We start from the raw sequence: 72,089 nt of genomic DNA, 5'->3' as shown, positions 1-72,089 counted from the left end.
GAGGAGACGCTGATTTCCGGGAGACTCCAGCAACATCCGGGAGACCTGGGATGGCTGTGAATGTAAAGCACAATCTATGAAAAGCGCTTTGGAATAAACTGTTACCAGTACACTTTGTGCCTTGTGCAGGGCCGCTGCAACCCTTTTTGGTGCCTGACGCACAACTGGCCGTCGAGTACCCCTCTCCGACCCCCCCCCTCCCCTGTAACAGTAGGCCATAACATAGGCCTGTATAACACCAGCACATAACAGATATCTAACAGAACAGCACCATAACAGCACTGCCAAAGTTGATATTCGTTACCGAGTGCTCTCTGCAGTCTGCACTCGCAGAGGAGAGGAGAGGAGAGGAGAGGAGAGGAGAGGAGAGGGGAGTTGGTCCGCTTCAGCTCTGACTGGGCACAGTGACTGAGTGAGCAGGGCAGCCCGGCACCACATAAAGGATGATCAGGACAGGCATCACGCACACTCACATGCCGATGTCGATGATGCTGTGATTATTTAGGCGGAGCAAATACAAATTAGTTATTATGATGATGATTTATTTTTCTTTCTTTTTTTAAAACATTTTTAGGTGCCCTTCGACAGCGTGATGCACTTCCACTTCTCCCGGTCAGCTGCTGCAGTCCTCACTTCAGACCATGATGTCCATCCTGCTTCTTTTCTGTCTTTCTCCACAGTACGACTCCAGGTGGTCTTTGGGCTTCCTTTTCTTCTTTTCCCTCCTGGTGCCCATCATGTCACTGCATGTTGCAGTGGTTGTTGTGGTTCTCCACTAGTACAGTATGTGTCCAATCATCTTCCATCATGTCACTGCATGTTGCAGTGGTTGTTGTGGGTCTCCACTAGTACAGTATGTGTCCAATCATCTTCCATCATGTCACTGCATGTTGCAGGGGTTGTTGTGGTTCTCCACTAGTACAGTATGTGTCCAATCATCTTCCATCATGTCACTGCATGTTGCAGTGGTTGTTGTGGTTCTCCACTAGTACAGTATGTGTCCAATCATCTTCCATCATGTCACTGCATGTTGCAGTGGTTGTTGTGGTTCTCCACTAGTACAGTATGTGTCCAATCATCTTCCATCATGTCACTGCATGTTGCAGGGGTTGTTGTGGTTCTGCACTAGTACAGTATGTGTCCAATCATCTTCCATCATGTCACTGCATGTTGCAGTGGTTGTTGTGGTTCTCCACTAGTACAGTATGTGTCCAATCATCTTCCATCATGTCACTGCATGTTGCAGTGGTTGTTGTGGTTCTCCACTAGTACAGTGTGTCCAATCATCTTCCATCATGTCACTGCATGTTGCAGTGGTTGTTGTGGTTCTCCACTAGTACAGTATGTGTCCAATCATCTTCCATCATGTCACTGCATGTTGCAGTGGTTGTTGTGGTTCTGCACTAGTACAGTATGTGTCCAATCATCTTCCATCATGTCACTGCATGTTGCAGTGGTTGTTGTGGTTCTCCACTAGTACAGTATGTGTCCAATCATCTTCCATCATGTCACTGCATGTTGCAGTGGTTGTTGTGGTTCTCCACTAGTACAGTATGTGTCCAATCATCTTCCATCATGTCACTGCATGTTGCAGTGGTTGTTGTGGTTCTCCACTAGTACAGTATGTGTCCAATCATCTTCCATCATGTCACTGCATGTTTCAGTGGTTGTTGTGGTTCTCCACTAGTACAGTATGTGTCCAATCATCTTCCATCATGTCACTGCATGTTGCAGTGGTTGTTGTGGTTCTGCACTAGTACAGTATGTGTCCAATCATCTTCCATCATGTCACTGCATGTTGCAGTGGTTGTTGTGGTTCTGCACTAGTACAGTATGTGTCCAATCATCTTCCATCATCTCACTGCATGTTGCAGTGGTTGTTGTGGTTCTGCACTAGTACAGTATGTGTCCAATCATCTTCCATCTTCGCAGCTTCACTTCTTCACTCAGTGGCTTCATCTCAGCTCTTTCTATAGCAGGTCTTCAGTTCTGACGTGATCTTGCCATTGTGTACGGAGTATTCTTCATGGGCATCTATAATGGAACACACATCAACTGCTTTGTCGTCTCCTTTGTTCATTTTCCATGTTTCATATCCGTATAGCAATACTGCAACCACTAGTGACTTGTACAGTCTTAGCTTAGAATAAAGCGCTATATGAATGCATCTCACTTATCTCTGTCCCCTGGTTATGACACTTGGGGTGTGCTTGACCATTGGGCCCTTATTGACGCTGGACACACCTATAGTTTGAAAACCCACTAATATTAATTTGTTTGGTGCAGTTTTGTTGCTTATAACTAGTCTAGTCAGCCATGTTTTTAATCTGCTGTAGTTTCTTAACCTGAACTGGAAAACAAACTTCAAAACCAGCCTGGGGTGTCATGCCTTTTTTTGTTACGCTTTACTATAGAGACTGTATTGATGTCTGACAATAATACACGTTTATTTTGTTTCTTGTTTTTATGAAGAACAAAAGAGTCTTAGTGCTCTAAATCAAACCATTCTGTGCTGTGGCAGAGTTGTGTGAACCAGTACTTCCCTACAAAGCCAGAGTGCAGTATAGAAACACTTATTTGACTGATAAATGGGTTTAAAAGTGTTTCAACTGGTCAGCCAAATGAGATATAGGCATATAAGTGATATTACACTGATTGTATATCTGTTCTTGAGGTAAATGTCTTCCCCAATATAATGAAGACTATAATTCACCCGGTAGGGCAGAGTAGTTCTCACACTTTATTCCAAGGACCCCCAGTTTGGTGAGCATTAAGGCCTATAACTACTATGGTTCTATTTGCATACACTCAGAGATTGTATTTTATTGTGTACTGCATATACTGGTCCAGCATTGGTTATGTACTTGATAGATTTACTACACACAATCCCTTCAGAAAAATATCTTATCAGATCTACAAGCTCTGTTTTGGCTAATGTCCCCCCAGAATATGTATGCTGGGGTCTAATGGCATCCTTGTTACGTTAAATCTTCACCACTTTAACCATTATTTCTTATTATCATTATTATTTTTAAATAGCATATGTTGCAAGCTTGTAGTTCTGCTATTTTTTTTTCTAAATTGTGAAACTTCGTGCAAATCCTATTTTTTCAGGCCTAAATGGGTTAAGCATACTTTTGATTATGGTGATAATATTGTTAATCACGGTAGGCTAATTTTGGCCACAACAATGGTGACATTAATGTTTCATATATTGTACCATTTCCTAGCTGCTGGATGTGTTGCTGGAAAGACTGTTTACCCTCAGCCTGGAGCCCGGGCGCCCTCTGTAGTTCTGCTGTAGGTACTACACGTTAATGATGTTCCTTATTTATATTCACTTTTAGACCTTTTCAAACGTGATGCTTTGTATGGTCCTGTTAATGTGAATCTCTCAGTCATATGCTTTAAAAGATGCATCATTATTAAGGGATTATTAAAGGGCCATTCCCACTGGGCCAGATAAACAGATAAAAAAAGATCTTTCTCCATTCAAGTGGATGGTAAGATAAGATAAAAATATCTGTCAGATATTTTTATCTTATCTTACCATCCACTTGAATGGAGAAAGTGTGTAATCATCATGTCAGTCGCCTTTTACTGACAAAAATTAGTACAATTATTATATTATTATTATTAAATTAGTAAAATTAGGCTACTAATGTTTACAAGCTCACAACGCGCCACGATGCGACAAGTTGTGAGCTTGTATTAAAGTCGTCTATTTTCAAATAGCCTACGGGCTAAAGTGATTAATGTATGTTTTAATTATAATCATTTATATCTGCAGTAACCAAAGTTTTCAAATTACTGTATAGTGGAGTAAAAGAAGTAGGCTACAATATTTATCTCTGATTATGTAGGCTAGGCTACGGAGCCCCTTATCGGCCTGAGAGAAGAAAAAAAGGGGGGAATGCTATTTCTTAGGCCCTATAGTGAAGTAGAAGTAAAAGTAGGCAAAAAAAAAAGTAAAATATTTCAAATGTAAAATATTTCAGTATTAGGCTAAGTCACCCTGGGCAAGATATGCCTTCCGCTTGGTTCCAAGATTTCTAGCGGAAGTGCTGCGTTTAACGGACGTTACGTCATGCGGTGCGGGTCTGTTTACATTCCCAAGCGAAAAAACTAAAATTGATTGTAAACTCACTATTAATAGGTGTAATCGCCTGAATCAATGTTTTTGTTTGTATATTGTTTATTGCGAGCGCAAACGACGGAGCAGGAGACGTAGACCAGATTTTCTTCGTGCGGGGAATACATTTGGAGGAACACTGCACTGTGAAAAATATACAACTTCCGGGAAAATTCAGCCCCACCTCCTAGAACGGTCTCTGCCTCATATCTTGACCAGGCTTTTCTCTTCGCAGATGAGTAAGCCTGGCTATGCGAGGCTAAGGCTAAGTAGGCCTAAAAGATTCCTCATATTTGTACTTAAGTTAAGTATAGTACTTGAGTAAATAGTTAGGACTCACTCTTAGTTCACAGCACTACAACAAAGTGCAAACACAGCAGCAACAGTTTGAAGTGTTGTGATAGGAGGAGGATGTTTAGTATAACTGTCTCGGTGGTGCCAGACTGCCAGTGGCTCAGTAGGGAGGTAGAGGGAACCTGTTAGATTCCCGGTTCCAGTTAGTGCCGAAGTGTCCTTGAGCAAGACTCTGAACCCCTAGTTGCTCCCGGTGAGCAGGTTGGTGCCTTGCATGGTTTCCTCCGCCATCGGTGTATGAATGTGTGTGTGAATGCAATGCACAATCATTGTAAAGAACCTTGGATAAAGGTGCTAATACCCTATACATAAGCCATTTACTGTCTCAATACATGAAAATACCAAACAGAGTGCAGATCAAAACAAAACAAATTCAAAATGTAAAAGAAATTCCCTAAATTAGAAAACACACGTATGAAAAATATTGTGAAAATAGAAGATCTGCAAGCTTGCAACACAGCACGAAGACACACATTGTGGTTATAGATTTTCACAACGCTTCTAGCTATTTCCCAGGCAAAAGTCTCATGTCTCTTTTGGGTCTTGAGCTAAAACTAAACGTTTGGGAACCACTGATCTACACAGATATATGATATGAGGCTTCCAGTCGACATACAGTACAGTATATTAGTCATAAGCCTGCTCTGTAATTACACTTCTGCTTAACTGTACTCTTTGTGACTGTAAACGTTGCCCGGGCAACACCAAAATGAAATGATTTCTTATCGTATAAGAAGTAAGTAAATAGGCTACACCCTGGCAAAGTTTGGGAAGTGGAAACAGAGTGACTCACTGTGATTGGCCGGCCACATGGAATCCTGCACGCACCGTCCAATCAGAAGCTTCCCCCAGGGCTTGAGTTTTTTTTAAAGGCCTGATTTATTACTTCATCGTATGATGGTGTTGCACGCTGGAAATAGAAGATCTAGATACCAATACTTTTGTACTTTTACTACTCACTTAAGTGAATGTTACATTCCAGACTTTCTACTTGTAACAGAGTATTTCTATATTGCACTATACTTTTACTTAAATAAAACATTCAAACCTCCAAACCTTTTCCACCACTGGCAATGTATGGAATGCATGTGCTGATTTAAAAAAAATAACATGAAAACTAGAGACGTGTGTTGCTAAAATGTTTCAAAAAATATTCAAGTTCAATAATTCAATAATTCAAATTATGTACTGTATATAGAGGGATCAAAGTGGTCAAACTGATTGTGATGCCAAGACATTTTGCTCAAGGACCCCTGGGGGTCCCCAGACCCCACTCTGAGAACTACTGCTGATCAGCCAAGTACACATAAGAAAAGATAAGATACGATAAGAAAAGATAAGATAGCATAAGACATAACTCTAGGAGGAATTAATCTTAGTACAGCATGATGCTGTTATTGTAAACAACCTACAAACAACACAATGAAATAAAACTCATAGATTTACAAATCTTTTTTTCTTCTTTCTTTTTTCTTTTTTTAAATACTGTATTTATCCAGTGTCGAACGCTTCAGTTTGTAGATCGGCTATTCTCACTACTTTGTATTATAAAAGATCATCAATTTTAGGGGGTAAATTCCATGTTTTCCACTTCAGTGTATTTTTATTTATTTCAATAACAACTATGTTTAATGTAGATATATATTGTTTTATTAAAATGCATACATTTCTTAATGACACAACTAATGCTAATAATAATAACTTGCAATATTTTCAAAGTATAATAAAGAATACATCATGGATTATAGTAACACTGTCAAATAAATTCCAACATGAAGAAGAAAATAAATGTAACTGCTATACAAACGATTCTATACAAAAAGTGGTTTTCATCAGGAATAATAAAAAAGACTGCACTCTTACCAATCATATTCATAACCATAGATAACAAATCTAAAACCTGGCCAGTAAATTACTGCTGTCTGGCTTTAGTTTTGAGTCAGGTTTTGTCGTAAACTGCAATTTTGAACTCTGATAAAACACTGACACTTTGTGACAAGATAAAACATCAAGAAGTAAATGTATAACAAAAATATCTTGCATAATATCATGTCTTCAATTATTATTTGTTATATTAATATTATATTATAAAATGAGAAGCTGCATCTCAATGGGGCTTTCCCTTCAATAGAATCTTACAAATCTTACAAAATCTTATTTACAAAAAACAAAACACAGAGGTGTCATTTCAGAAAGAAGGGGTGGCAAAAAATACATTACCACAGACCCTTTTCTAAAATAGAAAAGACAATTGATCTACAAGCTCTCAACGGGTCACCACTATTTTCGCGGTTTGTTTGCAAAAGGACAAAATGTGTGAAAATGTCAGGCAATGATGAATGACATTCCAAAAGACACCACGTTGAAAGAGGTTAATAAATGAATGGTGAATGAATGCATTAAACAATAAAAGGCTAGTCTAAATTATAACACATGTCACATGTAGATGGATGGGCGTCAGATTAATCTACTAAAACAGTTCAGAGTAGGGGACAATAAGTCAATATGCATAAAATAACTGAACGTGAGGTTAAATGTGAACACTATAGGGGTGACAGTTGCCATCCCGATGACCCAAATGACAGTCCTGATTATATGTCATGGAGGCATAGGCTACCAGTACCGGTATATCTTCACAAGTGCCAGCATACAGTAGCTAATCAGGGTAGAGTATGGCCGTAGTTATGCTATGATGTTTAGTTATGATGGTCAAAATAAAGGTTTTGAGAACCACAGTCGCTCTGAATTAAGAACATCTGCTAAATGCCTAGATTACTGAACTCATAAAATCCCACAGTCTCGTAGTAAATCAGTATCATACATATCCTGAAACTGGAGACGTAGGCCTACCGATATTCAGTGATTGGGTCTAATGATCAAAACAAGAACATTTTAATGGTGTAAAAAATCTATAAAAAAACTTAAAATTTCCACGCTGTAAAGCCAGTAAGGAACAAGATGACCCCCGGCCACTTTCATTATCACTGAATACGCCGTTATTGTGCGTCTTATATACAATTATCTATATAATCTATATAATCATCTAAAGTCTTGATGGTAAGGATTTATTTTTTTAAGCAAACATACAGTAGGTGCTTCTCAATGGAACACATTGCATATACAGTACAAACATACAGTAGGTGCTTCTCAATGGAACACATTGCATATACAGTACAAACATACAGTAGGTGCTTCTCAATGGAACACATTGCATATACAGTACAAACATACAGTAGGTGCTTCTCAATGGAACACATTGCATATACAGTACAAACCTACAGTAGGTGCTTCTCAATGGAACACATTGCATATACAGTACAAACATACAGTAGGTGCTTCTCAATGGAACACATTGCATATACAGTACAAACATACAGTAGGTGCTTCTCAATGGAACACATTGCATATACAGTACAAACATACAGTAGGTGCTTCTCAATGGAACACATTGCATATGTACAAACATACAGTAGGTGCTTCTCAATGGAACACATTGCATATACAGTACAAACATACAGTAGGTGCTTCTCAATGGAACACATTGCATATACAGTACAAACATACAGTAGGTGCTTCTCAATGGAACACATTGCATATACAGTACAAACATACAGTAGGTGCTTCTCAATGGAACACATTGCATATACAGTACAAACATACAGTAGGTGCTTCTCAATGGAACACATTGCATATACAGTAGAAATACATTTTCAGATATCATAGTCTGGGCACCGCCGGGGGTCTGACATCGTTTTGCGCATGGACCTCAAATAGCTGGCAAGTTCTTTTAAATACCGGGGGTTCAAATCGATTTTGTGAATCAAAAGCCCTGTCATCTATGTGGAAAGATACGGTATGTTTATAAATAAAACATTTGTGTGAACCTGCTGGTCTGTGTTAAACCACATTAAATAACTACAAACGTGACTCGCACAACTGTTTAGGCTACTGAATAGAGAGTCATGCTTATTTGCCACTGTGATGTTTTGTTTCAAAGATAATGGCAGCAGAACTGGACTTTTGATGTCAGTTTCTTCTAAAGGCTGGGTAGAGGAGAAAATGCATAGCAAAAATACAACCATAAAAGATTAAGGCCAATAATATTAATATGCCTATGCCTGTAATCACATGGTGGTCCAGGGGGTCTCCACTGTCTCCAGGTTGGGCATCATCTTGGTCCTCAGCTGTGATGTCAGGGTTGGTGTCCACGTCATCATACACCTGCTGTGGATCCTCTACCTCATAGATCACTGCATCTGTACATACACAGTATCAACTAGTAAGACACCTGAGGGTGGAATGCGACCTCGCCCTAAAGGGCGAGGTCGCGCCAATTCTTGACCATCTGGCCAACCACAGCGTTTCTCTGCCGATTCTAGTTGTTGTCATTCTGGGGGGAGTTTGTTCATGTTTTTGTGAGGGTATCAACCCTAGGAGACACGGGGAGAACATGCAAACTCCACACAGAAAGGCCCTATCGCTCACACCCTAGGTTGGGTTGGCGATAGGGCCTTTCTGTGTGGAGTTTGCCTAAACATGGAGATGTGGTACAGAAGGACTCATATATGGGCATAAAAAGTATGTCATGTGACATCACTTCCTGTACAGACAGTCAGACAGACAGACAGCCATTGACTCCGACCTAACAATGGCTACTGTCTATGACGGTAGTTCCATATGACATATTGGACTAGACTATCTCCATATATAGTGTTATCCACATCTCCATGTTAGGACTCATATATGGGCATAAAAAGTGTCATGTCATGTGACATCACTTCCTGTACAGACAGTCAGCCATTGACTCCGGATTAACAATACTGTCTATGACGGTAGTCCCATATGACATATTGGACTAGACTATCTCCATATATAGCGTTATCCACATCTCCATGTTTAGGCCAAACAGATTCGCTCCATTTCTCCATGTATAGGTCCAAATGCCTAACGTTGAGCTTGACAACGAAACGTTCTTAACACAGCCGCCCCCATATTTACTTTAGAAAATATGTTAAATTCTAAGTACGTTTCGAGTACCGGTTTGATACATCGACTTAAAGTTGGATCCAGGCCTAATAACTTTATCTGGCCGCCCCGTTGCCACCTCCTTGTTACATTTTCTTTTCTCCAGGTGGATGGACATTCTTTCATGGACATCCTTTCATAGGTGATCTAAGTCCAGCCGCCCGTATCAGCCATTGACTCCGGCCTAACAATGGCTACTTTCTATGACGGTATTCCCATATGACATGATGGACTGGACTATCTCCATATATAGTGTTATCCACATTTCGTGTAGCCGCCCTGTACAGGAAGTGATGTCACAACTCGCTGACATCACACTGACATCACAGAGGTTACGGAAGGACACTCAAGCGACACGGTTCTTCAGAGTATATGCGACCTTCGGTCGCAACGACCTTCGGTCGCAATAATCTGTTTGACATAACAGATTATTGCAACCAACCACACTTGCAATTTCTCCAAATTGCACCTTTCTAATTGACATGATGTTCAAGCCTCCTATTGACACAGTTCATATAAAAGAGAATAATTGGATATGATACAACCACTTAAATAGAACACATGAATATAATATTACTCACGGTTAACAGTGGCATGTGTTCTTCTCATACACAGGCTGAGGAGAATCAGCAACAACACAATCACAATGACTGTGACAGTCCTGGCAATCTCAAAGAACACCATAGGAAATATATCACCTGAAATCATTTTGTGTAGTTAATAAAAATAATGGTTGAATAAAACAAATAAGTCACCATCATCATAATATTCATAGCATCATCATCATCATCATCATCATCATCATAAAAAATAATAATTCGAAATGGTTAACTCATCAGTGTCTAGGTAAAATCCCAACAAATAGTAAGGGAAGTAATAGAAAGCAATAGAAAGGAAGAATACTATTTAGTTTAACAGCATGAGTTGTTACATGGTACCTTCACAATAGATTAGTGAACTGCTTATGAAACTATGAAAGGTACCTGGATAACAATAGATTTCAGCTGGTTTGACATTCTTACAAGACCTCCGGTGGACACAGTCTCTGATGTTCAAATGATCTTCTGTGCAAACCAGAGTCATTTCCAGGTTCTAAAGTCAAAATCAAAACCTACTTTTTAGTGATTATTCTATCTTGTTTTCAGTCAGGAATGTCACAGAAAAACACCTTTCACACAAAATAATGTACAGAAAAATAACGTAGTTAAAAGACAAAGCAAACAAAACAGTTGTTTACCTCCTTTGTGGATTTCACAGCTCTCTTAATGTTCTCCCTGACTTCACCACAACCAAGCTCCTTGCACAGCTGGTTCTTAATGTCCTTTGTTACATTTAGAGGACACACGTGCTCCCACTCATCGTGGTATCGGACACTAAGTCTGCCTCCACACATCCGGACCTTTGTCTCTGTGGTTCTGAAGCTGGTGCCACCTGTAACAAGTGAAATTAAAAACTCTGCTTTATTTCCTGTCATGTGGAAACACCAAACTTTTGAATGGATAAATACAGTAGGCCTATTAGTATAGCATATACATTTGAGTAGGTAATATGAATTAACATAAGGAACAGTACAGGAAAACTAGGAAGATTATATATTAAAAAAAAATATATATATATTTCGTCTCAGCCATTGTGCCTTGTGTCTGGAAACTTGGAAATATGATCATGGTTCAATTGATATAAAATCCTAAATCCCTAACCCTACATTATAGGTTTTTATCCACTTTATCCAAAATGCCTGTTTTACAGAAATATTGAAATACATTGTTTATTTATATTTTTACTAGAAAATATCAGTAAAGAATACTGAAGTAAAATATAGTGTAAATTCTTAAATAAGCTGATATAGCCTGCAGTAGCTACATGCCGGTATAACTAAATGCTAAAATGGAGACTGCTGAAAGAATCATCTAGACAGAACCTTTTCTTTTTTCTGCTGACATTTACAAAAAAAAAAATAATAATAATAATAATAAATAAATCATAATTGACCTGAACAGTAGACAGACACCAGTCCTCCAGCACACTGACCCAGGACCGTCTCACACTGCCCCAGACTGGACTCAGAGCCCAGGCAGCGGACGTGGTGAACATCTGGTGCAGTTCTTCCATGTTGTTTAAAGAGCAGAGCATGGCCACAGCCCTTCTCTTGGCAAACTATGTGTGAATGTTGGTCATCCCAGTGGTCACTGCACACCCTGATGCCACCGATCTGCACCTCACCAGAGCAGTCTGATAGGCTAACGCTAGGGTTATCTGGGGAAACAGAAACAACAACAAATGAACAAAAAACCCAATACTACATCCACACAGATGTGACAGCATGTTTTAAACTGTTAATAAATCACTTTGTTTTGGACTTTTAAAACTGGTGTTGTTGTGGTTACGTGTTGGGACTGGGAAGGGAGTCCAATGGGTTTGTTGCAGCCTAATACTATATACAATCTTGTGTGTTAATATCGGTTATTGTGTAAAAATGGGCTGGTAAAATCCTGGTGTCAATTCATTTGATTAAGATTAACAGTTCAATTTAAATAATAACATTATTTTACTCTGGCATTGGTAATAATTATCATTACCCTGGCATTGGAGGTCGACCCCTTGGTTCCAGGAAGTTGTATTTTCGAGGTCCCCTTGGTTCCAGGAGGTTGTATTTTCACTCTCACAGTCCCAGATGGTCTTTGGGTTCTTCACATGGCTGCAGTTGAAGCTCTTCTCCCACAGATCAGAGGACATATTTAATGCTGAATGGCTTTTATAACCACCACGGTTCAGATGACGGCACAGTTTGTCTCCCTCTTGTTCTGTCCAGCCATGACTAGAAACCATTCTGGATCCATTCTGGCTGTGAACAATCACAAGTCCCTCAAAGTCGCTGTAGCGTTTTGGACCTTGTAATCTGATCTTCTGCCAGTCTAAGATGAGAAGAAACAGAGACAGCGAATAGTAGATGAAAACCAACGAATATGAATGATAGTCTCAGTTCAAAAGATTGTTATAAAATCACATCATACTGTTACTGTAACATGCACAGTATCTGTACAACACCTATTAGTTTAAGTCAGTTGGAATCAGATGAAAGCATTTAAAACCTACCAGAACACTGGAGACCACCCAGAGTGCATTGTCCTTTGTCCTGTAAAGTAACGTTACAGTCTCCCAGCTTGTTGCTGTTTGCAGGACAACTCAGTCCTGACACCACTTCAGGTGGACTTTGTGGTAAAGGTCCAAAGAATTCAACAGGCTCTCCGGTCTCTCCACATCGCAGCTCTCTGCAGATGGTGTTCTGGACATCAGTGTTGTTCAGGGTTTCTTTACAGACAGGGTGTTGTTGACCTCGATAGAGTATCTTCACATTTCCAGAACAACGATCTCTGGAATCCTTGAAATCGGCCTTGACACTGGCTGCATGGAAATAGTGTTGAAAAAGAAAATTCATGTGAAACTAGAAGCAGTGCTCTTCCGAGCACAGGTCTCCACCAGGCCACACAAATTGCACTGTTATAGCGTGACCATGAGGCTGATTTGAGAAATTTGAAGTGGCATTTCTTCCTCTACCTAGTGGGAACGTGCACGCCCAATTTCACCAAGATTGCACGCTGTGTTCATGATTTGAGGCATTTTGTTCAAAACGGAGCAATCCTGCAAACGTTGGAAGCCAATTGTAGCCAATCAGGATGGAATATGGAAAATCGGACGTATCCTTGATGATCGCAGGACTGTAGAGATACTGTCTACCGATTTGTAGGATTTTTGGACAAAATCTGTAGTAGTTGTTTACAGAAATGTGTTTTGCAAACATCGGCCTCATGGTGGCGCTAGAACAGGTCCATTTGAAAAATGTGGGACAGAGGTTCTGAATTGGCATCCAGGGAGTGGGTGTGCTCAGTTTGGCAGCGATCGGGCCAACAGCGCCGGAGATTAGCTGTACACAAACTCGGAGGACGGACGGACGGACGGACGGACGGACAGACAGGGGCGAAAACATACTCTCCCCCTACCTTCGGCTGGTGGAGACAACAATTTTCTATGCATGTACAGTATAACATGTCACAGGTGCAACTATAATTACATTAGTATTAGAACCACTGAAATTGCATCAGTATAAAGTCCAGGGCCGGACTGGGACATAAATTCGGCCCTGGTATCTTGGCCCAGACCAGCCCACCACAACCGGCATGAGCCGAACAAAGAAGATATACAAGCCCACAAGGTGTCAAAGCAGCGACACGCTGTGGGCTTGTATCAGCTGTTAAATGTTTGGGTGGGACTCCTGGGCCACAGTAGCATGTGATTGGGCTACTAGGCCAGTATTTAAATGATAGACAAGCCAGTGAGCCAATCATGTGATGTCTCTGCTATGTGGTCCAGTGCTACTGAAGGATTGGCCCGTTCCACTTTGTGGCCGCCCAGCCCAAAAAATGACTGTAACTATCCTAAAACGGGGGCAAAAATAATTTGGTTTACCCTGGCAAACAACAAAGGCCGGCTTGTCATCACAGTTGGTCTGTGGCTCTGGTTTGACGATGATGCTCTCAGTCAGGTTGGTGGTGTGATTGTTCGGGTACATTGCCAGGATGGTCACGTCCCCCTTGATGTTCTGCTCGATGCCGGTGAAGGCAGCTCCACAGCCCAGGTCTTTACACAGCATTTCAGAATTAGCTTCAGTCCAGGTGTGTGCACACACACCCCCACAGCCTGCATGGGTGCACACCTGCACTGTCCCCCAACACTGCTCTGACAGCGCTGCAGTAATAGTACCTGTTGAAATACATGTAAAAATCAAACAGAAAATAGTGAGGACATCTTACCGAACAATGTTCTCATTGTGTGGAAGATACCACAATAAATGGAAAATCAAACTCATCACACACAACAGCAACATTACAGCAACGTTACAAGGGTAAAACATTACCTGAACATTCCACCAAAGCAAGACTCTGATTGGATGATGTTGTGTTGTCCTTTGGGCAGTGGAAGAGTGATGTCTCTGTGGAGGAGCAGTTGTAGGACTCACTCCAAACATCATTCTCCATTCCAGGATCGTGAGGGAGCAGGGTGACATTAGTGGCGTTCCCACAATGCATCTGTTGACACAGCACATCAGCAGTGTGGTTCCACGTCTCATTGGCTCCTGAGAGCCAGTAGTTCTTCCCAGCATGCTCTACTGTCACCTGTCCTGAGCAGTGTGTTCCATTCCTCATGAACACCACCTTGTGGTCTGAAAAGAGCATGCATTATTAGGCAAACTAGAACATGTACAGTATGTGTGCTTTACTACAGACTGCTTTCCTTTCTTTCCAAATGCCCTAATAATGGATAGGCAAATTACAAACAAAACATCCCCTGCAATAATATACAATGTACTACAATAATCAATCCTCATTATCTTACTTTCACAGGTGACATGAACCTTGGAAGTGCATGGGACAGAGCCAGTGTACTTGGCCTTGCAGTGCCACAGTGACGTCTCAGAGCCATTACAGTTGACATGGTCCAGTATTCCATGCTGTCCAGTGCTGGTGGTGCTGGTGGTGCTTGTGTAGATCACCTGGAATAAGACATTCAAGGTATTATTAATAAAATGTCAGGTGGTTGGTGCTCCACCCTCCCCAAAATGTATCACAGCCCTGCTACACTCCTACCGAGCTACCAGGCCCTCCAGGTGACCTTGATCCTGAGGCATTTGACAATGTATTTGAGAAATTGAAATGCTCTAATAAAGTGACTTTTTAATTTGCATGCACCCAGCAATATATCATGACATTTTCACACAGAAATTGGGTTGCGTGGGCATGGCCACTTTTCTTGAGAATCATGATAAACACCTAGTTTGCCCCCTCATAAGCCACTTAAGGTAGAATTAAAGGTGGCAGGTATCCCAAGAAATATAAGTTCAACTTTTTGAAATGTGTTACTCGACAACTTGTGCAGAAATATACTGGAAATGCCAGTAAAAAAGGCAAGGTCTTTGTTTGTGTGCCACAGATAAGTTATTAATTCCACAGTAACCATAAAGAATCCGAGCTCACCTTGCCACAGCCCAACTCCCTGCAAACCACTTCTCCATCATTCATGTCCCAATCTGAACCACACACAGGCTGCAGACCCATAGAACTACTGACATGAACTGTACCAGAGCAATCACTGACACTTCCACTGTCCATGAGAGTTATGTTGATGCTTTCTGTACTCATTAAGGGATTGGGGGGAGAAATGCATTTCATTTAAATGATAAAATTAAGACATAAAGACAATAGTTCTGCTTAATATGTTTTGTATAATTTTTGAAGTCACAGAAATGATTGATCAAAAAAGATAAGCATGTAGTCTAAACTTCTTAACTGCACACTATTTATGTATCCCCTATAAAATTATACAAAATACAGGACTACCATAAAAATGTAACATCTTTACCTGAGCAGTTCAGTGTCGGTGGAACCGATTGGCTCCTGTCACAGGTAAAGTTGTGTGAGACACTGACTCCACATCTCAGTTGTTTGCACATCATATCAGCTGTTATGTTGGTGTTTTCATTGCAGGTAATATTCCACATGTCACCCTCCTCCACCACCAAGGTTCCAGAACAGACGTTGTCCCCGTCGTGAAGGCGTAGCATGGGGTGATCTGTTAACATACATCTTTATGTGAAAATGGACTTTGGCATTGAATATTGTGCCCATGTGTGCATGAATACTGTACATATGTGCATACACACATGTATTTATGTGCATCTGTATGCATGCAACTTGCTCTGATGAAGACTGTATGCTGAAAAGCATCAGAATAAAGAAAATGGTAGACTGAATTCAGTCTTGCAAACAGAGTGTCACTTCTTTTCACATTATCGTCACTGTCTGGCCAAAAAGATTTTTTGGCATAAATCAGGGTTATTGAACACCTTTTACAGCTGAGTGTTGGTTAAAATAATATTTAACTAATGGAAAGTAGTAAAAATCCCTTTGGTCAAAACCTCTTAACTCCACTTGAGCTAATTTTCCCGAAAATGACAATTTTGGAGTTAGGAGGTTTCGGCCCGACAGCAGAGATATGCATGCATGTCATGTCTGTATCTGTGGTTTGCAACCGACAGCTGTTGGAGATGAGAGCGCAGATAGAAACCACAGTGAGGTAAACAAACATACCTGAACATGTGACAAAAGCAGGTTTAGAGCAACTATGGGTGTGAGGGTCTTTAGGGTCACACTGCCACAGATGGTCTTCATGCCTGGTGCCGGTACAACTGATAATCTTCTTGCCTTTGGAGGTGAATCCCTCTGGTGATGTCATCTTGGTCGGGTCAGGAACATCTTTTGCGATGCCACATTTGAGGGTGTTGCACACAAGGTCAGCCTGTTCCTTTCCTTTAATATGTCAGAGGAATTGGAATTGGAATCTGCTGCTGCTTCTACCTCTAATACTCCCACTACTAATAATAATATAACAATAGCCCAGACTGGACAACATTCTGAAAATAAAAGTGATGCTGTTCAATCAAGGTAGTGTAACTCTTACCCCAGTTGTCAGAACAAACATAGTGTTGTGAATTTTCCTCATTTGACGTTGTGTTGAACTGGACAGCTCCGGCACATTTAAAACCATCCAAACTTATTTCAACCTTATCTACAAGTTGGAAATTAAGGAGGAAAGAATGTGATGTCAATCACAAACCACAAATTCATTCAAACTAAAAAAAAAGAATACAAAAAAATGTGTGTTACCTGAACATGTGATCCATTTAACTGCGTCCTGAGTGGATTCATTGAGCCCCCAGCCACTGAAGTTCTGGTTGGAGACATTGACCCTCCAGTCACTGAAGTTCTGGCAGTTCCACATCTGATCCTCTGTCCCGTTGCAGTTCACACCATTGATCCAGACCTTATCGGGAATATTAGTTATATTGTGTTTCTTTATATACTGTATGGTACGGTTCCCATTATTGACCCATACAGAACTTATCAAGAATATTAGTTATATTGTGTCTCATTCTATACATGCAGGTACAGTTCCCATTATTGATCCTCACCTTATCAGGTATGTTGGTTATATTGTGTTTCATTATGAATGCAGATCCATTCCCAGCCTGTCCACAGCCAACGCTCCTACACACCACATCTTCATTGTTCTGGCTCCAGTTGTCATGACCAACGAGGCCCCATTCATAGTCATGATAGATTTCAATGTAACCCTGGCATGGGTTGGTGCCACCTTTAAGGATCAGCCTGGTCACACCTGCATGGTTACACTTCATGTTAAATGTACAGTATACTATACACTTGGTATACCAACACATGATAGTCTACAAAGAGGGGTCCGGAGACCCCCGGGGGCCTTTGAAAGAAAGAAAGAAAGATGATCAGTTTGATCTCACCTGTCACTTCCATCCAGTTCTGTGGTGACTCTCCAAGGCCAGAGATGAGACACGTGTAGAATCCTTCATCAGACTTGTTAGCATTGTGGATGGTCATCTGTCCTGTAGACTCAGCCCTGAGGAGGGATCCATCTTTATAGAAATCAGCAGGGAGCTTGGAGGATGGTTTCTTTGTTATGTGGTCTTTGTACCAGCAGTGGAGTGTGACATCACTTCCCTGCATCACAGGACGTACCGGACTCTGCAGGAAGACATCTCCACCTAAAACCACCAGCAGTGAGTTATGAACATCTATTGATTAATTATGAACATGTGATTATTGGAGGCTCCACAACCTAGAAGACACAGTGACAGTGACAGTGACAGTGACAATAATATTGATTATATACAGTACTGTAAGTATATTGATTGTACCAGAGATGGTAATGTTGATGGTCTGGCTGACCAGTTGTCCTGACTGGGACTGACACCAATACACGCCACTGTCCCCACGATCCAGGCTCTTGATGTAACAGGACGGCCAGTAAGACCATCCTACACAGAATCAAAAGGAAAAGAAAGAGCATTTCACTTGAAATCAATCAGTCAATATGTCAGCCAGTCAGTCAGTCAGTCAGTCAGTCAGTCAGTCAGCCAGCCAGTCAGTCTGTCAGAATATCCATCCATACCTTCCATTTGTCCCCATTCATTGCCGCAGGTTCCTTTCACCCCATCACTGGTCAGTCTTCTCACAGACCATGTCCACATACGCTCCCCTTTCTCCTCACAGGTCAGTGTGATGGACTCATGTTTAAAGAACAAAGATCCTTCAGGTATGACTCTCACTGACACTGTAAGGAGAGAGAGAGAGAGAGAGAGAGAGAGAGAGAGAGAGAGAGAGAGAGAGAGAGGGATGAGAGAGAGAGAGATTAGATGGAAGAACAGCAGCAACACATCCTGGAATGTCATCAGAATCAGTGTTATTGTCACATCACAAGTTTACAGCTGTAGAAACAGTTTTTTCTATCCGGTGCAGTAAGTACCTGGAACCCATTTTAGGAGTAAAGCCACTTTGGCATTTGGTGTTGTGATTAATGAGGGCACAAAGGCCAAATGCCAGGGCAGGTCACAGAAGTGTGTATGTTTAAGCCCATAGCCCAATCAGGGACCAGCCTTTCTGACACCACTGATTTAAACCACTTATTAAATGTTATTATATAAATAATCATCTAAAGTGTTCCCTGATTAATTTATACTAGACACTGTCTAGACTGGTTACTTACCAGCCTTCTGAGGGACCACGCTAGTCAGGGGTGATGTATTGGGTGACTGAGTGAGCACAGAGTACTACATTTTCAGGTTTCACAGATACAAACGTACACACAAACATCAAGGAGGGGTTAGCCTCTCACTATACATACAGTGCCGTGATTCCACACACACACACACACACACACACACACACACACACACACACACACACACACACACACACACACACACACACACACACACACACACACACACACACACACACACACACACACACACACACACACGGTTCCTTAGGGTTTCAGTTGGGTGACTTGTGGCGCACCGCGGCTCCACTCCAAATAGTGTTTCATAAATTTGGCTCCACAGCATAAATGTGTCTACTTTATTACTGTTCTCTCAATACTCAGATAATATAATATAATATAATATAATATAACATAATATAATATAATATTTCATCAGTGATTTCCAATATTGAAGGGAGGCTGCTTCTTTGTTTTTACAGTTTTGCAGTAACAGTGTTTTTTATACTAAAGAAGAGAACATAAAGTGCCTGCCAGTTGGATGTCCGATTTCCTCTATATTTTGAAAGAGACAAATCATAGGTGTAAACACCACTGTACATTTGCAATTTATTAGTAAAATACATTTCAATATTCTCCCAAGTCTTTCTTACTTTATCACAATGCCAGAAGGCATGCAAGAGGGAGTCCTTTTATGTACAACATTTTAAACATCTGTCAGATGACATGGGATAACATTTCTTAATTGTGTCGCTAGTATAATAGCCTACATTCTTGTCATCAGTTTATTTTGGATTAGTCTTCGATTTTCATTCATGATAATTATATATATGTGCGTTGTAAACATCCCTTCCATTTGTGTTTAGTCTCATCTGTACCGAGATCGTTATTCCATTTATTATATATATATTTTTTGAAGCAGCTCTTCATTGTCCTCAGCATTGCTAAGGATATTATATACAGCACCTATAAGATCTCTTTTTATCCCTTTTTAAACCACATCACCATTTAGTTGGTCCACATTTTCTATTACCCAATTTTCCCAACTGCAACTTGAAAACTTCCCTGTCATTTAATTACAATGACAGGGAAAGGAAAGTAAGCATTTTTTGTCTATAATATCTGATAACGTCCCACAATCCCACAATTAATCCATGTCTCCGAATTAATGGCACACTTTGAACTGTTATTGATGGGTTATTCTAAGTGTGTATGTGTTTAGGAATTTCTGTCATATGCATGACCTAATAATTTGTTTCATATATTTTCCAAGCGTTTACTGTTAATGTTTGATGTCCTGATTATTTTCTTGGGGAAAAGGGATGAATTACATTGTTATTTTACAGTAGGCCTACCTCACATTTATGTCAAATATGTAAATATTTCCATCTAAGATTATAGTATGTCATTCAGACAACTTGGGAGATGTGTGTCTCCATTATTAGGAAAGATTTAAATGAACATTTATCTAAGTATTATTATTTATTTAACCACTTATTATTTATTTAGCCCAGTATCCCTTTTCTAGGGGGAACAACATTCACCACAAATAGCTGATCTATAAGCTAACAACGTGTCACGTGTTGTAAGTTTATAGATCAGCTATTTTTGGTGCAGAGACTTGGTGTAGACTGAAAAAGATCACACCAAGTACAGTACAACTAGGTAAACGGTCTAATCTGTCGGTTGTTGTCTTTGGCTTTGGCAGGCCAGAAAAAAAAAGTTTATCAAGCCGAGATAAAACATGACATGATATCATCCCATTGTCAGAGCACTCAGTCCTGCTACCACAGATATAAACAAGGAACTGCTCTACTTAAACTGGTACAATAATAAATGAATAAAAGTGCATTAGCACAAATGAGAAAATACATTGCAGAGCAATATAACCAGTAAGACTCCCTAATCGGGAGATAAGCGACCGTAGGTGGCTTATCTCCACAAATAGGGCAAAAATTTGTTTTTCCAAAATCTTCCTGATCCATGTTGATGACATGAGTGTAGACATGCTGTGTAGTGGTATTCGTGATTTTAGGGCAAAAACTGTAGGAGCAGTGTCCAAAAATGTGTTTTAAAAATCGGCCTGAAGGTGGCGCTAGAATAGGGCCATGTGAGAAATGAGGGGTGGGGTCTCCGCGTTGCCTTGGCGGACGAATAGGTACCGGCCCCGGCTCTCCCGGACGCTCCTAGCCCGAGTTATGGCATTTTATGTGCGCTGCAGTGGCAGGGGGTCCTCCACTGGGGGCGCCACCACTTTTGCATCCGTTCTGGAGCACCAGGAGTCGGTGGTCCCCGGGAATTCCCCGTGAGCAGCCCCGTTGGGGTGGTCATTTGGTCATTTTTGCACATTTGGTCATTTTTTACATCTGGGGGTCCCTGGGGCCCCGGGGGTCCTTGGAGGTTGTAGTTTGGCAGGCAAGGAGTGTGTGTGTAAAATCTGGCATGGATCGGGTCAACGGGTGCGGAGATATAAGCAGGGAAAAAGTGTGACGTGTGAGCACATTTGGTCATTTTTTACATCTGGGGCTCCGGGGGTCCTTTGAGGTTGTAGTTTGGCAGTCAAGGAGTGTGTGTTCAAAATTTGGCATGGATGGGGGCAACGGTTGTGGAGATATGAGCAGGGCAAAAGTGTGACGGACTCACTCACTGACAGACAGACAGACAGCCCGTGGAGGTTTTGGTAGTAAATGCGACCTACGGTCGCAATAAATACTGTCTGCAGGGGGGGGGGGGGGGGGGTCAGTGCATATTCAACACAGTGATGGCACAGCAGTGGACGGACAGACAGACAGACAGACAGACAGACAGACAGACAGACAGACAGACAGACATTTGGTGTTTTGGGGTTCTCTGTCCAACCGAATTGCCACTTGCAGACACACACGCAGTTTGAGGTCAAACCACACAAGCACACGCATGCGGCATGCACATGCGCAGGCTGGCACGCATGCACACTTGTGTGAATGTATAGGTAGATCGCAGAATCTAGAGACTAAAATCTAGAATCCTTGTGCTAGACACATTTTCAATAATCAATTCTTTGTGGCGAGGGTCACAGCAGCAGTAGTTGATGCACTGTAACTCTCACTACAGATTGGATCTTTGCATAATGAGAATACCGGTAACTATATATATATATATATAATCATATATCATCATGTATTATTATATTCTTTTACGGAATTTCAGAAAATAACAAACTTTTCCACAATATTCCTTTTTTTTAGACAAAGCTGTAGAGTACATGTGATATTATTCCCGAAATGATGCATATATATTATTATTTTGGGTCCCTGATAATTTCAAAATGCAACAACAGATCATGTACTGTACACAGTATCATTGGTAAACGGAACATGTTGAAAGTTGACAGTAAAAGGTGTGACTTGCCTTCTGATCTCCCAGGGCTGCAGGCTGCTATGCAGAGCAGCAGCATCAGGAAGGAGCTCATTGTAGCTCCTCACTAGACTGACAGTCTGACACACACTGATCACTGAGCTTTATAACGCACTGCTGGAGGGAGGGACGGCCTCCATCAACCACCTCATGGAAACAATCTGATATAACGTACGTCAGGGGTTTCCACACGAGAACTATACTTTAAAAATTACCACAAAATCTCACCCAGCGTGAAGTGAGCTGTGCTATTTATGTGTTTAGTTTAGTTTCGATTATTAAGGATCCATTAGTCTACTCTACACCGTAGTGGAGACTATTTTTCCTGGGGTCCAAGCATAAAACAACATCACAATACAAGACATAAAATGCATTACAGTATTATATTAAATCCTATACAGTCTTTCCATCATGTACTCTGCATGGCAGGGGCGTCCTCCTCTTCCCTGAGCCAGGCCTAAGCCTGACCGCATACCAAAAAACATCATCAATGTTACAAACAAACATAAACTTAGAAAATAAAAGTTAATTTCATTAAGCGTCCCACTATAGCCAATCAAAGTGCGTCCTGCAAAGCTTATCCAATGGGACCCTGGCGTACAACACACTTTGAGCCCTGGACATTGTTTTACACGTTTTCCTACGAAACAGTGTGGGCTCGCATGGAACACCATGTATGGGCATAAAGATCTGCCCAACGGGCGCTCCAACATTACTTGTGAGATTCAATCCCTCAGGGTCTCTCTTCCTCTCTCTCCAAAGGTACAAACTGACATACTGTACCATTTCTGTAGTGCAGTAACCCAAAATGTGATGCGCACACATGAGACTCGCTCTTTCCTTGGTGTTTCACCTTGATTGCCCTAACATTTAACTTCACTAAAACTATGCCTAAACTTAGCAGTAACTGGTGACACGGTGGCGCAGTGGTTAGCGCTTCGCCTCACAGCTAGAAGGTCCTGGGTTTGATTCCCGCCAGGGGATGCTGTGGGCGCTGGCGGCGTGTTCCTCCTCCGCGTCATCAGCGCCCACACCCTAGGTGGGGTTGGCGATAGGGCCCTTCTGTGTGGAGTTTGCATGTTCTCCCCGTGTCTCCTAGGGTTGATACCCTCACAAAAACATGCACGTAATCCTGGTCTCAATAATGCCTCCCCCTGGCCAGCCGGGGCGCCTGATGGAGGGGAAAGGAACTGGTTGGAATAACGTGTTCCTTCCACGCGCTACGTCCAAACCAGGGAAATCTCCACTGTCAGGTGAAAAGAAGCAACTTGGACTCCTCATGCATAGAAGGAAGCATGAGGTCAGTCCGTTGTCTCCCCAGGCGTGGCAGAGGGAGAGCAGAGCCCAGGATTACATAGGAAATTAGCACTGGGTGAAAAAATGGGTTACAAAATTGTGGGATAAAAATTATTAAATAAAAAAAATAAACTTAGCAGTAACCTCACAAACACTATGCCTAACCCTAACCTCACAGAAATAATGCCTAAACCTAAGCTCAAAACCATGTCCGCCTGGGCGAAACACCTGGGATCCTATGCATCTTACCGTGCACCTCTGTGGAGACCAGGTTTTAGGGAGGATACGGTTGGTTATGAATATTAGTTATAGAAATAATTATTGTTAACAATAGGCCAACGATGAATAAAATCCTTGAGCTGAAATGATGCAACTGATATACTTTCTAATGGGAAACGAGGCCGACCTAAGATCACCTGGTGCAGAACTGTAGAGGCTGAGTTTCTGGAGTTGGGTCTCTCGTGGGGCAAAGGCACAACAAGCTGCCGAAGATCGTGATAGGTGGAGGAACATTATCCATGCCTTGTGCCCCATCAGTGGCATCAGTTCAGCAAAAGCTAGGGTATGGCAAAAAAATCTGTTTTTGTCAGTTTTTTACCCCGGTTTCTACAGTTTCTTGGGTTGGATATGGCAGCCTGGAACGGTTATCAAGTGCAGCTAAACTAGGCATGTTAGTAAACGTGCCCCAATTAACAATAATATATTGCACCTGTGCAGATGACCTGTGGAATCTGGGAATATACCATGTTATCAAGATGGGGAGAATACAAGTGTGGAGAGAATATAATTATAATACCTTGTTAAAGTGACCATTTTGTTAAATTTTGCATTTGTAGTTATTTTACTGTAACAATAACCAGCACAGATAGACAAATAGACATTCATGGATTTATATTTAAAATATGGCAGCTGCATAACCCTGCCATACCCAATTGACGCTCCTGTGCCCCACAGGGGGCGAAGATCATAAATACTTTCTAATCTATAGAATCAGTATCAGCTAAGATTATAAAGATAACAACACTCAAATTCACAGTTTGGTGTAAATTAAACTGAGTCATGGGAGAGTACCTCAGTCTATTAAAATAAATACTGGAAATTAAGCAGAGTCGTGTGAGAGTACCTTGTCTATTTTTGGAGTGTTTATTTTCCTGTTAAGATAGCTGTGCACTGGTGCAGGTGTGTGTGGTCTGTGGTTAGCAGTAGCTTACGCCAGCGTTTCTCAAACTTCTTCAATTCAAGGACCCCTAAATTAATGTACATCTGGCCACGGACCCCCATCTGAAAATATGTTTGTGCCAGGGACCCCCATACCAGATTTGTGATGTTACAAATGTAAGAAATAAAATAAAAGATAAGTAAAAATATTTTTGAAAATAGCTAATTTTGCTGGGGAAACCCACTCAAGGACCCCTGGGGGTCCCCGGACCAGAACCCCTGCATTAGACCACAGACCAGAAACTGTGAGAGTGTACAAATATAGAACCAACGGGTCCATTTGGTTCCATTTGAGCACTCTCAGAGTTCCTAACCATCAAATCATTTAGCATGGGGAGTTGGGGACCCCCTGGAACCCACTCAAGGACACCTGAGTGTCCTCAGACCTCAATTTGTATACCACCGTCTTACACCTCTCTGGGTTTTTATAGGCCTTTTTTAGACCAGTGGGAATGGCACTTAGACAAACACTAATACTATAAATACAATTATTGGATTTAGTGTTAATGTTGGTCTAAAGTGCCATTCCCACCGGGCACACTAACTATAAAGATAACTATTAAGATAACTATAACTGATGCAAACCACTTTAGCCCTATTTTATACCGTGGCTATTTTCAAACATTTTGTACTTTTAATTTTGGTACTTTAAGCACATTTTGATTCCAACACTTTCATACTTTTTACTCAAAAACATTTTGAATTCTGGACTTTTACTTGTAACAGAGTATTTCTATATTGCAGTATTGATACTTTTACTTAAGTAAAACATGCGAGTACTTTTCCCACCATGGACAACGTGTGACCTGACGTGACAGTGTACCACCACTACCCTCCACCCCCCATGCAACAGCAGATTCTTTCCAGCGCTTACCGCTGTTGACGTCGGTGCGGTGGAGAGCTGCCTTAAAGGTAAAAAAAAAAAAAAAAAGTTTACCTGAAAACTCATAAACCACAGGGTGTTTTGACAGTCATCTCTGCTGAGTTACTTTTTTTTTTTATCTTTCCTTCAGTTAAAGCAGAAAACGGTTTCCACAACGAGGAGGATTTATCTTGTGATCTTCACACCTTCGAGAGGCGTGTTGGTCTAAACAACCGTCATCCATCGTCGTCATGGTGTTTGCTGGCTGCAGGGTTGCTGTTTTATTTAGGCCACGGTGCTTTCATGTCATTCAGAATGTGCAGGCTGGGGACACAGCAATGAAGTGACACTAATGGGCGGCAGTGGCTCAAGGGTAGAGTGGCCGGTAGAGCGGACATGTGGTGTTGAGACCCGCAAGGTTCCCAGTTCGATTCCGGGCTCCAACAGAGTTAAGGCCTGTCCATACTTTGAACGAAACCAAAGGTTTAGGTGGTAAGAATGTGGGGAACATATAACCTGGGGAACATAGGTACGGTCCCGAGTGAGCAGGACACCCCAGCACCGCATAAGGCTAGGGCTCCACCAAAATGACGGCGTCGTGCCGGCGCCGGACGGCGTCCAAAAATGAACCAGGGCGAATTTGAGCGTCCGACGCTGACGTTGACGTCGGCAGTGGAGCACCCTTCATTAATTAAAATGGGAGCGTTCCCAGCGTTGACGTTAACGTGGCGCTCGACGCGCCCGGTGGAGCCGGGGGGTTAGGGATGATCAGGGCAGGTTCTTTTTTTTTGTGCTCTTCGACAGCGTAATGCCCGACGCACAGTGTGTCATGCGCGTCATGGCAGCGGCAGCACTGGCCTGGTGGCACATAAGGCCTTCACAGAGCACTTCCACTTCTCCCGGTCAGCTGCTGGAGTCCTCACTTCAGACCATGATGTCCATCCTGCTTCTTTTATGTCTTTCTCCACAGTACGCCTCCAGGTGGTCTTTGGTCTTCCTTTTCTTCTTTTCCTTCTGGTGCCCATCATGTCACTGCTATGTTGCAGTCGTTGTTGTGGTCCTGCTGTAGGATGTGTCCAATCATCTACAATGGCAGAGGAAACCATGCAAGGCACCAACCTGCTCACCGGGAGCAACTCAGGAGGGGTTCAGAGTCTTGCTCTCCCACATTTTAACTCTGGGGGAGCCCGGGATCGAACTGGGAACGCTTCGGAAACCCTCTGGGCTCTATTTTGATTGTCTTAAGTACCAGCTCTTATGCCTTAACTTTAAGGCCTGTCCATACCGTCTCGAACCACCAAACCTTTCGTCGGAAACGTCTGGTTCAAATACAAATTGACGTCACCTATTAAAATCCTGGGCCGTATTTTCGAAACTATATGTGATGTCTGACAATAATAAACATGAGATCATCTTGATTTAGTTCCTTGGTTTTACTGCTTATAACTATGAAGAACAAAAGAGTCTTAATGCTCTAACCATTCTGTGCTGTGGCAGAGTTGTGTGAACCAGTAGTTCTCTCACTTTGTTCCAAGGAAGGACCCCAAGTTTGGTGAGCATTAAGGCCACGACCCCGGCCTATAACTCTGAGAGTGTACTAATGGAGCCAAATGGACCCATAGGGTTCTATTTGTACACTCAGAGATTGTATTTTATCATGTCCGTCTCATACACTGGTCCAGAATTGGTTATGTACTTGATAGATTTACTACACAAAATCCCTTCAGAAACATATCAGATCTACAAGCTCTGATAAGTTTTGGCTAATGTCCCCCCCAGAATATGCTGGGGTGCAAGTGGTTTTAAACATACTTTTGATTATGGTGATAATATATTGTTAATCACGATTATTTTGGCCATACTAATGTTGACATTAAAGTTTCATATGTGTGCCGTTTCCTAGCTGCAGGAGCTGGATGTGTTGCTGGAATGGCTGTTTACCATCAGCCTGGAGCCCAGGCGCCCCCTGTAGTTCTGCTGTAGGTACTACACGTTAATGATGTTCCTTATTTATATTCACTTTTATAAGCTACCTTTTCAAACGTGATGCTTTTTATGGTCCTGTTAATGTGACTCTATCAGTCATATGTTTTAAAAGATAAATCATTATCAGTCGACACAAGGTATTATTAAGGCTTGGCGATGTTAAACCTGATGGTGATTATTTATTAGCAGAAGACATTATTTCCCTCTATACTGGATCTTAATGGTCTAATATGGACTTTTTTGATTGATTGATTATTTTATTAGACAAGTAGGCCTACAAGTAAATACAATTGAAATGTAGTACAGTACAGGTACAGTTAAACACCCTGCCTAAAAGGAACATCTCAAATAAGACCTTTTACTGTCTTTTTTATGTTGGAAGCCCTCAGTATTTAATTCATGGACATAATAAATATCAAGCAAAGAAAACATTCAATAATCTCACAGTTATAAAAACACTATAAGTACAGGATCGGGGAAACAAGGGGGTGGGGCTAAGGTAAGGGGGGGGGGGCGTATATGGGATTAGTGATAACTACCTCCTTCTCTGGCCTCCTGAAAGGTGAGTTTTCAGGGCAGTTTTGAAGGATGCCAGCGAGCTACATGTTTTAAGGGAGGTAGTCAAGGAATTCCACACCTGGGTGGCAGTGTTGTAGAAGGAGAATTTACCCATATTTGTCTTATGGGTTTGTGTTGATCAGTTCATTGTGTGCACTGCCTCTGGTGTTGTGGCTGTGGGTGTCGCTGACTTTTTGGAGATGTTTGGTCAGATATGCTGGTACTGAGGGGATGGAGGGCAGATTTGCGTTGACTATTTTGAAAGTCAATCCCACTTTTTGTTGTTTAACTCTGTCTTCAACGCTGAGCCAATTTATCCAAGCAAAATGAGTGGGAGAAACATGGGTCATGGCATGGGCCCCAGGTCGAGAAGTAGCCGAATCAGTTTGTTTTGTGAGGTTTAGAGCTTAGTCTTTAGTGTTTTTTTTATGTTGGAGTACCATGACAATGGAAACAAAACTCTGCTTTTTTTGGTGACATCCATGTTGATTTTTGTGAAATATCCCTTTAACTGTGATGGTTCAATCTGTGAGTATATCTGTTGGTACCTTTTAGACTGAAATGCTGTCATCATCAGACATACAGCAGAGAGGCGGCCATGTCTTTAATGTGGTGTTGTGGCGCCCTCTGGTGGCTTTACTTCTCTTATTTTGTCATCTTTCTCATGCCACAACTTGTGTGTCTCTTACCCTAAATCTTCACTGAACAGTTTTCCCAATGAATTCCTATTGGAAATTAATCCTGTCTTACTATTTATATTACTGTATGTGATAAATAGTAGCAACACCACAAAGTTCTGTGTGAGCTCAATGGACGTTTCCCTGTAACTGTTTTTGTAAACCCCAAACCCTGAAAGGCCATTGAGTTCAATGGACTTTTCCCGTCACCTTTTCTATACTGCTGTGCTTACTCTCTCTTACTCTCTTGAGGAGGGATGTGTACATTTCTACAGTACACAATATATGTGTGTCCTGTCAGGGAGCCCACGCAGTTTCTGCAGGATAGATAGATAGTAGGGGTGTAACGATACATTTTAATAGCGATTCGATACATATCACGATACATGGTTGACGATACGATACATGGACGATATTGGTTCATTCATGGCGATACGATACGATTCGATTCAATAATTTAAAATCGATATAGTAACTATTTAGCAAAGACAATAAATCTGTGTGAAAGGTGTGGATAGTGCCGTTTTTTAAGGGAAACATGTATTATTATGGATATAAATAAGTAAACACAGTGATTATCTGGACATTGTATATTGACAAACCTGCACCTTGACATGAACCCAGAGATTACAGACATTTATCGATAGACCAGAGTAGCTATATGGAAAGGAAAAGTAATTAAACCCCTCCTTTTATTTTTTTCTTCTTAACAATGCTAAATACAATTCACAAGTAGGTAGTATCGATACAATCGATTCTTTGCACTGCCGATTCGATACGATACAAAATAAAACTATACGATTCGATTTTAGCTGTTTTCATTTCGATATACTTCGATTTTTTTATATCGTTAAAAACGATATTTCGATACAGTTACTATATTGTTACACCCCTAATAGATAGATACCTTTATTATCCCAAGGGGGAAAATCAGTTGCCCAGAGGCAGCACAGCAGTATAAGGTTATTTACAAAGTTACAGAGAAGTAAGAAAAAAGATAAATAAAATAAAAAACAAGAACAGAGTACAGTAAAGAGCAAGGTACGTCAAGAAAGGGAACAAATAATATATATAGGCCTATACATAGTGTCCTTAGGCACAACTATCAATATAGTACAGTGCCCCCAAATCAAAGTGACCATAACAGTCAATGCTAGTTAGTGCAACACGTATCTCACCATCATGTCAAAGGAACTAAGGAACTACATTCCTAGTTTCCTTAAAGGAGTAGTTCACCTACAAAATGACTTGTTTTCTTCTAATGATTACTCATGGAGCCTTGAATTCATGGATATTCTTTTGGTATTGGTCACATTCCTAAGACAACATCTGATTGTAGAAAATGTACCCCAATTGATTCCGGATGGGGACCCAAATGCATTTGAGTCCCCATCCGGAATCAATGGGGGTACATTTATTGTAATAAAAATGTTATCTTAGGAATGCAACATAAAACAACAAAATATACATCATTTAATTCAAGTCTCCACCCATATGGCTTGAGTAATCAATAGAAAACATGTAATTTTGGGGGTGAACTACTCCTTTAAGCGTCCCGTGAAGCTTTGGCCAACGCCAACGTGACCCGGCCTGTCCTCACGTACAGACAGACGCAGGACAAACGGACAAAGCCAGATGTCGGAATGTAAGTGAACTTGAGCCATGTGAGGCCCAAGACTTGCGAAGTTCGTTTGAGACTTTAAAACGGCACTGGAAAGCCACTTACAGGTGGCTGCTGCTCGAAACTGGTAAAATAAAGCAAAGCCTATCCAGTCCCATCCTATTTTACAGTACACTTAAAGACATTATAAGACAGAATAAGACAGAATAAAGCCATAATAAGAAATAATGTGTTGGTAATTAGAACTAATATTATTTTATTAGATAAAAACAAAGACAGAATAGCAGAAAGAGCGAATACATTATCTGGCACCGGCACCTGCCGCAGAACTGCCGCGGCAGCCACCACCGCACGGACGGGCAGTTTACCGCTACGGGACCTGCCGGTCCGTGCGGCGGCCGCCGGTCCTACTGGCGGGACTGCCGGTCCTAACGCCGGCGATGCAGTGCGACTGCTGGTCGAACTGCCGGTCGTGCGGCAGTGTCTGCCGCTGCAGTTCCGCTGTTCCGTGCAGGTGCAGGTGCAGGTGCCAGAGAATGTATTCGCTCTTTCTACTATTCTGTCTTTGTTTCTGTCTATTAAAATATATTAGCTCTAATTACCAACAAATTATTTCTTATCATGGCTTTATTCTGTCTTATTATGTCTTAAAGTGTACTGTAAAATAGGATGGGACCGCCTATCCTGACCTCACCCAGACCTTTCTATTGTAAATACCTTTTACTATGCATTATGTTTTACAACATTTCTTTTCTTCTTTTTTCATATTTTCTGCATAGTACTGTGTTCTATTTGTCTGTCATTCTATGTTAAATGAGTAAAAAAGGACCCCAATTGAAACAAGACCAAAAGCTTTTTGAGCTGTTCATCCTTTTAGTTGACCTTGTACCAGTTGAACTGTACTGTCATGAAGCCGTACCTTTTCCTATGCAAACTTCAATCAAAATCAATCAATCAATCTATCAATCCAAAAACTATACTATTTGCTGTATTTGGACACGCTCGCACAAACCGGCGTTGCTAGGCGAGGGTTTGTGTTGAGAGTGATGTCAGAGCGGAGGCTCTACCAGGCCTTAAATAAGTGTTTTCATGCTCAGCGTTCCTCGTCAATCCATATACCCCTCGAAGGAAGTGATATTCAGAGACGCTTAGATATACAAACACATCCGGTGCCAGCTATCAGTGTTTCAGTTAAAGGGCATCTCGTTTTTTCGGGGGGGAAGGATTGATTGTAAGCCTGACCTTTTTTCAAGTTTGAGAGAATCTAAATCCTTTTTCCCGCTTGCTAAAAAGGAGATAGTTTTTAATAGACCTCCCGGGAGGCTGACTCTTTCAAGCTACGCAGCGTCAACATGGGAGACAGTTACCACGTCACCATCACGCCGGAGGACAGCACCGGCCCCTCCCCCAAGATGAGTAAGCAGAAGAGGGGGGCCAAGAAGGACATGGAGGAGCTGAAGAAGGAGGTCCCCATCACGGAGCACAAGATGTCCGTGCAGGAGGTGTGCGCCAAGTTCGACACCGACGCCTCCGACGGCCTGACCAACGCCAGGGCGGCGGAGCTCCTCATCCGGGACGGCCCCAACGCCCTCACCCCGCCCCCCACCACCCCCGAGTGGGTCAAGTTCTGCCGCCAGCTATTCGGCGGCTTCGCGCTGCTGCTGTGGACCGGCGCCGTTCTCTGCTTCGTGGCGTACGCCTTCCAGGCCTACAGCGAGGACGAGCCCGCCAAGGACAACCTGTACCTGGGCGTGGTGCTCACGGTCGTCGTGGTCATCACCGGCATCTTCTCGTACTACCAGGAGGCCAAGAGCTCCAAGATCATGGACTCCTTCAAGAACATGGTGCCGCAGCAGGCGCTGGTGATCCGCGAGGGCCGCAAGGTGACCATCAACGCCGAGGAGGTGGTGCTCGGGGACCTGGTGGAGGTGAAGGGTGGCGACAGCATCCCCGCCGACATCAGGGTGGTGTCGGCACACGGCTGCAAGGTGGACAACTCCTCGCTGACGGGCGAGTCGGAGCCGCAGAGCCGCTCGCCGGAGAGCGACCAGGAGAACCCCCTGGAGGCCCGCAACATTGCCTTCTTCTCCACCAACTGCGTGGAGGGCTCGGCGCGCGGCATCGTCATCTGCACCGGCGACCGCACGGTGATGGGTCGCATCGCCACGCTGACGTCGGGCCTGGAGATGGGCAAGACGCCCATCGCCCGCGAGATCGAGCACTTCATCCACATCATCACGGCCGTGGCCGTGTTCCTGGGCGTCACCTTCTTCGCCGTGGCCAAGGCTCTGGGCTACTCCTGGCTGGAGGCCGTCATCTTCCTCATCGGCATCATCGTGGCCAACGTGCCCGAGGGCCTGCTGGCCACCGTCACCGTGTGCCTGACGCTGACCGCCAAGCGCATGGCCAAGAAGAACTGCCTGGTGAAGAACCTGGAGGCCGTGGAGACCCTGGGCTCCACCTCCACCATCTGCTCCGACAAGACGGGCACGCTGACCCAGAACAAGATGACTGTGGCCCACATGTGGTTTGACGGCCGGATCCACCAGGCCGACACCACCGAGGACCAGTCTGGCGCCGCCTTCGACAAGAGCTCCGAGACATGGGTGTCCCTGGCCCGCATCGCCGCGCTGTGCAACCGCGCCGAGTTCAAGCAGGGCCAGGACCAGCTCCCCGTGCTGAAGAGGGACGTGGCCGGGGACGCCTCCGAGTCGGCCCTGCTCAAGTGCATCGAGCTGCTGTGCGGCTCAGTGCGGGAGATGAGGGAGCGCAACAGGTTGGTCGCCGAGATCCCCTTCAACTCCACCAACAAGTACCAGCTCTCGGTGCACGAGACAGAAGAGCAAGGGGGCCACCTGCTGGTGATGAAGGGAGCGCCGGAGAGGATCCTGGACCGCTGCTCCACCATCCTGCTGCAGGGCAAAGAGCAGCCCATCGACGAGGCCATCAGGGAGGCCTTCCAGAAGGCCTACATGGAGCTGGGAGGAATGGGAGAGAGAGTGCTGGGTTTCTGCCACCTGCTGATGCCAGAGGACCAGCACCCCCGGGGCTTTGCCTTCGACGCAGAGAACCTCAACTTCCAGACGGAGAACCTTTGCTTCGTGGGCCTCATGTCCATGATCGACCCGCCCCGCGCCGCCGTGCCGGATGCCGTGGGCAAGTGCCGGTCGGCGGGCATCAAGGTGATCATGGTCACCGGCGACCACCCCATCACTGCCAAGGCCATCGCCAGGGGCGTGGGCATCATCTCGGAGGGCAGCGAGACGGTGGAGGACATCGCCGAGCGCCGCGGTGTGCGTGTGGACGAGGTGGACCAGAGGGACGCCCGGGCGTGCGTGGTCCACGGCTCGGAGCTGAAGGACATGTCGCCGGAGCGTCTCGATGACATCCTGCGGCACTACGGCGAGATCGTGTTCGCCCGCACGTCGCCGCAGCAGAAGCTCATCATCGTGGAGGGCTGCCAGCGGCAGGGCGCCATCGTGGCGGTGACGGGCGACGGCGTGAACGACGCGCCCGCCCTGAAGAAGGCCGACATCGGCGTGGCCATGGGCATCTCGGGCTCCGACGTGTCCAAGCAGGCGGCCGACATGATCCTGCTCGACGACAACTTCGCCTCCATCGTCACCGGCGTGGAGGAGGGCCGCCTGATCTTCGACAACCTGAAGAAGTCCATCGCCTACACGCTGACCAGCAACATCCCCGAGATCACGCCCTTCCTCATGTTCATCCTGTTCAGCATCCCGCTGCCGCTGGGCACCATCACCATCCTCTGCATCGACCTGGGCACCGACATGGTGCCCGCCATCTCGCTGGCGTACGAGCAGGCCGAGAGCGACATCATGAAGCGTGAGCCGCGCAACCCCAAGCGGGACAACTTGGTGAACCAGCGGCTGATCAGCACGGCCTACGGGCAGATCGGCATGATCCAGGCGCTGGCGGGCTTCTTCTCCTACTGCGTGATCCTGGCGGAGAATGGCTTCCTGCCGGGCATGCTGATGGGCCTCCGGCTGCTCTGGGACAACCGCACCGTCCACGACCTGGAGGACAGCTACGGGCAGCAGTGGACGTACGACCAGCGCAAGATCCTGGAGTTCACCACGCACACCGCCTTCTTCGTCAGCATCGTGGTGGTGCAGTGGGCCGACCTCATCATCTGCAAGACCCGCCGCAACTCGGTCTTCCAGCAGGGCATGAGGAACAAGGTCCTGATCTTCGGGCTGTTCGTGGAGACGGCGCTGGCCGTCTTCCTGTCCTACACGCCGGGCATGGATGTGGCGCTGCGCATGTACCCGCTGAAGTACACGTGGTGGTTCTGCGCGCTGCCCTACAGCCTGCTCATCTTCGTCTACGACGAGCTCCGGAAGCTGCTCATACGCCACTACCCCGGAGGCTGGGTGGAGAAGGAGACCTTCTACTGATCTACTGAAGGGGTTGGGAGGGTTTGTTTAGTCTCAGACTATCTATCTATCTAACATCTTCCACTCATTTCACCCTCCCACTAGCCTGCCCTAACGCAGGCTGAATTTGGGCGGATTCAATTCACCGCTGAAAACAGCCGGTGGATCCTATTGGTTCACCAATCTGGCACACAGCTCAGAGCCCTGACGTCACTCACAACATTTGGAGCGACGCCCCCTGCACTCTGGTTGGTTGGGGAAAAGGAAGGTTGACTCCCACTTCCTATGCCAGACATTTCAGCAGGTTAGCCCAGGCTTTTCTTTGAATGAAAGTAAAAGCCTGGGTACCAAGGGTTCCCTCCCACTAAACACCGATGACAACTGTTCCCTGCACAGTTTTCATCCAGCGCTTTAATAAACGCCTCGCTAGGAGCCACGGCGTTACTATATGGGTGAGGTTTCAGACCCAACCGTGCACCAGTGACTCCCATAATAAAATGCAATTTATAAAATAAAAATCACACCCAATGTAAAGTGAGCGGTGGTCGTGCTTGCATAACGTCTTCATCAATTGGTAATTGGTGATGTAATATGGCTACACACACGTACATTGCTATGGCAAAACGCTGAGGAAGACACATTGCTATGGCAAAGCGCTGAGGAAAAATCAAACCTCGGTTCGAAGTGAAGCGGTGAGCTTTTATTCTATGTGTTCTAGAGTTATGAACATACAGGACAGCTAAAACCTGTTCATTCTGAACTGAAATGGCCATATATGGACATGGGACACACATTTTGCTTTTTGAAAAAGCTATTCATTCTGGACTGATTCTGGACGTACGGGACAGAAAAAACCTGTTCATTCTGTACTGGAGTGACCATATATGGACATGAGGTGACATACATTTTGTTTTCGAAAAAACCTGTTCATTCTGGACTGAAATGAGCATATATGGGCGTGGGACACACAAAGCCACTCATTGGAAGCGGTTTTCACCGCTTCAAAAAGACTAGGATATAAGTCTAGGATGTAATTGGTGATGTAATATGGCTACACACACATATTGCTATGGCAAAACGCTGAGGAAAACACATTGCTATGGCAAAACGCTGAGGAAAAGCGTCTACAGACACACGCACAGCCACTCTTAGGAGCGGTTTACCACCGCTCAAAAACAAACATAAAGCATAAAAAAAGGTGTGGAGCTTACATCTTTGCCCTACTGGCAAGTGTGCACAAGATATGTGGCACTGATTGGTCCAGTGGTTTTCAAGATTAACTAGGCATGCATGTAACTTTACAGCAGAAAGTTTAAAAACAAAAATTTGAGAGAGAAAACATTTCTTTATTTTATTTTATTTTTTGGAAAAGGCATACCTTTCCTTTCTTGTCTTTTTTTCACAAGTCCACTTGCACTTCGTTGCTGCTAGGTAGAAAGCGCATATTTTAACTTTTTCTCCCATTTCCCTGAAGAGTAACGGTTTTGGACATACAAGGTTTACACCCGAATTATACAACATGGTAGGCAGCTTTCTCTCCCCCCAGGGGGCCATAGTGACTTTGATAAAGTGAGTGAATTGGACTGTTGGACCCACGAGAGGGTGAGGTTGTGCATTACCGTGGTTATTGGTTTCGTAGGCAGGGCTGCAGTCAGTGACGATAACCACGGTAAAGCAACAAACAGCCCTAGAGTGTAATATTGCAATTATGCAACGGTTACCCTTAAGAAAATGTGTCAACTTTGTTTCATTGTAATTAAGATAGTCGATTGACTAAGCTATAGTTTTGCCACTATGTCCTTGACGTTCCCATGAAAACTGCTTGCGTTGCCACACAGCATAAATGCTGGGACACGACCCAGCACAGCTGATGTTTACATTTGATTAGACCTGTGTGGTAATGCTCATTATTCGCATGGGTTGATAGCTATTTCAACCAATTAGATTGCTTTGTCGGAACTAACTGTTGTATTATGAAACTTGAAACTCATAGTGCTGAATTATGTTAAAGAGGTGGTGCCATGTGCCATATAGTTTTGTACTTTTTCTGTTTTGTATGTGTCTATGGTGGTAATATTACTCTAATAGACCCCCAGGTGTGGTTATGATATACAAATATGTCTTCCCTGTGTATACTGTATTTGCTTTCTTCATGAAAGCTGAAAGCCTCTGAGTCAAAAGGCCTAATTTATTGAAATACACCGCTTTAATGACATCATAAAACTAGAAAGATGCATTTGGAAATTGCAAGTGTGGTTGAAAAGGTCTTCCTCCTAGTATAATCATAATACCTGATCATCATGTTTTAAAGGTTCTACACCAAGTACACCATGCATTTAAAAGATAATTTATATAACATTGTGTCCCAAAAACGTTTTTCAAAAGGTTTGAGGCTAAATTACCACTCCTGAATACAATACAGAGCCCCTGTAATCTCTGCCTGGCTTTCAGAGCATTTTCAGCTGCAGTACCACCTTGTCCTGAGTGGGAGGACTGTGCTTTGAGACAGTTTTGGCCCGCATTCCTCCCCACCTCCTGCTCAGCAGGCCTGCCCACCCCTCCTCAACCCTTTCCCAGCTCCTCCTGCCTCCTTCTCAGGCCTGCCCACCCCTCCTCAACCCTCTCCCAGCTCCTCCTGCCTCCTTCTCAGGCCTGCCCACCCCTCCCCAACCCTCACTCAGCACAGCAGTAGCAGTAGGTCCCGATTGTGATGTCACAATCAGACCGAAAAACAGGCAGCCCGTTCTGAGACCTGCTTACATAGATCTGCCCATAAACTGAGAAAGACACAATGGTCAGAAATAGGACTTTGTGAGGATAGAACGTGCTGGTGGGACACCAAAAAAATACATAAAAATTGGAAAAATGAAAATTCATGGTGTAGTCCCTTTAAGGGAGAAAAAACATCATGGCACCCCATCTTTAAATATCATTGGCCAAGCTCTGCGGGACGGACATACAGTGTGGACGGACATACATACACACAAAGCCAGATGTAGGAGCGGTTAGCACCGCTCAAGAAGGAATGACACATACCGTTTTAAATGTGTCCGTGACCATAAATGGGTCCCGACCCAGTGTTTGGGAAACAGTGTCATAGATGACTGACGTCATAGAGCAGCCTACAAGTACTCTAGTACAAACAATGTGCAAATGCACTTTGTTATTTGTTAGGCAACGTGTTTGCGTTTGCGTGTTACGTCACATCCGCCAGAGATCGTTCCGTCTATATAAGCCGAGGCTGTAGGGCGACGTCTAAGACACAGAGACAGCCAGGTTCACGCTAACAGACCAGAGGAAGATCGAGGGGCATTCTTTCATTGCAGATTTTTCTAAAATGCTGATCAAAGTGAAGACGCTGACGGGCAAGGAGATCGAGATCGACATCGAGGCCACGGACAAGGTGGAGCGCATCAAGGAGCGGGTGGAGGAGAAGGAGGGCATCCCACCCCAGCAGCAGAGGCTCATCTACAGCGGCAAGCAGATGAACGACGACAAGACGGCCGCAGACTACAAGATAGAGGGAGGGTCTGTGCTGCACCTGGTGCTGGCTCTACGAGGTGGAGGATCCCTATGATTCACCTGGTGCTGGCTCTACGAGGAGGAGGACCCCTATGATTCACCTGGTGCTGGCTCTACGAGGAGGAGGAACTGCCATGTAAACTAGGGCCACAAACCCCCTTGGAACTCTGACAGTGTACGGATGTTACATTCCATTTGTTACATGTTATACTCTCTGAGTGGGACTCTTACTGGAAGCGACGAGGGAAGGCTCGTCTGAGGACGACCGAGAGAGAGGCGCATCCCCTCATTCCGACACTAACCCTAATACCCTAACCTCTATGGAAGTGCCACCAATCAGATAATTAGAAGTCAATGTCGGAATGGAGAGCGGCCCCCTCTCTGGGTTACAGACCTGTAAGGGTCAATTTGGTTCAATTTGGGACATTCTCTGAGTTACAGACCTGTAACTCTGAGAGTGTACAAATGGTGTACAAATGGATGGTGTACAAATGACAAATTTGAACTATCAGTCGATTAGCTGGGGACCCCCCCACTTTGAGAGCCACTGTTTCTGTTAAGGAGCGTGTTTCTTCAAGATCTTTTGAAAATGACACATGGTGGTTAAAGTTGGTGACCAGATTTTGTAGCCATGTTAACTGATTTGCTAGGGATCCCCATGGACCCCACTTTGAGAACCACTCCTCTACAGCATGTCATACGTCTCCATGCAACAATATCCACCAGTTGTCTATTAACAGCCGAGTGATTCTCAAGCTTTTTAAGGGTTAGACCCACAGACAGACATGGTGAAATCTCCACCTGCCTTGGTAGAGATACAGTAACATAGACAGACTATGTGGGTCTAATATTGATCCTCATATCTGAGCGATCTTTCGGTCCTGAGCTGACTGCCGTGGCTCATCGTACATTGATTGATGACATAATCATCTCTATATTTGAGCACAGTTTCCGCCCTATCCGACCCACATCGACTTCCGGTTATTAGTGTGGTTGCCCTGCTATAGTTCTTGTCTGGTTTTCTCATCATAACCCTTCACCCAATCAGACATCACAATACCTTGATATTCTGATGTCACCCTTTTCCCCCTATCTGATTGGCCGTGGTTTGCCAATCAGAGAGTGAGATCGTAATATCAAGCTCCCCAACGGCAACCACACTTGCAATTGCATCTTTCTAGTTGTACTTGGTTATTGTGGTAAGTCAGACAGACTCAACATGTTTGGGAACCCGACAAAGCCAGATGTTGAAGGAGCACCGCTCAAAAACATACACAAAGCATGAGGAGGATTGGATTGGCTGTCAGGAATATGGGAATATGGGATTCTGTGGGACAGATTTTTTTCTTCTTTTTTTGAGCGGTGCAAACAGCTCCTACATTTCACTTTGTGTGTATTATCTCCATGCATGGAGATCCATTCTGCTCATACACAAAGTAACTGACGTCACGCACAGAACAGCCCATACAAGGAGATACTGTATGAACGTGTGTCGTGTTTGCACCGCTCACTTCGCACAGGTGCCGTTTTTCTTCTCCCTTTTTTTTTTTATTGTTGTCCAGGACCAGCTATAGCTGACTGGACCCCACAGACTGCACAGAGCAGTGCAATGGTTCTCAAACTTTCTCATGTCAAGGACCCCCAAATTGACACTTATTAACCCGCGGACCCCCATTTGAAAGGATATGCCAGGGACCCCCATAAGAGATTTTATGGCTCTAGCAGTGATTCCCAACCATTTTCATTTCAAGGACCCCCAGTAAGACATGCATCACGCCAGTGGTTCTCAAAGTGGGTGCCGTGGCACCCTTGGGTGCCGTGACACAAGTCCACAGGTGCCTCAGAATACTTTGATAATATTTGGCATTGATCAAGATCACTTCAGTTTAACCACTTAAAGGAGTAGTTCACCCCAACATGACTTTGTATCCTATTGATTACTCAAGCCATGGAGACGTGAGTTCAATAATAAGTCACATTCCTAATACAATAACTTCATTACACAAAAAATCAAACCTCGGTTCGAAGTGAAGCGGTGAATCTTAGTTGTTTGTCAACTGCATCCCTCTATAATTATTTCAGTTTCTGTTATTTTTGTGGCCTACTACATTTTTCAACTTCTGCTAGATTTTTAATGTATTTACTCTTGTCTGCCTTAATGCTCCTTTTTACCATTCTGTTAGCATCTGTATATTCTTATTGTGCCTTTGCTTTTGCTCTTATGCGGCTATTTGTCATTGCTGCAATAGGTGAGACCTATTGAATGTACAAGACAGATAAAACCTGAAGGCCAAATTATCATGTGAAGCTTGACCAATCCTCAAAGTATCCATTCATCTGACCGGGAGGGACACCGCACACATATTCTGGACGTACAGGACAGATAAAGCCTATTCATTCTGAACTGAAATGACCATATATGGACATGGGACACACATTTTGCTTTTTGAAAAAGCCTATTCATTCTGGACTGATATTTTGCACGTACGGGACAGGAAAAACCTGTTCATTCTGGCCTGGAGTGACCATATATGGACATGAGGTAACATACATTGTGTTTTTGAAAAACCCTGTTCATTCTGGACTGAGATCACCATATATGGTAATTAAACGGACATTCTGTTTTTGAAAAAGCCTGTTCATTCTGCACTAAAATCACCATATATGGGCGTGATACACACAAAGCCACTCATTGGAAGCGGTTTTCACCGCTTCAAAAAAAGAATATATATATATATATATATATATATATATATATATATGTATATATGTATATATATATGTGTGTGTGTGTGTGTGTGTGTGTGTGTGTGTGTGTGTGTGTGTGTGTGTGTGTGTGTGTATATATATATATATATATATATATATTACAATAATCAAATTTTTGTCTTACAAAAATATATATTATTGAACTCAAATCTCCATGGCATGACATTCAGGGGTTCCTTGGATGAAAAGTTTGAAAACCTCTGGTCCGTAGCCTAATGTACAGACCCCGATTTATGCATTTCTATCTCTGAGACCCCAATTGTTATTGTGTAATCAATATCAATTGTGGGCTCATCTGAAAGGCGAGACCAGTATGTTATCTTCATTATTTATTTATCTATCAAGTTCTCCCCGGCAGTACAAAGGCAGGGCCCTTAGCCAATGAGGTGCAATTGGAAATTGGTGGAAAAACATTTGGGAGTGGTGTTAGCTGGAGTATTGGTTGAGCTTCACATGACAGTTAGCACGCTGCAGAATATAGTCACGTCGGCAACACACTTTTAATTGAGGTGCCAATGAGGTGCAGCCAAAAGGTAGATCTTTGTGCCCATACATGGTGTTACATGTGAGCACACACTGTTTCGTAGGAACAGTATTTCTAGTTTAACTTTGAAGGTGTACAAATATATTATATATACTTTGCACCTGTGGAGACTGCAGATGTAAACTAGCATATTTTCTAAATCCAGTATATTTATGCTATATGATTCATTAACTCATTGAGTGCCAGCGCCCTCTAGGGGCCAAAGAATGCCAGCGCATCTCTCATAGGCGAGCGCTTTAGCTTCCAGGACCTAACCTTCCAGGACCTCACGTGCTCACGTTCATGCACGTCATGGAAATGTCCCGGATGATAATGCTAACAGAATGGCTATTCCCATTTTGTCATCTAAAAGATCATTTTTGGGCGATTTCGCCGTAAATAAACCTCGCGCCGTTCCCTAAAGACACAATCCAGAGATACAAGCCTTCAAAGATGCGGTCTTTCATTGGATTAGGCGGAGATTGGCGATTTCGTTCGCAAATAACGTCCGGCCGGGACGTTGCTAGCTTTCGGCTAGTAGCTACAAAAATCAAGCCAGGCTTCAGAAGGCCTCTTATCATTTTTATTCATTTCATTAAATATCCCGAACTAGTTCGGGATAGGCACCCTGGAATACGTCGCGCCGCCTACAATGAACATTGGGTGAACATTGGGGGGGTCTAAACTTTATTTTAAACCATTTTCAATGGAATATATCGTCGGACAGAGTAGAATGGCTTGCTGGCTAGTGGCTAGCGAGCCGGGACCACCCACGTTGCTCCAAGCAGCTCGGGGTAAGTAAAATAGCAAATAAAAAATTGTTTTTGATCCCGAATATCCCGAACTAGTTCGGGATAGGCACTGTATGAGTTAATATGCAGTGTCCCGTCTAAACAAACAGACAAATAAATTAAAGTAATTATAGGACTTAACTTAATGTTGCTGTTTTGTTTTATTTTTTCATTTATTTAACTGTTATAATATAGCACATTTTAAACAACAGTGTTGAAAGTGCTGTACACTCAACACAAATAAACAAATGCCAATAGAAAAAGTACAAATAAAGAACTACAAATACAGAGTAAATTGTCAAACATCTAAGAGTTTCTAAACGTGATTTAAACACAGGGTTTGAGACACTAACATAGGGTGGAAGCTCATTCCAGTTTGGGCACAACAGCGGAAAACAATCTATCTCCGACTCCCCGGGTCTTCAGCTTTGTTGGTGGGACCTTAGGAAGGGGCTGGTAGACCTCAAGACCCTTGTAGAGTTATTGGGAGGCAGAAGTAAGCCATTTACCTTGAGAGGGAGTGGGTTGTTGGCTGATTTACCACTGTTTCAGGGTTGTGGCACGAGGCAAAGCGTTTTGGACTAACTGAAGACGTGACCGGCAGGCTTGGCTAACACCAACATCATATTCTTTTCCTTTCGGGTGTTCCCTTCACCACTGCATGTTTAAAATAAGTCGTAACCACATCTGAGGCAAGACTATAATTCATAATCAATTGGACATTAGGTCCAAAAATGTGTTTGATTATTGTCAAACTAAAGATTAATTTAATCTATGAAACATCTTCATGTATCAGAGTCACCACATCAGTGTCTGACTGGCTGGAAGCTTCAGTCACGGTGTCATGTCCTGAATCCTGGTTGCTCCTCTTAGTCTTCAGCAGCCAATCATAAACCTTGTCAAATGATATGAGTTTTTCTTCAGATGGTGTTCCACCACTCACTGCAACACAAAACCACACACGTGCAACTATTATTATTATTATTAGTAGTAGTAGTAATAGTATCAATAATAATATACCACCATTCACTGGAAAACAAGCCAACACAAGATATTTACAATAAAACAATGCAAGAATTATCAACAACAATGTGAGCATGCGTGCACGCGCATGCATGCACGCACACACACACACACACACACAATTATATTGATACTCACAGCTGGGACGAATCCAGTCGTAGCTATGCCGTCTCCTGACGGCTGGCAGGGTTGGTTCTTCTGGCTCCTTCACCACAAACTTCAACATCCTGTCTATCATCTCCTCCTCTCTCCTCCTCCATTCTTCCTCTCTTTTCTTTAATTCCTCCTCTCTTCTCCTCCATTCCCCGTCTCTCTTCTCCCATTCTTCTTCTCGTCTGTTCCATTTTTTTGCAGTATATGCTGGCTTTCCTCTCAGTCTTTCAAACAGTGTCATCTGTCTTGTCTCATGTCCCTCCCTGAGGTGTCCTGTGTCTCTGACAGACCCGTCTTCTCTGGAGTCTGAAGGTCCAAAGTGTCCTCTGTTCCTCGTCACCATGTCTTCTACTTTCTCCATCAGCTCTTTCACTTCTGAGATGTCCACCTTGGCACAGTCTAGAAGATGGTATCTGTAGCCACATTTCTCCAGGAGCCACTTCAGAGGATCTCCTTCAGACTCTATGTACTCCTCAACACATCTCTCTCCCAGCCACCTTCCAAATGTGAACAGAACCAGAGCGTGTCTCCAGACTCTGTCCCCCAACAGCTCCATGTGTTCCTCCACTGATCTCCTGTCAGCTTCAGAGAAACTGGACATGACAGGGACATTCACCAGGAAAGCATGGGGTCCAGGAGAACACAGAGACACACCGTGTAGAAGGACATCTTTGATCTTCTGTGATGGAGGTGTAGTCGACCAGTCTGGACAGATCACCACACTCACATTTCTGTCAGCAACTCGACTATGTTGTCTGACACATTCTGTCTGTTCAGTCTGGAATATGAAGTTTACTGCATGTTAGTTAGTGTCTAATAGCACCACAGTTAAACTATAATGAAGGATCATTAGACCAACTATATCTGCAGACAGACATGTGCAGGGAATATTAGAAGAGCACTTTTGGGGCGGAATTTTGTGTTCAATAAATCAATATTAATATGAATCAAACACGATGGACACAAGGACAATGACAGTTACCAACAGCAACATAAATAATAAAGACAAACTATAAACTGAACAAGATAAACCATCAGTTCAGAACTAAAAAAGACAAGTTAGTGAAGTCATCATTCAATTTGATTGTATTGTATTGTATTGAGGAAGACTTGTGCAAGAGTCGTGTGTGTAATTTAAAATGTTAACAGTCTACCAGAATACAGAAGACAAATGTCATGCAAATGTAATGGACAATACAGCATTCTTATCTAATGACTCTACATTCATTTTAGATAGAACATGTGTATGTAACACATTACTGAGTTCATCGTTCACATGATGGCTCATACATTCATGACTCATTATCAGGAAACATTTACATTCGAGGTCATTGATTAGAATATGAAAATAATACTCACCTTCCTTTCTGTGAACACTTTCTCCTGCAGTATGAGATCTCCAGCCCAGCTCCTCGTGAACTGGTTTCCATCAAACAACATCAGCCTCACATCTGGTAGACTCTGACGTTCTCCTGACACACACAAACTCTACATTAGTTCAATATAGCACTATGTAGGCCTTCAGAGATTAATTAGAACTAACAATTCTGGCTGAATTGACTTTGTATGTTGTCATGTGATCACCGATTACAGAAAGGTAGGTTGGGAGTGGTTAGACATTGGTTAGACATTATGGGTGGGCTGACACCCACCTGACAGAAGAGAGACTAGTAATAGTACCATGAAGAACTTGTACTGTATAGGGCCTATACAGTACAGGCTAAAATCATAGCCTATACTATAGGCTATGATTAGTCAACATAGTTTTTATATTGAGGTTCACCTACTGGGAATTCCATAACGCCTCAGGCTCTTTATTATTATTTTATCAGTTTAACTGACTGATTGATTGATTTTTTATAAATAATCACCTTCAAACAGAGCTTTCAGAACAGCTCTCTGTCTGTGTGTCTTGGTCATCAATGTCAGGACATGTTCCTCTATGTTCCTCTTCCTCTCTGACAACTTCTCTGCAACATCTCCATCAACTTCACAGTGTCCACCTCTGTTTCCTGCCACCATCTGGTCTAACTTCTCCAGCAGCTGTGTGACCTGAGTGTCATCTCTCTTCTCATTGTCGAAGACATGACACCTGCTCCCACATTTGTCAACAAGCCAGCGGAGGTCTTCTCCTCCAGCCTCAATGTACTGCTCAATGCTTCTGTCTCCCAGACGGTCTCCATAGGTGAACAGTACCATAGTGTGACTCCACACGCTCTGTGGCAGAAGCGACATGTGTTCCTCTACTACTACTCTCTGTTCTTTGGTGAAAGGTACTGAAAGAGGAACCATCAGAAGAGCAGCATGTGGTCCAGGAGGACAGAGACACACACTGTTCTGGATCTCCAGTTTGTCCATTGCTGAGGTGAGCAGTGATCTGTTATAGAACCAGCCTGGTGAGTCCACCACTGTCAGATGTCTCCCTGCTACTTCACCATCTCTTACCTCACAGTGAGCTGACCTCTGAAGTAAGTGATTAACTTTAAAACCACTTCCTCCCAGAATGGTGTTTCCTGCTGAACTCTTTCCAGACTTCCACCCTCCCAACAACACAAGCCTGAGGTAAGCCATTCCTGTCAGATAAAACATTGTTTAGTCACAATAAATACCGGTAATACCAATTATTATTATCTGCGCTTCTACATTTGATGTAACAAATGCACGTACAGGTGCATATGATCTCAATTAAAATTCTATAGATTTAAACATTTTCTGTTTTTATGATGTATATTTTTATAAATAATTATAATGTGTTTCCATCTCAACTTTAACAGTTGTTAGGATTTCGCTGTAGTGTGTTTTTAATGTGTGACTGTGTGTGTAGGTCTATGTTTGTATGTAACATGAGCTGCCATTCCCCTGGGTGACCAAGTGGCAGGCCTGGGTGACTAAGTGGTGCTGTTGAGTCTCTCACACACACACACACACACACACACACACACACACACACACACACACACACACACACACACACACACACACACACACACACACAAGGAGCGCGCGAGAATGCTCTTAGACAGACACAGTTGCAAACACCCTCATAATATGGGGTTGTGGTATACAGCAGTTTAAGAAGTTATCAGAACCCCTGGCTTCATGACATGAACTGCTAAACACACACACACACACACACACACACACACACACACACACACACACACACACACACACACACACACACACACACACACACACACACACACACACACACACACAGGGTATAGCTTAAAGAAATTAACTGCTCACATCCTGTGGGTTTGATTTTATTTTAAATCATACAGCCTCTTTTATTAGGCATCGGCCTGTATAGAGCTGAGCGGTCAGTTGTCAGTGGTCCAGAAATAACAGACCACTGATTTCAGCGATTGACAAATCAGAATCAAGCATTCAACCAAGCCGTTTAATAAAGTATTGCAAGATCAGTGCTTACTGCTTACCTTCTTAGTGTCTCCAGAGTTTGTCTTTGAAGAAACAAGTCCAGACTCTATAAGCTCCGTCCTCCAGTGTCAACATGTACGACTGACAAGTGACTCCTGTAAATGAAGAACATTATGTAATCTTTAACCTGTAAGGAATGCTTGCATGTGACTATAGTCTTTTATTGTTATTATAAACTTTGTTTTATGTGCTGGAGAGATGATGTGGAAAAAACATTACAGAACTTAAAAAATAAATAAAAATAAAGAGTGTAGAGCATTTATCCTGCATTTGGATTGAAAACTTTCTTTTTTACCTTTATCTATTCAGGGAAGACTAGTCTTTCAATGACGCCCCGGTGTGTGTGTGTGTGTGTGTGTGTCACCCACCTTTTGACCTGGGCACCATGTGACCGATGTTAGATGTCTCCTCTCTGAATGAAACACACTGAGTTCAGGTGGTGGTAACAGCTCAGCAGCAGGTGTTTAGTCTGTTTTCACAATAACAGGAGACAGGAGATAGTACAGTATGCCAGCACATGTGGACATCATAAACACTTTTCTGTATCTGAATCCTCCATTGCACTCAGGATGAACCAATATACTCTACATAGTATTCTTTTTTTTTTCTTTCTTTTTTTTTAAATTTTATCCCACGATTTTGCAACCCATTTTTTTCACCCAGTGCCAATTGCCTATGTAATCCTGGGCTCTGCTCTCCCTCTGCCGCGCCTGGGGAGACAACGGACTGACCTCATGCTTCCTTCAATGCATGAGTAGTCCAAGTTGTTTCTTTTCACCTGACAGGGGGGATTTCCCCGGGATGGACGTAGCGCGTGGAAGGAACACGTTATTCCAACCAGTTCCTTTCCCCTCCATCAGGCGCCCCGGCTGGCCAGGGGGAGGCATTATTGAGACCAGGATTACATACATAGTATTCTTATTGATCTAGTGATCCTATAGTGGATTTTATACAGTTTACACAAATGGAACTAAATACAACAAAACTGTTCTTTTGAAAAAAATACAGAAAATATAAAAATACATTTAAAAGGCAATATGTTTTTTACCATGAACTTACCGTTTTTATAATATTTTAGTTTATTTATCAAATCACATGAATTGTAGGCATACAGTACATTATAACGCTCCGTATAGGACTTTTATTTTGTAGACATTTTCACTCTAGCGAGCGTTTTAAAGACTAGAGGGGTAGGGCTGTTGGTCAGTACTAATGAACAAATGCAAAATATAAGGTGCTTACCGTTTTGCCTCAAGTGTAATCTATCCACGCAGGAAGCTCTACGGAATGTGTCAGTCCGCATTCTTCAATGAAGAAGTGTTTTACTCAAGCTTGTCTCGGAATCTCATTGCTTTACCTCGTTTCCTCAAATGAGCGCAACTGCGCAACAATGCCTGTGTGTGTGTGTGTGTGTGTGTGTGTGTGTGTGTGTGTGTCAAATATTTTTTTTTACATCCCTGCTGTAAAAGAGGAACATTAGGTAATCATTAACCTGCTGTAAGGAATGATTGTGGGCTAAAGTCAACAAACATCCTTTCTTGTTTCATATCAGAGCTGGAGAACAGCAAACAAAACCTTGCTGATCATAAAGAAGAGTGGTCACCGCCCAACCCTATGATGAACCCTATACCCTGATGCACTTGTGCTGCTGGCTATAAACGTTGTATCCCCTTCTCTTCTATTCTATCCAGAAAGAGTCATATGGCATTTATGGAAGCATGCAACTGCAGAAAACTCAACACTTGCCGGAACACTGAGGAAGACTGAATAAGCTGCCACAGTAAGGATTACAGTAAGAGGTATTCCCATGTACATTTACTTTTATTGATATGGTAAAATACTATTATATTATATTATAATCCATTCTATTCTATTCATCTGCTCGAAATATTGATGACTGCAAATAGGCTAAATTAATGTAGCCTACTTTTATATTAAGGACTATATATAATTTGCATATATGACTTGATAGAAAAATCTAAATCAAAAGAGTTTTGATGAATAAAACCATGGTTCACTCGTGTTTGACGAGTTATGCATCAATAACGAACCTTTTCTGCTATACATGTATGAGTTTCAAGCCAATTATTCACATCTGATCTAAAATCAGGATAGAATTTCAAATTCCCCATGTAGGATAACCTAGAAAAACACATTTAGTTCAAGTTTCTACCTTGTTTAGTCAAAAAGATTTGCACTTAAATAGATTTCAGCCTTGCAGTGGCGGCCATGTTGGATTTCTCAATTTTGAGCCATTTAGGAACATTTTTGAGCATTATATACAGCAAATTTGGATTCAGCATCCCTTAATACCCCTAGAACAGTTGTATATAATAAATATTCGCAAAATGCCTTCGGGGTTCTGATTTTCTGAAAATTGATCCTGTCTAGTAGCAGGGTTGAAAGCCCAAGCCAAATGTCCCTTGTGGACAATAACATTTATCTTTACCTTGAACTGAAGTAGGGATGGGAGAACATATTTAACATAAGCAGCTTTTACTTGACCTCTGTGGGGAATTGATCAAAGTAGGACTGCTCAATTTATCCAATTTCTTCTTCTTATTATATATGTTTTACTTTGTATATATGTTTTACTTTGTCATCTTACAATGATATGTAGGAGCCAAACAGGGGTCATATTTGTATTTGTGCACTGGATTGGATAAGTGATTGTTGATTGATGCAGGCACTGCATTGTCACCTTGATGTGGGTGTGTCTCTGTGTAGTTTCAACACTACATCTATCTATAATGTGAAGTTGAATTGCACCTTCTGTACATAAATGCACACTGTGAAGTTGAATATATTAATCTGTTGCACATAGAACACACTGTGAAGATGTTTACAAAAGTTAAGTACAGTACAGTAGCAACTACTGGAAAAATATGCTGTTGGCGTATAGAATATGCCAAACATTTTGCACATGTACGATGTAAAAATAAAGGAGTGCAAAAGGCAAAAGAACAACAGGAAAAGAAAATAATCTCTTCTTTTCCTGTTCTTTTGCCTTTTGCACTCCTTTTTTTCATCTTTTTTTTTTACGTCTTATTATTTACACCTTTTTAGATTATTATTATTATTTTTAGATGTGGTTTGCTGTTATTATATTGTTTTTTGATATACGACTGCATTGTCTGAAGGATGGCAAACAAAAACAAATGTTACTCTTATGTACCTGTACAAAAGACCTAACAATAAAGTACAACCTTGAACAGCTTTGAGTTTCCATCACTGCATATTGATGCTGCACAGGTCTGATCAGGGCCATATTAACCCTGTGTGGGCAACCTCAAATTGAAGCATTTACCAACATGGGGGCACAAACAACAAGGGCAACCTCAAATTGAAGCGTTTACCAACACGGGGGCACACACATCAACATGTAATCCAGCCTCTTTGAACAATCGGCCTGAAGGTGGCGCTAAATGGGACAGATCCATGTTGATGAGATGAGTGTAGACGTACTGTGTACCGATTTGCGTGATTTTAGGGCAAAATCTGGTAGGAGCAGTGTCCAAAAATGTGTTTTAAAAAATCGGCCTGATGGTGGCACTATATGGGACAGATCCATGTTGATGACATGAGTGTAGACATACTGTGTAGCGATTTGCGTGATTTTAGGGCAAAATTTGTAGGAGCAGTGTCCAAAAATGTGTTTTAAAAAATCGGCCTGAAGGTGGCGCTATATGGGACAGATCCATGTTGATGAGATGAGTGTAGACATACTGTGTAGCGATTTGCGTGATTTTAGGGCAAAAATTGTAGGAGCAGTGTCCAAAAATGTGTTTTAAAAAATCGGCCTGAAGGTGGCGCTATATGGGACAGATCCAAGTTGATGACATGAGTGTAGACATACTGTGTACCGATTTGCGTGATTTTAGGGCAAAAATTGTAGGAGCAGTGTCCAAGAATGTGTTTTGCAAGAATCGGCCTCATGGTGGCGCTAGAAGAGGGCCATGTGAGAAGTGGGGTCTCCGCGCCGCCGAAGCGGACGAATAGGTACCGGCCCCGGCTCTCCCGGTCGCTTCTAGCCCGAGTTACGGCATTTTATGTGCGCTGCAGTGGAGGGGGTCCTCCACTGGGGGCGCCACCACTTTTGCATCCGTTCTGGAGCACCAGGTGTCGGTGGTCCCCGGGAATTCCCCGTGTGCCCCGTTGGGGTGGTCATTTGGTCTTTTTTGCACATTTGGTAATTTTTTACACCTGGGGGTCCCCCAGGGACCTCCGGGGGTCCTTGGAGGTTGTAGTTTGGCAGGCAAGGAGTTTGTGTGGAAATTTTGGCATGGATCGGGCCAATGGTGGCGGAGATATGAGTAGGGGGAAAGTGTGACGTGTGACGAGTGACGTGACGGAGGGACAGACTGACTGACTGACTGACTGACTGACTGACGGACTGACGGCCTGTGGAGGTTTGGATAGTATAGAAGTAACTGCGACCTACGGTCGCAATCAGACTACAGCAATCAATATTTCAATAATAGGCTGATATCTCTATGATTAAATCAGACTGTGACAAAGAAGCAATTTCTTAGCGGAAAATATTTAATGAAGTCATGGAGAAGAGAATAATGGAATACAGTTTGGTTATTGTATCGTAAACAGGAACATAGTTCGGTAAGATAGATTGTAATGGATGAATTGCACTGGTTCAGGCTGACCTAAAATGGTGTAAGCTATTATGAAATATTATCATATTATTGTGTGCCAAGATGTAGGGTGACAAGAAGGTATAAAAACACACCCACAATCCTATTTAATCAGCCCTTAATCAGCAGGGGAATGCCTCAAAAAGACACGTCCTCCTAACGGAGGCTTATGTTGACAGGAGCAGTATGAAAATCCATAAAAGTATTGCTTTTCTATCCACCTCCCTGTCAATACAGGTGTTTAATGTGATCCTCCAAGTGAGCTGATTTGTAGTGAATGTTTAATCATTTCAATTGGCGTGAATAAACTGGTGACTTTTTAGACTCCTGAAATGTCCGAAACTCTCACACAATGTCACAACTCTGTCACAATGTTTACAATGGAAATGTTTTTCCTCCAGTGTGGACATGCTGGTGTAACCTGAGATGATATGAACGTATGAAACTCCTGTTACACAGTTTACACTGGAGACGTTTGTCTCCAGCGTGGACACCTACACTTGTCTCCTCCCAATCTTCACCGTCTTCAGTCACTTTACACTGGAAAGGTTTTTCTTAAGAGTGAACAAGCTGGTGTGTCTTCAGGTGAGCTGACCGACAGAAATTCTTGTCACAATGTTTACAAGGGAAAGGCTTTTTCTCCAGTGTGAACACCTCCACTTGTCTCCTCCCAATCATCACTGTCTTCAGTGACTTCAGTGTCACCTTCAGAGCAGTGTGAAGAGATGTCTTCATCATCAGCTTTACTTTTCACTGCTGGTAATATCAACATTGATCCACCAGGCCCCTCTGGTCTTTTTTGTCAGTGTGGACAAGCTGGTTTATCTTAGGGGGACCTGACTGACTGAAACTCTTGTCACAATGTTTACAACAGAAAGTTTTTTTCTCCCATGTGGATACGCTGGTGTGTCTTCAGATTAGATGACTGACGGAAACTTTTGTCGCAATGTTTACAAGTGAAAGGTTTTTCTCCAGTGTGGATAAGCTGGTGTGTCTTCAGGGTAGATGACCGACGGAAACTCTTGTTACACAGGTTACAATGGAATGGTTTTTCTCCAGTGTGGACACGCTGGTGTGTCTTCAGGTCAGATGACTGAATGAAACTCGTGTCACAAAGTTTACAAGTGAAAGGTTTTTCTCCAGTGTGGATAAGCTGGTGTATCTTCAGATTACTTGACTGGCGGAAACTCTTGTTACACAGTTTACAATGAAAAGGTTTTTCTCCAGTGTGAACACGCTGGTGTGTCTTCAGTTCAGATGACTGACAGAAACTCTTTTCACACTGTGTACAGTTGAAAGGTTTTTCTCCAGTATGAACACGATGGTGTCTGTTCAAGGCACCGGACTCACTGAAACCCTTGTCACAAAATTTACAGTGGAAAGGTCTTTCTCCAGTGTGGATACGCTGGTGTGTTTTCAGGTGAGCTGACTGACTGAAACTCTTGTCACAATGTTCACACTGGAAAGGTTTGTCTCCAGTGTGGACACCTCCACTTGTCTCCTCCCAATCATCACTGTCTTCAGTGACTTCAGTGTCAGATTCAAGCTCAACTTCAACTTCAGAGCAGTGAGAGGAGATGTCTTCACTTTTCACTGCTGGTAATGTCAACATTGATCCACCAGGCTCCTCTGGTCTTTGAAGCATCTCCTCCTGTTCCTCTTTAATGTGTGGAGGCTCTGGTTCCTCCTGGAGCAGACTGGAGCTCCTCTCCTGTTCAGGAGAAACCTCTTTACACACAACCATGTGCGGGATGTCTAGGAGCAGAACAATAACATGTTGTGAACACTGGATTCCTAAAGTGTAAATAAACATAATCCATCCACCATGTTCCATGTGTGAATATAATATTGATTCAGCAACTCCAAGTTCTATTTCATGACCAAAATATAGTCAATTACAATGCCCAGGGACCCAATATGTTTACTCAAATACTGTTTTGGGGACTTGTTTGCAGCTTCCAAATTACAACAGATATAACATGTACACAGAGACCCCTCCTGCATTAATTAGCTGGTGTTCATTTTAACTCCAAAGAGTACAAATTGAACCAAATGGACATGTAAGGGACCATTTGGTTCCATTTTGTACACTCTAGTGTGTTGTCTTTGCAGTGTTGCTGGCTTGGCCATTGGTGAAGTCATACAGCATAGAACAGAGTTTGTATTTGCATGTATGTACACTATGCATGCTGTACATACTGTACTGTACAAGTTGGGCCGAAGTTTAAAATGTGTGTAAATGATTTTTATGGCGTGGCTCTGTACATCTAGAAATATGTCGTCAGCATCTATCTGTACAATGTACAATGTGTAACAAACAAAAGACAAACAAGTCTAATGAGACAAAAACGTTTAACAATGAATTTTGATAAATATTTTAATGATAGCTACAGGTATGCATTATTGTCATTCTCAAGATATTTTTGCAATGGTTATTGTTCAGTGAAAATGAGATATTATGGCAGTTCTACAACATAACAATGACAGAAAGAAAGAGCAGGTGAAACTTACCGAGTGGATGGTCTTCAGGTTCCTCCTGCTTAATAGAAATGTCCCTGGCTGAGTCTGGAGAGTTCATCTTCTCCACCAGTCTGGACTGATCTGAAATGAAGCAAATGCATAACGACTTTAAAGGACTTTTAACTCCAGACTAAATAACATCTAGGCTTGTGTTTTTACTTATATTGATTGATCCTAAATGACTGACCATGGGGTTTATAGGCAGAAATGCTCTTGTTTCCCCAGCACCCCTCATATAAAGCCCATAAGCTTTTTATTAGTTGTCTGAGGAAGTAAAACTCTACACCGGGAACAGCAAAATTGGTGTGCAGACATTTTTTCTTATTTATTCTTTCTTATTTTTAGTTGTCATTACAAACACATCCATGCCGTCGTTGTCCTAGACGAGTCGCCACACTCTGCTAAACAGATGTTACGCTGTTTTTCCTGGAAAAGACGCGCTGTGATTGGCCAGTAGTCACTTTGATTGGCAGTTGTGCCCAACGCTCACCCCAAAACATGATTTATGAGACTATGGCGGCTTTTGAGGGACAACCAAGGCATTGATGTGTTTGTAATGACAACCAGGGCCGGTTTCTGCTATAAGCAATATAAGCGGTCGCTTAGGGCCACAGCTACTAGGGGGGCCACATCAGAGGATGGTTGTGCTGTGAGTGTTAAGTAAAACTGTGGCAAAATACAGTTTTCTATGCATTTTGGTGAGTTTGATATAGTATGGATACTGGATAGGTTTGCGCTCCTGGATGAAGTATTTCTGCTTTTATGTAGATAAGGGGTCTTCAATGATTTTACGGCCAAGGACCTAGAGAGATGAAGCAGGGACCCCGTACTGTATTCGTATTTCTTAGAATGCTTTCCATTCGGTCATACAGAAACGTGAATGGCGCTTGCATTGTAGCCTTGCATAGAACCTTAACATTCTGTGCAGCTCACAACCCAGACATCATCATTGAAATTGTCAGCCACCTCTGTGCAGTTAATTTGGAGAAGTAAAAACTCCTGACTAGACAATAACTTAAAAATGTGTGACAATGTGAAATCCATCAAGCCTCAGAATGGTGAAGTAGAGCAGTGTGTTCTTCACAGCTTCTTCACAGCTTTCATGACATCTGACAATTCAGCACTAATTTCATTGGCAGCGACTGACTTCCTAGTCCCTGTGTAGCATGCAGTTTAAACTGTGTAGGCCTACCAGGCATTGCCTCCATCAGGTGCACATATTGTAGAGGATTTAATGGATCCCCACTAGCTGATGTTGGAGCAACAGCTAATCTTCCTCTGGTCCATTTAGAAACATACAAATATACTATAAAACATGTGAATACAAAATTACAATGCATAATAAAAAACAACTAGAAGCAGTGCTCTTCCGAGCACAGGTCTCGACCAGGTATGGTAGTGGTAGTGGACAGTGAAGTGTCAAAAAACAGGCTCATGGTGGCGCTATAAAAGGCTGATGTGAAAAATGCAGGGAAAGGGTTTTTCCTTGGCCTCTAGGGAGTGCGCTTACAAAGTTTGAAACTGATCTGCGGAGTTATAGGTAAAACCACAAATCGGCCTGTAATAGCGTCACCATGAGGCTGATTTAAAAATATTTAAGTGGCATTTCTTCCTCTGCCTAGTGGGAATGTGTGTGTGCGATTTCATGATAATTGCACTTTGCGTTTGTGATTTGAGGCATTTTTTTCAAAACGGCTCAATCCTACAAACTTTGGAAGCCAATCTTAGCCAATCAGGATGGAATATGCAAAATCGGACAGATCCATGTCGATCACATGACTGTCGAGACACTGCCTACCGATTTGTAGGATTTTTGGACAAAATCTGTAAGAGTAGTACAGAAATGTGTTTTGCAAACATCGGCCTCATGGTGGCGCTAGAACAGGCCCATTTGAAAGATGTGGGTCAGAGGTTCTGAATTGGCATCCAGGGAGTGTGTGTGCTCATTTTGGCAGCGACCAGGCCGCTTAGGTTGCTTTGCTTTCTCATACTGATACGTCTGAAAACGTTTTAGTTGAGCATGGCAGTCTCCATGTTTCTTGTTAAAACCAGAGGGCATGAAAATAACAAAATTAAGTTTTCAGTTGGCTACTCGCAACACTTTTAAAAACACGCAGCAGAAGACGGAAATGTTAACGTTTCTCAGACATATTTGGGTGTGAAGTGTGGTTTACATAGGATATTATGCAAGTAACACTCAAAAGTGTGAACTTGCTACTGTAGGTTCTTTTGACAGTCTTTTTAACAGATTAAACTATCAAAATGATTAGGGCTTATCTGTGGATCACTATCATTCATTTTCATATTTCATGATTTTTATTCCGCCGCGGCCAAGAGGTGTCCCTGATTTTCATCTCCAGCAGTTCCGGCAAGAACTTCAAGCCACTTCATCCCTGGTTTTGGGGGCCACCAAAATAAATCTAGCTTAGGGCCACCAGAATCCTAGAACCGGCCCTGATGACAACTAGTAACACATTCATGAAAAGAAATAGTAGAAAAATGATCCTAGATGTTATTTAGTTGTCCTTTAATGACCCAGTGGTGTCAAGAATAACAGTAATATTTGCAGAAGGTAAAGGCAATATGGACTAAGGCCAACTCTCCTACATATGAATATTGGGTGCAAAGAATATAGGACTCATATATTAGGAAGATTAGGTATGAACAAAATGTAATGTGTCAAAAGATGGACTCCTGTAATGCAAATAATGGCCTATATAATGGAAAGGTGGAATGGCCTTTTCACCAAGTGCCAAATTGCCTAAGCTGTAATCCTGGGCGCTACCAACTCTGCCAACCTGGGGAGGCCAGAACTGAGCTCATGCTTCCTTCAGTACATGAGAAGTGAGCAGGCAGCTTCTTATCACCTGACAGGGGGGAGTTTCCCCGGTAGGACGCAGCGCGTGGAAGGAACAAGTTATTCCATCAAGTTCCTTCCCCCTCCATCAGTCAGTATAGAGACCAGGATTACTGCATGTTTTTGTGAGGGTACCGGTAACCTCACTAAAACTAATGCTGTGAGGTGGGGAACATAGAGAGGGGAACATAGAACCTGGGGAACATAGGTTGGACCCCGGAGAACTCCACTAATACTATGGACCAGAGCTAGGAGGACCCCTGCCTTTATACCATACAATAATACAATGACCCAAAACTACTGACCCAAATTACAGACAACAATCTGCTGGCATACATCATAGTATACAGTATTATACAACTATCTGGCTGATATAAACCGTAGTATACAGTAATTATACACGTGAGTTGAGCACACTGAAGTACAGACACAGCCTATCCATACGGGTCACCCTAACCCAACCACATTAGATAGATACCTTTATTATCCCAAGGCAGGCTCAGCACACACACACACACACACACGCACGCACGCACGCACACAGAGAGAGAGAGAGAGAGAGAGAGAGAGAGAGAGAGAGAGATAAAAGTGCTCCAAAGCAGGTTGAGGTGTAAACATGACAGTGGTGAGATACGACCGTCATGTTTCAGGGCTGTTCATTACCTGCTGTGTTTCAGTGGTTGAGCTGCTAACAAACGTCCTCCTGCTGCTTAACGACGACACTGTTTTGAAACGACACGTTTTAGTTTTCTTTGTAGTTTAAAGTATCAACAACACAACAGTCAGCCACCATGTTGTTTTCACTGCTGCATTGTGGGTAATGTAGTTCCTCTTCTGACCACTTTGTCTAGACGCCAGTTGGCGTGTTGCTGCCTGCCCCCCACTGTTGGTCTCGGGTAATGTCCATTGTTTATACAGTAACAGTACTACAGTATGTCAGAAGTGCCTACAGGTATAAAATAGAAGGCAATGTTTAGACTAGGGTATGCTGGGTAATAGTTAATCAGTTCTGCATAGCAGGGACCAGAAAGGGGACTACACCCCAATGAACTTGACTAATTGCTAATCAAGTAGGTCTGCTGTCAGCAGACAGAGCAATCAGTAGCCTACTGAATGGCCATCAGAAGTAGACCTACCATATATTCAGTTTACAAGGCTACACAATAATGAAAATAAACCCACATCTCAACTGACATAAAAAGTCAGTGTTACATACCTATTACAGTCATATAACAATAAAAATGATCAAAGTAGACAAAAAAATAAAAATCACAGTCAGATATCACAAAAAATGTAAACAGCATCAATACAGTCTTACTGGTTATCATTAGAATTTCTATGTTATTATGAATTGCAATTTAAATATTGTAGGCTAACCTAGTTTTGATATAATTTTACGATAGGCAGGGATAGAATACATTTAATTGTGTTCTGTGCAAACCTTTTGAAAAATGACAACAGCATTGTTGAAAATCTGCCACATATTTTACATTGATCTACAAGCTCTCAGTGTGGTTCTCTGTGTTGTACTATTTACTTCCTGCTCCTGATCCTCTTCCTGGTATGTTGCCCGCGCTGTCTAATACAATAAAGTATTCAGACAATCGAATTGCCCATGTTTGGAAGAGTTCTGGAAATATATAGTTACAACAACTTCAGAAATAGTGGAGTCTGATTTGGTACCCGATCCTAGGATTTGGATTTTGGGAGACGTGCAGGGACTCTCGCTAAGTCAACATAAGAAGTACTTCATTTTGCTAGCAGGTACAGCTGGCAAAAAGTGTATTCTCCAAAATTGGAAAGCTGAAAATCCTCCCTCCCGAAGACATTGGTTGAACGAATTAACATCCTATTGTACTCCTGAAAAGATCTTGTACAATGTCAGGAGGAAACCAGAAACATATAAGAAAATATGGGGACCTTTTATGTCTTTGTTACCATCATTGCACCCTTGTAACTAAATGGGATAATGTATTATACTGTTAACTATACAAACGTAGGGGGGAACCTATACTGTACCTGGGGTGTGTTTGGGTGGGTGGGTTATTTGTTTTTTGTTTTATTTTATTGTACTTGTTGTTCCTGTCTTGTCTTTGTTATGTTGTAAATTTGAAAAACTTGTGACGTGTCTAAATAAAAATATCTTTACAAAAAAAAAAGTATTCAGACAATCAATAAATGAAACACAAAAAAGGATTGAGAGCTTTCCATTGTGCACTGAAGGCTTAAAGCGATGTACTGTATTATCAATAATACCTGGACATTATTGTTTAAACCCTTAAAATGTTGTTGATGGGTCCAAAATATCAGGCAATTTTTGTTAGTTTTCGTGTTTGTTTATTTCCAATCTGACAAGCCATCGTCAAAGAAAAGGGACCGCCCACTTGTCCCTTTTCTTTGCCAGAGAGAATGGTTTATTTCAAATCAGCAGATATATTGTATGCATACATTGAATAGGCCTACATTTCAAATGCAAATCAACAGGTGCATGCATACAGTACATTGATTGAATACATTTCAAATCAACAGATATATTGTATGCATACATTTATAAATTACAATCAATTATCATTCCTTCTTCTTGCGGCAGAAGCAGCTTGCATTTGTACAAAAGAATGTGCAAAAGAAAACATTAATATCTGCTCATCTCTTACACGTTTCCAATGTTTCTTGTACCACTGAGCTCTGGCCACCACGTCGTTGGAGTAGTCCTGGCCTGTGGTGTTGTCATCCACTCCACTGTAGGAGTGGACGTTTTCATCTCCCTGGTTGTAGGCTGCCAGCCCTCCTATAAAAACACACATCACAATCATCCACAGTGTCATCTGAGTACAGTTGTACCAGTAAGACGCCGGTGTAGTGCGGTGTAGTCTTTTTGAGCGTTAACGTTGTAGTTTTATGACTCAAAAAGACTACACCGTACTACACCGCGGTGGATAGCTTACCACCGCGGTACCGACTCTGATAGAGGCTTAAGACGGCTAAGGGCGAGGTCGTGCCATATATCTGTCTTGGCCCTCTGTCGTGTCCATATATGGATTCTGTTAGTGTGGTTCCCCTAACAGGACATCATCTGGGAATGCCCATATATGGACTTTTATTTTAATTTATCCTTTATTAATAATAATATAGGACAATTAGAGTCTGTAGAAACAACCATGTGCTGTGAGACCCCAGATATGCCTACTCAGTTACTCCTATGGGTTACTCCTATGGACTCTGACATCAGTTTGATGTCAGGGGAACCACTCTAACAGAATGACATCACGCTCTGGCTTCACTGTGAGGTCACACTAAAGAAATCCTTTGTATGCCCATAATGGAGATCCCTGTCTGTAGAACCAGCCACGCTAGTTAGACTGACATTCACAGATATGGGCTTAATATTGATGACATCAGCGATCTCCATAGGCCTATATGGGCATAAAAGGGATTCTGTTAGCGTGGTTACCCTGACATCACAGTGATGTCAGAGCATAACAGTCAATCAACAGTATAAGATCAAACCAAGTGTTACAAACAGAAAAGATGTGACGTTCTCATACTAAACTGCGAACTACGGTTTCTTTCTTTTTACAATACAAAATTTCAGCATTTCTTCCATTAACCCATTCAGAATGGGTACACATTATTGTGTATTATTATTTTATGCTTTAACTATTGAAAAATCGCACCCGTGCAAAGTGAGCGGTGCAAACTATTTCCTGCGCAAATCAGTGTTGATAGGCATGCATGGCAATATTCTTTTTGTTGTGTATGATGTCAGTCTAGAGGTCTGCTCAGACTATATAAGTCTTTATTGTCATTTCTCATCAGTTAGTTGACCAAGGTACGGATTGTAGCTTGTAAGAGTGTCATAGTGTAATGATAAGTGACCTTATTTACCTCCAGAGAGGCCTCCAGAGAGGCGAGAAGAGGCCAGAAGATGAATATTTTAGTTTTTCAAAGTCTGTTCATTTGTATTTTAAACTTGTATTACCTGCCTATCATTTATAACCTGTAAGATTTTCCACAGTCTGTCTAAAAGTGTGGTTATTTTATCGCTTATAAGTGATATTCATCTAATATAATTTTGAAATTCAAGGTTAGCACCGCTCAATAATTTTTTATGACGTATTTTACGCGGCCTAAACGCGTTATGACGTATTTTACGCGGCCTAAACGCGTTCTAAATCAGGGTGAACCAATCGAGTGCCTCTGTGACTATGACATCATGGACAGATCAATAGAATCGAAGTGTTTCATTGGTCTAGCGAACTCATGTCATCATCATTTGTGACATCATAGTTTTGGTAAAAAAGCGGTCTATAGGAGCGGTTAGCACCGCTCATAAATAGCAGATATAGATCTGCCATTTTTGAAAAATCGTGAAAATTAAAAATGTTACCTGATTCTATAAGTGTCTTTTGAATCCTTATAAGATTTTTTGAAAAAAACCTATGTTTCTATGTCAGCAATCTGGCCAGCCATCGTCAAAGAAAAGGTCCTTTTCACTTAACATGGAGCTCAGTTAGTCTGTAGTAGTCTGAGACTACTATGTCAGTGTGGTTCTCAACCCTTTTCATGTGAAGAACCCCCAAAATGATTTTTATTTGGCCACGGACCACCATCTCAAATTATTTAGTTCCAGGGACCACCCAGAAGTAAAATTTGAGTTACAAACGTTCGCTTTGAAAATACATGTATTCAAAGATTTGCACACATTTTCAAGACTTTTTCAAAAATAGCAGATCTACAAGCTCGCAGCGCGGCACTCGGTGTGGTTGTCACAATGTGTCAAGGTGACTTTGATGGCTTATAACTTCCTGATGGAATAAGTTATGCGAACAACTTGTATACCCATTTCAAGCCAAGACCTTAGGCTTCCTTCTAATGTAGGAATGATTATCATCAGATGTGTTGTTGATGAGAAATTCACGTCAAGAGTAAAAAGTGTGACAACCATCCCCGCTTTCCCCTACAGCAGGTTAGCGAATTTGCCATATTTGTGTAGATGTAATTGCTTACTGAAGGCTCATGGATGTCACAATATGGTACGCTCAAGCAGAATTATACTCTAGTATCTTATGTATCGTTTAATAAGAAGCATTTTAACCCGATTGGTCGCCATTTTCTAAAAAGGTTTTAATGTGTCAGATTGCAGTACAACTCCCAACCGATGGGGTCGCGTAGTAAGAAAGATCTGAGTAAAATGACCGCTGATCTGATAAAAAAATCACACGGGTGTGAACTGAGCGGTGGAGGCTGCGTGCGTGTGTGTGTGTGTGTGTGAGCGCACGCGTGTGTGCCTGTCCTGAACAACAGCGCCCCTCCCTTAACATGTGTGGTCAGAAAAGGTACTGCAGGCTACATACAGACAGACAGACAGACAGACAGACACGGACGGACGCATACCCAAACACACGGCCACGTATAGGAGACGGTGTGACCACCGCTCAAAAAGCTTCTTATTAAACAATATGGAAGATACAGGTAATTCTGCTTGAGCGTAAAATATTGTGACATCCGTGAGCCTTCAATAAGCACTTTATTTTTGAAATCTGAACATTTGTGTAGACGTACGTAGCAAATTGGCTAAACTGCTCCACACCAGGTTGAGGTCGTTCCATGACGGTCGTGAGATACGACCGTCGTTAGCAAGAGGAGGTCCCCGGACCACTGCATTACTGGAACAGAAAGTGAACAGTCTTTGGTCATTCATGAAAACGTAGATTTTATAAACGATACCTTTGAGCTGCTCTTCCTTGTTCCACTCTGGGAATTTCTCTTGGATCTTTTTAATGAAGTCGATCAGGATGTCAGTGCCTTGCTCAAGGTGCGTCTCGCTGTCCCATGCACCTCTTTTTGTGTGGTTGCCCCCTTGTGGATTGACGTCAACCTACAGAAAGACACTCACATCACTCAATGGTGGAAAAAAAGTACTACTTAAAGGAGTAGTTCGCTCCCCAAATTTGATCGCTTTAATCCACAACAAAGACAACGACAACGTAGCGTCGGCAGGAATGATAGCGCCTCACGCCACGGAGGTTAGGGTTAGGCATAGTTTTACTGAGGTTAAGGTTAGGGTTAGGGTTAGAGTTAGGCATAGTAAGCTAATGGCTAAACACAGCCGAGCTAGGCTAGTAGATAAACAACGAAAGAGATGTCGCAAACGAGTGAAGTCAGCACCTACACTAGTGAATGGCTGTTGTCGCCATCTCATGGTGAATACGCAGAACTACACAGGTGTGCTGATAAGAGACTATCAAAGTGAATTGATCCAGGTGGTGGTAGGGGTGTGTGGTGAATGACAAAACGAGCGCTCTTACCCCGATCTCACTGAGTTACCCAAACTGACTGTAACATACAGTGGCGCAGGAAGGGCTGTAGCCCCCCCCCCCCCCTGGTGGCTGCAGCCCCCCCCCCTGGTGGCTGGTCAGCAATGTGATTTATAGTAAATGTACCCCCATTGATTCTGGATGGGGACACAAGCTCAGAGTCAAAATCAATGAGGGTTACATTTACTTGACCCTTGATCCTAATTTACCCCCATTGATTCTGACCCAAATGCATTTGGGTCCCACCCAGGGCCTTATTTGTGTCCCCTTCCAGAATCAATGGATCAAGTCTCCATGGCGTGACTTTAATCAATAGAAAAAAAGTCATTTTGGGGTTGAACTACTCCTTTAATTAAGTAAAAGTACTTAGTTACTTTACACCACTATTACTAGTGGTGTCTCCATATTTATTACCCTTATTATTATTATTATTATTTGTATTTAGCCTACCTGCATCAGTCCAAAGCCATTATATAATCCTTTCTTTCCTCTGGATGGATCCCAGTCTCCCCAGCCATCTTCCTCTCTATCCCCCTCTCTCCCTCTCCTCCTCTTGAGAGCTTTCCCAGCTCTGGACTCTCTGGAGATGATGCCAGCGATGATGGCTGGATCGATGTCCTTCCGACTCCCCACTCTTTCTATCATGGTCTGGTATTTGTTCATGGCTTCCAGATCATCTTCAGCCATTTTATGTGATGCACGAACACCTTTGAGAGGGATGGACACGCACGTTTACTGTAATACAGTAGTAGTCCTTCAAGAAGTGTTTCATTTATCTCCATATGACTGTTCCTGACAGTAATGCAATGTTTCTATTTGAGAAGTCATAGTTTTTCAAAAACATCAAACGTTCAAAACACACTGGATACTCACCACTGTAGCTCAGCCCCTCGCCGCCCTCTCCAGCTGTTCTATCTGACGCTCCATCAGTGTCAACCTCGTCGATGTTTCCATAAACACTCTCACTCTGTCCTATAATCACAACACAAGAAACCCCCCAGAGCACACACCGTCTAAAATGAAAATCGAACCTCTGTTCGAAGTGGAGCTGTGTGTGTGTGTGTGTGTGTGTGTGTGTGTGTGTGTGTGTGTGTGTGTGTATTGCAGTTGATGCTCAGGGCAGGCTAGACTCAACAGCACCTCTCTGGTCACCCAGGGTACTCGGGCTACACCAGAGGCTACATACAGACAGACAGACAGACAGACAGACAGACAGACAGACACACACCGCCACGTATAGGGAGCTTGTGTTCCACACAGCTCCAAAAACACTGGTCTAGAAATGAAAGTTTTTCAGACGTCTAAACTTAGACTAGACGTTGGTTCGACGTCTAATACAGGGGTTCCCAAACTTTTTTGTCTCAGGGCACCCCATAATTTGTTTTAATCCAAGGCACCCCTACATTATAATTTTCACTCCCAGCACCTTATATTTATAGCATATTGTCGTTGTCGGGTGGAAACCTTGTATGTCCAAAACTGTTTGTTTTGTATTTATCGTCTATAAAATGTACTAAACTAGCAGATCTACAAGCACACAACGTCTAGATCGGCTGTTTTCACTAGTTTTGTGCAACAGTCTTGTATGATGAAGCAGGGCTTTGCTTTACCAAAAGACGTACACATTTGAAACTTGGAGATACGAGGTTTCTGCCCGACAGTGACGATATTTTAGTGATTATGTTGCGAGGAAAACGTTAAGATAACAGCCATTTTGGTTAGAACTGACTGAAAATAACTTTGTACTTCAAGTTTAAAATTATACTAAATATTTTTTCAAGTGTCCAAATAAATTCCAAATATTAGCAATTATCTCACGGCACCCCTGGACTGCCGTCACGGCACCCCAGGGTGCCCCGTCACCCACTTTGAAAACCCCTGTTTTAGACGTCTAAACTTAGACTAGAGGTTGATTTTACGTCTAATAGACGCCTGTCTACATTTAGACGTCTATGATGGGTATAGGTACAAACATCTATTACCTGTAACTGCACTGATCTGCATGACACTTTGTATGCACAGTTGCACACTCCCTAGATGCCATGGAATAAATCTTTGCCCTGCATCTTTTCACAACCGCCTTTTATAGCGCCACCAGGAGGCCGACTTGTGTAAAATATTTTTGTTTTGTTAGATCAGTCATACTGTATGTCAGCCAGGGGTTCCCAACCAATTTTTGGCTCAGGGCACCCCTATAAATATTATTTTCCCTCCAAGGCACCCCTACATTATATTAATAATTCTCACTATTATTTTTCTGCCCAATTTTAATATTACCTTTAGCATAACAGTATGATCTAACTTTTTTCCTCAAAACTGTACATTTTTTGTAATTAATTATTATAAGATGAAGACAACATCTGAATGAATGTGTGTTTAACCCTCGCGGTCCCCCGGGGGGGTCGAAAAGACCCGGGTCCCGGCGCGCCTCCGAGGAGAGGCCCAGGCGCGGGGGAGCTCCGCAGCGGGGCCGAGCACGTCCGCGGGAGGCGGAAGAGGAGGCCGAGGAGGAAGAAGAGGAGGAGGAGGAGGAGGGAGAGGAGGACGAGACGGTCCTGCCGTCGAGGGACGGCACGACGAGGTGGTCCCTGGACCCGCGGACGAGGCTGCCGCCGGGCAGGAGCCGGCCGTCGGGGCCGCGGGGACCCACGGCCCTGGCCCGGCGGCTGGCCACGGACCCCACGTCCGCCGTGCGAGCGTTCCTCACGCCCGCCATCCTGTCGTCGGTGCTGGCCCACACCAACAGGGAGGGCCGCCTCAGGGCGCGAGGGGCGGCCGGCGGCGGGGAGGCAGAGGAGGAAGAGGAGGAAGGGGAGGAAGGGGAGGAAGAGGAGGACGACGGGGAAGGGGCCGAGGGCGAAGAGGAAAGGGAGGACGGGGACGAAGAGGACGACGAGGGCGAAGGAGAAGAGGACGAGGGAGGAGAAGACGAGGGAGAGGAAGAAGAAGAAGAAGAAGAAGAAGAAGAAGAAGAAGAAGAAGAAGGAGAAGAAGAAGAGAGCGAAGGCGAGGACGAGGACGACGGCTCCGGCTCCGGCTCCGGCTGGAGGGACGCCGACGAGACGGAGCTCCTGGGCTACGTGGGCCTCCTGCTGCTCTCGGGGGTGTACAGGTCCAGAGGGGAGGCCTGCCGCAGCCTGTGGGACCGCGACTGCGGCAGGCACGTGTTCAGGGCCGCCATGCCCCTGAAGAGGTTCTTCCGCCTGTCGGCGGCGCTGCGCTTCGACGACAGGGCCACCAGGAAGGCGAGGGCCGAGGCCGCCGGGGGAGACAAGCTGGCGGCCGTGAGGGAGCTGTGGGACGCGTGGACCGCCCGGCTGCCTCTGCTGTACGACCCGGGGCCCGACGTGACGGTGGACGAGCAGCTGGTGCCCTTCAGAGGTACGCGCCGCCGCCGCCGCCGCCGCCGCCGGCCTGTCCTCCCCTCTCCTCTCGTCCTCCGCTCCGCTCCGCTCCGCTCCGCTCCGCTCCGATCCTCTGTTCTGTTCTCCTCTGCTCCGCTCTCGTCCTCTTCTTCTTCTCTGCCCTGTCTCCGCTCCGCTCCGCTACGCTCCGATCTTCCGTTCTGTCGTTCGCTACTCTACGCTCGTCCTCTCCTCTCCTCTGCCCCGTCTCCGCTCCGCTCCGATCTTCCGTTCTGTCGTTCGCTACTCTGCGCTTGTCCTCTCCTCTGCCCTGTCTCCGCTCCGCTCTAGCCTCCGCTCCGCTCCGATCCCCTCTCCTCTCCGCTCTGATCCCCTCTCCTCTCCTCTCCTCTCCTCTGATCTCCTCTCCCTCTCCCTCTCCCTCTCCCTCTCCCTCTCCCTCTCCCTCTCCTCTCCCTCTCCCTCTCCCTCTCCCTCTCCTCTCCCTCTCCTCTCCCCTACGCAGGCGGCTGCTCCTTCAGGCAGTACATGCCCAGCAAACCCGCCCGGTACGGCCTGAAGACGTGGGTCGCCTGCGACGCCAGGTCCAGCTACGCGTGCGCCATGCAGCTGTACACGGGCAAGAGCGGGGAGGACCTCGTCCGTCCCGTCGTCGGGCCCGCCGGGCGCACCCTGGGCGAGCGCGTGGTGACGGAGCTGACGGAGGGCCTGCGGGGCCGCACGGTGACCTGCGACAACTTCTTCACCTCCCTCCCCCTGGCCCTGCGGCTGCTGCGCGAGCGGGACCTGAGGCTGGTGGGCACCGTGCGCAAGAACAGGCCCGAGCTGCCCGCCTCGGCCCTGGAGCTCAGGCTCAGGCGCTCCTTCGTCGCCGCCGCCGCCGCCCGCCGCCGCGGGGGAGAGGAGCCCCCCGCCGCCCGCCGCGGCAGGGGAAGGCCCCCCACCAAGGGCGGCCTGGAGCCCTTCGCCTCGGCCTTCGCCTTCACCCGCGACGCCACCCTGGTCTGCTACGCCGCCAAGAAGGACAAGAGCGTGCTCGTGCTCAGCACCGCGCACGTGCCCCCCGACGTCGACGAGGGAAGCCGTCGGCGCAAGCCGCTGGTCGTGCTCGCCTACAACCGCTGCAAGGGCGGCGTCGACAACCTGGACAAGCTGGTGGCCGCCTACAGCTGCAGGAGGGCCACGCGGCGCTGGCCCGTCGTCGTCTTCCACAACGTGCTGGACGTGTCCGCCTACAACGCCCTGGTGCTGTGGAGGGAGCTGCGCCCCGGCTGGGCCTCCGGCAGACGCGACTCGCGCAGGCTCTTCCTCGAGCGCGTCGGCCGCGACATGGTGGCCCCGCTGCTGTGCCGCAGGGCCCGGCTGCCCAGGGCCCCGGCGGCCGCCTTCATGGTGAGGCAGGCCAAGGGGGAGGCCAGGGCGCGGGCCGCGCTCCACGGGGGGCCCTCCGCCTCGGCCGCGCGCCCCCCCCGGCCCGCGGGGCAGGACCAGGTGCGGGGCCTGTCCGCCCGGCGCCGACAGGAAGACCACCTCGCGCTGCGTCGCCTGCGCCGTCGGCCTGTGCCGGTCCTGCTCCGTCCTGCGCTGCCCCGACTGCGACAGGGCCCTCCTTCGCGGAGCTCGCCCTGGGGGACCGCGAGGGTTAACGGGTTAATTAACACGACCGGGGGGGGGGCTTCCTCGCGGAGGGGGGGCTTTTTAAAAACGCCCTCCCCTTCCAAACAGGGCAGGGTGCCTGAACCCAGGGCAGGGCCCCTGAAAAATATATATACATATGCACTAAAAGAAAACTGTAAACCAAGCCACACAGCACTGTTCAAGATACCGTTTGGTTTGCAAAACTTAGGAGAAAAAGAACATGGCGAGCAACACTTGCATCTTCATGCCTGCCATCAGTACCTCCAGGGAGGATGAGTGTTACTGGATCCAATGCACCCAGCCCGGCCAGTACCAATGTAAGGTCACAGGGTTGGTGTTCGAAATGGCTGGTCCTGGAAATGTGTTTTACAGTATCCTTAACTGGTCCGATTACAACAACACCATACAGCAGATCAACGTCAACACAGCGGGGCCGCTGTTCAACATCAATTGCGAGGAGAAGACCTTGGCTCTCATTCACATACCGCACTGTGAAGTAACATACCGCATTGTGAAAACACTGCAGCAAGAGGAAACGGACTCAAAAGCTCTGAGTTGTGACACGATAAAAGTTCTGCCTGAGTCGGCGAACAAATCCGTTCTTCCTGACGATCCGGTTTACAGCATTGGAATTTGTGATCAAATTGATTGAAAATGCAGCAGTCAAACGTCTTGAAGTAGACCCCCCAAGTGCTCCCAATGACCAATCGAAAAGAATCTGTTGCATCATGTAAAGCGTGTTTCCTTCAAAAAAAAAAAAAGACTTTTGTTTACTGGCATAGCTTCCCGGCGGTTATCGATTTGATCAACTACGGGAGCGGTTTTCTCCTTGTGCAAGGGAAACAAAGACTGTGTCACCGTCTGTGTTGAAGACGCCAGTGAGTTGAACTGTGGTATCGTTCAAAAGCCTAGCTTCCCCAATGCTCCGTTCAAGGCTAAGGCGATACTGCTCTACGCAGCTCCTGTCACGGATACTGTCTCAAGCTCTATGTCTGTTTACATACAGCCGACCAATGCTGTAATCAGAGACATGATGAGAACGGTGAAAGAATACCGTCCGGATGATCATGAGATGTTTATCCCAACACAAGGAGAATTCTTGCTTTGAGATGATCACATGTACACACTTTCTCGTTCGACCGTGAGCATGTCAAGTGAAATTAGGGCTCAATTGGAATCTAAACCAACTCGGGTTGTGCCTAAAGACAATATGGTTCAAAATGTTTCTTCACAAGCCACCTCGAAATGTAACCCTGACCATACTTGACAGAAACGAGAACTTTGAACTTGTTTCGGAGGATTGCGGCGTCTCCATACCCAGAGTCGCTTTGTTGACCCTCGCTCATACAGCTCGACTAGCACCATCGACCTCGCTCATAGCACCATCGACAGACCTTCGGTCATGGTATGTGCCACTGCGACGGCACAAGGTGCGAGAAATCAAACAAATACATCACCGGCTGTGTTAAAAAGGCAGAGTGTTGGACTCGCACTGTCAAAGATCTTACTTTTTTCAAGTACCGTTTTATTCTACATACGAATAATGATTTGATGACGATTGTGATGATTTGAAGATGATATTATCGCTGGTGGAAATAACTAGTGAGCTTGCATAGGTCATTTGTAAGAAGAACATTTGCCTGCCTGTAATGTTACACAAGCTTGATCTTGACTCAAATATGATTTTACTGTACGCAGTGACACGTACATGCAATGATTAAAACAAGGTAGCTGCTGTCTCTCTGGACCCGCCTCCTCCCCGAGGGAATAAAACAAGTCTCGTCCTGCAACACGGGCTTATCACAACCACTGTGTTTTCCGGCACCATGTTGTGCTGGACAGCGAGTCGGCGGCAACAACCCCATTTTAGAGACTTATGTGCTTCTGTGGCTGTGGGTCAGGACTTGTACTGTTTCCAAGAGGACCGATATGGAATTCTCCCCATTGCTGTGCATGTCTTACGCGCAGATACTCTGAAGTGGGAAAGGCTCCCAGGGACAACCAGAGGAGGAGAAGGAAGTGCCCCCACCGGATCGGGCTTCACGCTTGTGTCGATAGACAGTACCATATACCTCTGGGGGGGTACACTGGAGAATGACGATTACCTCTGGGGGGGTACACTGGAGAATAACGAGCAAGAGAATACGTTTCGTGGGGTCCTTCGTGCATACGATGTCGAAACCGGCAGATGGTCCAAACCTCAGGTTTCTGGGGCTGTTCCGGAGAGGAGGTACTACCACTCCGCCTGTGTCTTGGGGAAGGTCATGTATATACACGGAGGACAGCTCTACAACACACTGGTGTACACCAGTGACGTCCACACGTTGAACACTGACACAATGGTCTGGTCTTTAGTTAACACCAGTGGCACTACAGTGCGTGCCACACTACGTCACTCTGCCACCATCATCGGGACAAAGATGTTTGTATTCGGGGGAATGAATTACAACTACACCGACCGCAATGGCATGGAGACCTATGGGGACAATGAAATGAGAGTGTTTGACACGCTTACCAACTGCTGGAGCAGTCGGTCTTCTGCACAGCCTCTTCCGAAAGACCGCTGGTGTCATTCAGCCTTTGCCTACAAGGGAGAGCTGTACATATTTGGTGGTATGAACTATGCACGGGATACTCACTTAGAAGTCCATGAGGACATGTGGAAATTCAATCCGAACACCTTCTCCTGGAAAAAGGTTTCCCCAAAGGGAATAAAGGGCCCATCTCCTAATGGTTGTTATGGGCTACAGTCGATGAGCTTTCACGTGGTGGGAGATCGTTGCTTTGCCACAGACGAACGTGGCTTGTACATCTTAGACTTTAATCCTCAACACGGTCTAGAGCAATCTGAACTCCCACAGAAGATCAGGGAGGATTTCGCTGACATGTATAAAGTCACTTAGACGGGAAAAGAAGATCCCCTTGGACACTGATATTAGACTGATATTTCTTTTTCCAAGTTAATTCTTTTCAGATTGTTTATCGAGTCACCCTTGGTGTGTTTCGAATAATCACAGACCTTAGCCTGGATTCTTCCTCTGATCCTGAACAGCGTATAAGTGTAAAAAACTGATAATAAAAGGATGGTTCTCTGTCTGGAATGTGCTTTATAACAAGTTGGAATTGTCATCATCATAAAAGTTATCATGTCGTTGAATTGTGTACCTGACAATAAAGATTCAATCAAAAACGTGTTGTGTATGTTTTTATTGTTGCACAATAATACAAATTTACAACATTGTAATGGTGAACATAATCACTTGAACACACCTTGTAGGATTACTCAATTTGAGGTCTACATAGCTACTATAGGCTCAAAATGATTATTTGCACACAGAAACACAGAGCTTTGAC

At 43.9% G+C, this 72,089-nt stretch overlaps 2 protein-coding genes and 1 long non-coding RNA gene across 3 annotated transcripts; 2 read left to right on the top strand and 1 right to left on the bottom strand.

Moving 5' to 3' along the window:
• Positions 1–32,125: 32,125 nt before the first annotated feature.
• Positions 32,126–35,191, top strand: LOC308299905 (sodium/potassium-transporting ATPase subunit alpha-3-like; the record flags this gene model as incomplete). Its single annotated transcript, XM_080743684.1, has 1 exon — positions 32,126–35,191. The coding sequence occupies one exon, from the start codon at positions 32,126–32,128 to the stop codon at positions 35,189–35,191; it is 3,066 nt and encodes a 1,021-aa protein (XP_080599810.1).
• A 3,316-nt stretch (positions 35,192–38,507) lies between these two features.
• LOC308299904 (ubiquitin-like protein NEDD8) lies at positions 38,508–38,747 on the top strand (the record flags this gene model as incomplete). Its single annotated transcript, XM_080743683.1, has 1 exon — positions 38,508–38,747. The coding sequence occupies one exon, from the start codon at positions 38,508–38,510 to the stop codon at positions 38,745–38,747; it is 240 nt and encodes a 79-aa protein (XP_080599809.1).
• A 14,920-nt stretch (positions 38,748–53,667) lies between these two features.
• On the bottom strand, positions 53,668–58,215 carry LOC308300029. The gene is made up of 3 exons (XR_013962791.1): positions 58,079–58,215; positions 54,550–54,639; positions 53,668–53,793 (listed from the first exon to the last, which is right to left on the bottom strand). It is a non-coding gene; the product is annotated as an uncharacterized lncRNA (long non-coding RNA).
• Between the last annotated feature and the right edge of the window lie 13,874 nt (positions 58,216–72,089).

This window comes from Nannobrachium achirus (genome assembly GCF_963921795.1).
Source record: "Nannobrachium achirus genome assembly, chromosome: 15".
NCBI lineage: Eukaryota > Metazoa > Chordata > Actinopteri > Myctophiformes > Myctophidae > Nannobrachium > Nannobrachium achirus.
This window is presented reverse-complemented; position numbering and strand designations above follow the sequence as displayed.